The sequence below is a fragment of the Nicotiana tabacum genome, chromosome 24, assembly GCF_000715075.1.
Source record: "Nicotiana tabacum cultivar K326 chromosome 24, ASM71507v2, whole genome shotgun sequence".
NCBI lineage: Eukaryota > Viridiplantae > Streptophyta > Magnoliopsida > Solanales > Solanaceae > Nicotiana > Nicotiana tabacum.
In genome coordinates, this window is record NC_134103.1 from 17,936,494 (window position 1) to 18,008,582 (window position 72,089).

The window sequence follows — 72,089 nt, forward strand, 5'->3', positions numbered from 1 at the left end:
AGGGCCTTCAGTGAAAGGAAATCATTTGTACATCCAGTCATGTGCTTCGAGCAGCCGCTATCCATGTATCACTGTTGACTGCTCCCTTTCACTGTTTCCTGCACAAGGAAATCAAGGGTTAGACTTAGGAACCCAAACAAGTTTGGTTCCCTTGTAATGAGGAAAAGGGTGAATGAGGGTTATTTTGGTCCAAACAGGCATTATACGTTTTTATGTGAAGGACCAGGTTCCCTAGCAGAAGTTACTTTTTCAGCAAAAACCTTGTTTTTCTGTTGAGACCGAATTATGGCCTTACAGTTTTCTTTAAAGTGCCCAGTGTTGCCACAGTGAGTGCAAAGCCAATTGTCAGGTACAGTAACGTACTTGCTATGAGGGTTGTAGGGAGTCTTTTCCCTTTGGAACCCGATTCCCTGCATGTTTCCCTCATTATTTATGTACAATGCAGTGATAGCATCAGAGGACCAGATCCACTTAAGTAATTTTTCAAGATCACTCTTCCTAGTTCTACCTGAAGTTGTTTGTTTTTCTCAAGCTCGGCACAAAAACTAGATTTCATTGATCTTAACTCATTTTCAAGCTTAAGGTGTGCCTCACTTGCAACTTCCTTTCCCTTTTTTGTGTTCACATGCCTATTTTCCCTTCTTAGTTCCTCAATTGTTTCCTTTAGCTCTACAACTACTACCAATAGGTCATCTCTCTCGTGCTCTATGTTTGCAATTCTCTCAGTCAAGGTATATTTTTACCTTTTTAAACTCCCAATGGTCTCTCTTAGATCACCTGCAACCACCACTAGATCATCTCTCTCGTGTTCTATTTCTCCTAGTTCCGTGGTTAGCGCATTTCTATCATTAATTAGACTGTGATAAGCATCGATTAAAATATTTGCCAAAGATATAAGCTTCTTTTGAGAATAGGATTTCAAATTTCTTTGAACATCGAGAAGGTTTACCTCATCATCATCGTGGTCATCTCCATCATCATCAGACTGCACCATCAGGGAAAAAATAGAGTCATACTCAGCTGCTTCACTTTCCACTGCCATCATAGAGTTGTCACCTTGCCCATCATCTTCTCCGAATTCGCTGGAAGAGCCCCCCATGCAGCAAGAGCCTGTTTCACAATATTGTCAGCATCGTCTTTTCTTTTGAATCTTTTGTCAGGAACCTGGTTCCCCTTGGCTGCTTTGTTAGTGTTGTGTTTGTATTGATATTGCTTGAGAAGAGGGAAATCCTTGATGAAGTGTCCTGTCTTGCCGCACTTATGACATAGGTCATAACCTTTTGGCTTGCTGGAGCTGCCCCCTTTTGGAATGCCTCCATTTCTGCGAACCATTTTTTGAAACCTTTTTGTCAGGTAGGCCATATCAGCATCCTCACCACCTGAGTCATTGTTATCCGTCTTGGGAACCAGGTTCTTCTCCCTTTTCGGCTCTCTTCTCTCATTGTCCTTCTTCTTCTTCATTTCATAAGTCTTCAGATTTCCAACAAGTTCGTCCATGGTCAGCTTCTGCAGATCTTTTGCTTTTATGATAGCATTTACCTTACTTTCCCAAGAGTTGGGCAGCACGCTGAGGATATTTCTCACAAGCTTGTTTCTGGGAATGATTTCACCAAGAGAGTGCATCTCATTGATAATGGAAGTGAATCGAGTATGCATATCTTGAATGGATTCATCGTCCTTCATTATGAAAAGCCTATATTCAGTGGTGAGCATGTCAATCTTGGATTGCTTCACTTGAGTGGTTCCCTCATGAGCAGTCTGTAGAGCTTCCTATATTTCTTTTGCAGATTGACAGGCAGATATCCTATTGTATTCATTAGGACCTATTCCACAAACCAGAAGTTTCTTAGCACGAAATTTTTTCTCAATGGCTTTTCGATCAGCATCATTGACCTCCTTTCTTGTCTTTGGAACTTCCACAGCTCGATCTCCAACCTTCTTTGTAGGTACAAAGGGACCGTCACAGATAACGTCCCACAGCTCGGAGTCTTCAGCCATGATGAAGTCGTGCATCCTTGTCTTCCACCACCCATAATATTGACCATTGAACCTAGGTGGCCTGTAAGTAAACTGACCGTCTTCGAAGTTTTGTGGAGCAGCCATGAGGATCCTTTCTAGGTGTTAGCCTGATAGAAAGAACCTACTCTGATACCAATTGATAGAATATAAGGGTCCACAAAACTCTATAGAGAACCAGGTTCTCTATCAGTTCCACTAGAACACACGCACACAACAGTAAGTAGATGACAAGAGGAATTTTATGTGAAAAATTCCTGGCTCAATGGGATTAAAAACCACGACCTACCCTTGTAGGATTTCAACTTCACTACTAAGCAATTTTAGATTACAACTTATTGTAACCTAGGAATTAACCTCTTAATCCCTCACTAACTTGTAACACTCTATTACAAGCCACTTTGTAATAACTCTATTACAAAGACTTTACAACTAGACTAACTCTAGCCAAGACACAAACACATGGGTTTATGATTTACAAAGATTTCCTACACAATACTTCTAACTAAGCTAAGTAGGAATTACAAGTAAAGTGGTACAACACAACTAAGGACATGTAATAACTTCAATACATGGAATTGGTCCTTGGTTATGTTGTTTTCCTTCTTGATGCCCTTAAGGATCACTTGCAGGATTGACACAGACTTGAGAGAATGCTTGATGAGTTCTTGAATGTGCAAGTGATTTGTTTTTCCTTTGTTTGATGTTAATATTTCATTTGTGATATCACTTGGATGATTCAAGCAAGTTAGGTAAAGGGCATTCCCTATAAAGTTGATTGTTGCACTGTTTTCGTACTGTAGCGTGTGCAGGCAGCAACTTTACATCTGTGAAGTTGACTTTGTACAGTCACCTCGGGAGCTGGTAGCGACCTGTTCCCTCTATTGTTCCTTTGACTCTCAAGAGTTGAATAGTGTTCCCAACTGGAGACTTGTTGATCTTGAGTTTTTGAGGATGTGTAATAGGTTCCTTATCTGGTTCTTAACAGTAAGTTTGTTAGATCATCAAAACATAACAGGGATACACATATAACCTATCACTTAGTTTCTATTTCGGATGTTGCCAACAATCTTGTAAATATATACAAATATCTTTTCTTTTCCTATCTTGCCTCTATTTTATTCTCTGTCTTGTGAAGATTTCGTTTTATTTATGCCTTAAGAATGTTTTCATAAGGTTTTTAGGAAATTTGAGCGAATTCGGCCTTTGTAGCCTTTATGTTTGAGTGAGCATTTTTGAACTTGAAGTAATGTAGCCCGTAGGCTTAACAATCGAGTGAGTGATTTCGAACTCGAAGTGATGTAGCCCATAGGCTTAATAGTCGAGTAAGTGATTTTGAACTCAAAGTAATGTAGCCTGTAGGCTTAATAGTCGAGTGGGTGATTTCGAACTCGAAGTAATGTAGCCCGTAGACTTAATAGTCGAGTGAGTGATTTCGAACTCGAATAAATGTATCCCGTAGGCTTAATAGTTGAGTGAGTGCTTTCGAACTCGAATTAATGTAGCCCGTAGGCTTAATAGTCGAGTGAGTGATTTCGAACTCGAATTAATGTAGCCCGTAGGCTTAATAGTCGAGTGAGTGATTTCAAACTCGAATTAATGTGGTTCGTAGGCTTAATAGTTGAGTGAGTGATTTCAAACTCGAATTAATGTGGCTCGTAGGCTTAATATTCGAGTGAGTGATTGCTCAGACTCGTTGATTTACCTTAATCCTGTTTGCATAATAAATCTCGCGATAGAGGAATGTTTCTTAGATATAAGATATTTAGTAAAGAAGAAAACTTTCTTTGCAGGTCATTATACATGTGTTCATGTTTTGTGCCAGGGCTCGGGCTGACTATATGAGCATGGATCATTTTGACTATTTGTCTCTTACAATTCTTCCTATCGAAATTGTGTTGCTATGAAGTAACTTTCTTGCAATCAGAACGGCCCGGGCCGACTATATGAGCATGGATCGTTTTGACCATTTAGCTTTTACAATTCTTCCTATCGAAACTGTGTTGTTATGAAGTAACTTTCTTGCAATCAGAACTTGATATTTGAGAGCTAATGTCCCCCCAGTATTCGAGGTCAATTGTAAAGGAGCCTCGGATACTGCCGAACTGTTTCCATGTTGTCACGACCCAAAATCCATTAAAGGTCGTGATGGCGCCGAACACCGCTGTCAGGCAAGCCAACAATACATACTTAGCTTAATTACCCATTTTAATGGATTCAAAATCAAAATTTCTTCAATGAAATAATAAAAATAAAACTCATAGAGTAAATGATAAATATTTTTAGCAACTAAATTTCTAAACAACTCACAACCATTCTCAAAACCCGGTGTCACAAGTGCATGAGCATTTACTAGGGAATTAAAATTTAAAATACAGCATCTGTCCAGAATATAAATTAGACAGAAAAATATAATATCTCTGAAGGAAACTCTATTGGCTGCGGATTGTAATATAGAATGCACCTCACCTAAGTCCCCACATTTGTAACCACACCTCTGCGCCCACAAGGTCGTTAGACATATATGTACTTGCACAATAAATATGCAGCAAGTGCAGCATGAGTGCGAAAAATAACGTGTACCTAGTAAGTATCAAGCCTAATCTCGAATAGGTAGAGACGAGATGGCCGACTCTGACACTCACTAAGAGTCAATAATAATAAATGAAATAAAAATAGCAATATCTAGATCAACATGATTTATAGAATTTACAATGATTTTCTTTAACCAGCAAAAATAATTAAATTCCTTCAATTCCAATAAATTTCTAATTTATCAATTATCCTCATTTACAGAAATAACAATAATTTCCTTAACAAATAGAGATAAATAAATTCTTTAAATTTCAATTATTTCCAAATTTCAATTAGCTTCACAAGCTAAAATAAACTATCAAAGTATTGTGTAATTATTATTATTATGCACGATTTCTGCCGAGGTCGTTCGACCCGATCCAGAGTGTTGTGTACACTGCCGAGGGACGTGCGTCATGATCCATAGATGCATCTATCCTGCCGAGGCGTTCGGCCCGCTCCATAAGAAAGGAGGACATTTTCTTATGTACCTCCGGAATGAGAGTATATTTATTATAAGATAAATTCAGAAGGAAGAATAATTTCTCTTAACAATTAATTAATTTAAATATAAATTCAAGCATATGAGATTTTCATCCTTTAATATCTTTATCTAATAATTCACAACATATATATAAATATATCAAATAATTTTATTAAGTAAATACTACCATTTACACAAGTAATTCATGCTTTTGAGTCCTAAACTACCCGAACTTTAGCATTAATAGTAGCTACGCACGGACTCTCATCACCTCGTGCGTACGTAGCCCCCACAATTAGTAATAATTATTTAATTTAATTACCTATGGGGTAATTTCCCTCTCACAAGATTAGACAAGCGACCTACCTCGTCTTGCTCCAATTTAATCCATTAGTAAGACTTTTCCTCGATTATCCAACTTCAATTGGCTCGAATATAACCAAAATAATTCGATGCAATCACTAAATTATAGGAATCAATTCTATAAGGAAATACTACATTTTCAATAAAAATCCCGAAATTAATTAAAATTTTGTTAGTGGGGCCCACGTCTCGGAATCCGGCAAAAGTTATGAAATCCGACAACCCATTCAATTACGAGTCCAACCATACCAGTTTCACTCAAATCCGACTCTGAATCGATACTGAAATCTCAAAAATTCGTTTCTATGAGATTTCTAAAATTTTCCCAAATTTAAACCTCAAAACACTAATTTATGGTGAAAACAATAATATACTTGTATATGCAGACCAAATACGAGTTAGAATCACTTACCCCAATATTTTTCCCTTGAAAATCTGTCAAAAGTCGCCTCTGCTCAAGCTCAAGTTCGTCAAAAATGGCAAATGAAACGAATGTCCTCTTTTATAAACTGCCCAGGTAGCCTTCGGAATTGGGCCTCGATCGTGGCCCTCGAGCATGGGACTCGGTCATGGTCTCGAGCTTGGGACTCGGTCATGGCCTTGATCATGGCATCGAGCTTGGGACTTCGATCGTGACCCTCGATCTTGGGTCTTGATCTTGGCCCTCGAGCCTTGCCTTCGATCATGGCCCTAGAGCTGGACCTTCAATCGTGGCTTCGATACTGAGCCTTGTCCCTGGCTTCGACTCAGGCCGTCAACCCTGGGCTCGATATCTGGGCTCGATCACAGCCTAGAATATCCAGCAGAAGAAACATTGCAGCAGCTTTTTAAGTCCAACTTTTGATCCGTTAACCATCCAAAACTCACCTGAGGCCCTCGGGACCTCAACCAAATATGCCAACAAGTCCTAAAACATCATACGAACTTATTTGAAACCTCAAATCACCTAAAACGATGCTAAAACCACGAATTATGCTCCAATTCAAGCTTAATGAAACTTAGAATTTTCAACTTCTACCTTCGATGTCGAAACCTATCAAATCAACTCTGATTGACCTTAAATTTCGCAAACAAGTCATAAATGACATAACGGAGCAATGAAAATTTTCATAACTGGATTCCGACTCCGATATCAAAAAGTCAACTCCCCGGTCAAACTTCCAAATTTAAATTCCTATTTTAGCCATTTCAAGCCTAATTTAACTACGGACTTCCAAATAAAATTTCGAACACGCTTCTAAGTCAAAATTCACCATACGAAGTTGTTGGAATCGTCGGATTTCTATTTCGGGATTGTTTTCTCAAAATATTGACCGAAGTCAAACTTGGCCTTTTAAAGCCAACTTAAGGAACCAAGTGTTCCTATTTGAGCCCAAACACTTCCAAATCCCGAACCAACCATCCTCGTAAGTCATAATTTCTTATAAGCACATTTAGGGAGTTTTATTTAGGGGAACAGGGTTATAAAAGTTAAAATGACTGGTTGGGTCGTTACACATGTTAGCACGATCAATGGTTGCCTCATTAAAAACCTTGCCGAAAAACCCATTTGGGATAAGATCGGTCTAAGGGAAAAATAGTGCAACACGTGCTTTCAGATATGGGGCTTCGTGTTCGAAGGATCCATCATTGCTCCTGATCGGGCTCCTTCCAGGGTTAGTTTCAAAATATAAATAAATATGGGAGGGTCGTACCTTGGCAGTAGTATCGGTTTAGGTGTAACACATTCCAATTGTTCGATAGTTGTTTTCTATTTATAATACTGAGCTTGTAGGATTCTTTTCCGACATTTTCGAGAACCTGATACGGTCCTTCCCAGTTTGGACCCAGTTTTCCTTCGTTTAAATTTCGGGTACTTAGGGTGACTTTCCTTAGCACTAAGTCCCCGGATTTAAAATGACGAAGCTTGGTTCTTCGATTATAGTATCTATCGATTCGTTACTTTTGAGCGGCCATTTGGACGAGAGCAGCTTCTCGTTTTTCATCCGATAATTCGAGGCTAGTATTCATAGCCTCGTTATTTGACTCTTCGGTTGTATATCTAAACCTGGCGCTGGATTCCCCGACTTCGACTGGAATCAAGGCTTCAGATCCATATACTAAGGAGAACGGGGTTTCCCCCGTACTGGACTTCGATGTTGTTCGATATGCCCGAAGGACTTCGGGCATAATTTCTCTCCATTTCCCTTTATCCTCGTTCAACCTTTTCTTCAGGTTTTGAATGATAGTTTTGTTCGTTGATTCGGCCTGTCCGTTCCCACTAGGGTGATACGGTGTTGATAATATCCTTTTTATTTTGTGGTATTTGAGGAATTTCGTCACTCTGCCACCGATAAACTGTTTCCCATTGTCACACACTATTTCGGCGAGTACTCCGAATCGATATATGATATGATCCCAGATAAAATATATAACCTCTTTCTCTCTTACTTTCACGAGCGCATGTGCTTCCACCCATTTAGAGAAATAGTCAGTCATAAATAAAATGAACTTAGCTTTACCTGGGGCCGATGGCAGAGGGGCTACGATATCCATTCCCCATTTCAGGAATGGCCATGGGGATAGGATCGAGTGAAGTTGCTCACCGGGCTAATGGATCATTGGTGCGAACCTTTGACATTTATCACATTTTCGAGCAAACTCCTTTGCATCTTTGTCCATATCGATCCAATAATACCCTGCCCTGATTATTTTTCGGACTAATGAAATGGCACTGGAGTGGTTTCCACAAGTACCCTCGTGAATCTCACGTAGGATGTAGTCGGTGTCTCCCGGACCCAAGCATACTGCCAATGGTCCATCGAATGTTCTACGGTATAATGTTCTATCTATAGCCAATGTGAATCGAGCAGCTTTGGTTCGTAGGGCCCTCGAATTTTTAGGATCCGACGACAACTTTCCATTCTCCAAGTATTCAATGTACTTATTCCTCCAGTCCCAAGTTAAGCTTGTAGAATTTATCTCGGCATGACCTTCTTCGATCACAGATCTTGAGAGTTGAACGACAATCCCCGAGCTTATCTCGTCGTCCTTGACCGATGATCCCAAATTCGCAAGTGCATCGGCCTCACTGTTTTGTTCTCGTGGTACATGCTGTAAAGTCCATTCTTTAAAATGGTGCAAAGTGACCTGTAGTTTGTCCAAATACCTTTGCATTCTTTCCTCTCGTACTTCGAAGGTTTTGTTTACCTGATTACCACCAGTAAAGAGTCGCATTTGGCTTCAATGACTTCTGCTCCCAAGCTCATAGCTAGCTCGAGAACTGCAATCATGGCCTTATACTCGGCCTCATTGTTAGTCAATCTAGTAGATTTTATAGATTGCCTGATGGTATCACCCATAGGCAGCCTTAAAACAATGCCTAGCCCGAACCCCTTTCACGTTCGAAGCCCCGTCCGTGAAAAGGATCCATACCCCCGAGGATTTACCCGATTTCGACAAGAGTTCTTTTTCGACTTCGGGTATAAGGGTTGGCGTGAAATCGGCCACAAAATTCGCTAAAATTTGAGATTTGATGGTCGTACGGGGTTGATATTCGATATCGTACCCACTGAGTTCGACGGCCCATTTGGCTAATCAGCCCGATAGTTCGGGTTTGTGCAAAATATTACGAAGTGGGTAAGTGGTTAATACACACATGGGGTGACATTGAAAGTATGGTTTTAACTTTCTAGAGGCGCTTATCTATGCAAGCGCTAATTTCTCTTAGTGTGGATATCTAGTTTCTGCTTCCCCTAAGGTTCGACTTACATAATAAATGGAAAATTGAGTACCTTGCTCTTCTCGAACTAGGATACCACTTACCGCGATTTCTGATACCGCCAAGTACAAGTAAAGTTGTTCGTTTATATTTGGAGTATGAAGTAACGGTGGGCTCGATAAGTATCGCTTCAATTCTTCCAGTGCCTGCTGGCATTCCGGTGTCCAAGCAAAATCACTCTTCTTTCTGAGTAGAGAGAAAAATATATGACTTCGATCTGACGACCTCGAAATATATCGGCCCAAGGCAGCAATCCGTCTCGTTAGCCTCTGCACGGCGTTTACACTGTCCACGATGGCGATGTCTTCGATGGCCTTGATTTTATCAGGGTTTGATCTCGATCCCCCGATTTGATACCATGAAGCCGAGTAACTTGCCAGAACGGACCCCGAAAACACACTTCTCGGGGTTGAGCTTCATGTTGTATTTCCTCAAAATCTCGAATGTTTCCTGCAAATGAGCCAAATGGTCCTCTGCGGGCAGGGACTTGACTAGCATGTCATCAATAAAAACTTCCATTGATTTACCTATTTGTTCCTCGAACATTTTATTTACTAGGCGTTGGTAAGTAGCTCCTGCATTTTTTAGCCCGAAGGGCATCACATTATAACAATATGTTCCATACTTGGTGACAAATGAAGTCTTTTCCTGGTCTTCCGGGTTCATTTAGATATGATTATACCCGGAATAGGCATCGAGAAAAGTGAGGATCTTGTAGCCGTCCGTGGCATCGATCATGCACTCGATATTTGGCAATCTCGGGCATACAGAATTTTTTCGGAATTGGTTTTGGGGCTGCACTTGAGGGAAAAGGCTTCTGCATAATTTTTTTTGGAATCCAACCCTTTTATCATTGGTGGTGCCCCCGGGATCTTATCGACTCTGGAGTTATATGTTTATACTTTTTTGTCGTTTTCTTCAATCCGCTTTGTGAGCTCATCGAGTATCTTAGCAATTTTGGGAGTAGTCCCCGATTCTTGCTCGTTTGATCTTACTACGGCTGGCTCCTTTCAGTTGGCAATTTCCCTAGGTGGATTAGGCTTTGGCCTGCTTGGAGTCTGGGTTTGGATATGCAACTGATCTATCGCTACCTGTTGGGCTTGCAGCATTTCAAAAATCACACGCAAGCTAACTCCATTTTCCTCAACGTTATGGGTGTCTCGAGCCGCAGATCGAGTACCGCGATGAACGCTGTTTTCAGGTTCAGAATATTGGTTCGCCTCAAGGGCCATATGTGAATTAACGTCTAGAGGTACTCCGATTCGATCTTCAGGTGCTCCGACTCGAGCTTCCATGGTATCTATAAGCGGCCTTCCGGCCCTGGGCGTCAAGTTGTTAGTTTCGTCTTGAAGGTCGGCTTCGTTTTCGATAGGTAAAGCCATTAATTGAGGGTTTGCCATTGCTAATCTGAAGCCAAAGACACTTGCAAAAGACAGGTGCAAAATGGCGTGTGTTTTGCAAATTCGTATCAAATAACCACTATTATCCTCGGCTCCACTGTGGGCGCCAAACTGTTTACCCGAAAAAATGGATAGAGTTAAATCTGTACGTAGTTCTAAGGATATATGGTATAGCTTAATATAAATCTTAGTGATAAATAGAAATATCAAATACAGATTGCAATGAATGCAAAGTAAACAAAGTTGGAAAAAGATGATTTTTAGGACTAAGCAAGATGAATCAATGTATGAAACTTAGAGGAACAATTCTTCAATATAGGAGTGTATGATGTCTTTGTTACAGTGTGAGCATGAAAAACTTGACTCTACAGAAATGTAACCATGCCCTTTATAGTGGGAAGATCCTACTCTAAATATAATTAAAAATACATAGTGGGGAACCCATGATAAATAAGTTTTTCCTTAATTCCCGCCAAGATTCTCTCTCTTAGTGCATTTGTAACGGCTCTTGTCTGTAAGCTCGAGCCTGATCGGACTTGGTGCTGGTCGGTGTTGCTTTTAAGAGATCGATGTGGACTTGAGCTCGATACCAACTCGGGATCTGGTAATGACTCGAGCTCGGTATCGGTTGGCCTCTGCCCTTTAAGCTCGATTCCATAACATCTTATCATAGTTCAATTCTGACCCGAGCTCGATAATGACTTCGAACTCGATATTTGACCTATACCTGCAATCTGAAGCTCCTTCTACCATCTTCGGAGCCCGTCTCAATATCGTATGAAGACCGAAATCAATTTCGACCGCATACAGAGAAGCTTGGCCAAACAGGCTATAAATAAAACTTCAATTGATAACATCACAAATTCATTCAAAGCTTACAAACACAAATTTTCTATTTTAATAAACTTAAAAAGGGGAAATTCAAATATAATCTTTAGATGATCTTATGTTCTTTCTTTGTCTTCTCATTCTTATCCAATTCCATCTCTGACCTTCTACTTCTAGCTTCATTCAGCTTCATTTCTCACATGTGAGTGACAATGAAACAAATGTCTAACTAGAGTATCCATCCTCCCTCAATTACTCAAGCTCATGCTTAAATGATTGAGTACAAATTTTACATTAAATTCTTGCTTAATTTTGGGCATAGACAAACGAATAGGACTATAATTATGCAAACAGGTTTTTAATAGCATTTTAAGAGAAAATATGTTTGATTGATACACTTTAAATATGCTATAAGTGTTTAATCGGTTCAAGGCCTAGTTCAAATGTCTAAATAAAAAGTCATGACAACTTTAAGTGTTTGTGTGAACAATGTCCTTTGATTCCTTTCAATGCCCTTTAACCTTGCTTTGTTCTTTAATGATGACTAGCAAACCACATCCAAAGATGGGCACTGATCATCAGGGCAGATTTAGGGGGGCGGGTGGGGGTTCACCCAAACCCCTTTTGCCAAAAGTTTACGTTGTACGTATAAGGCAAAACCTGTTTTGTGATCTGTATATTATATTTCGAATTCTCTTGCCACAACCCAAAAGTATAGTTTAGAGATGTAATGACTCGGCCGGTCGTTTTGAGTATTACAACCCCGTTTCTCCATTTAATGCTCAATTTATGCTTTACAATTGTTATGTGACTTGCCGGGGTGATTGGTTCGGGTCCGGTGAGGTTTTGGAATGAATTGGAACACTTAGATCCAAGGTTTAAAACTTAAGTTAAAATAGTGACTGGATATCAATTTATGTGTAAACGACCCCGAAATAGAGTTTTGATGATTCCAATAGCTCTGCATGGTAATTTTGGACTTAGAAATGTGTCCAGAAAAATTATTTGGAAGCCCGTAACTAAATTAGGCTTGAAATGGCTAAAATAAAAATTTAAGTTGAAATTTTGATCGGGGAGTTGACTTTTTGATATCGGGATCGGAATCCAATTCTGGAAATTGGAATAACTTCGTTATCTCATTTATGACTTGTGTGCAAAATTTGAGGTCAATCGGACTTGATTTGATAGGTTTCGGTATTGAATGTAGAAGTTGGAAATTGTTAATTTTCATTAGGCTTGAATCAGAGTGCAATTTGTATTTTTGATGTTGTTTGATGTAATTTGAGGGCTCGACTAAGTTCGTATCATGTTTTAGGACTTGTTGGTACATTCAGACGGGGTCCCGAGTGGCTCGAATGAGTTCCGTGGTGAGTTTTGAACGAGTCCGGGCATTTCGGCGCTCTGACGATGTTATGGAACAGTTGAAGTGCGGAGGGAACATTTTAGAGTGCAAAAGTGCGGCCGCAAACCCCCGAAGTGCTGTAGCATTAGGAATTGTGCGGTCCACAGAATTCTTCTCGCGGCCGCAGAAAGGTGATTTCGCTGGTCCGACTTTGGAGATTTATATATTTTAATCTACAAGTCATTTGGAGATGATTCAAACACAAAAGTTGTAGTACTTTGAATCTAGTTTCCAGAAAAGTATAACATTAATCATTTGGACATTTGTACAGAAATTTATGGACATTTTACTGAATCCTAGTAGAGAAGTCACTGTGAAGTGCGGCCGCACAATTTGGATTGCGGCCGCAGAGCTTGGAAATGTGCGGACAACACTTGAAAATGTGCGGACCGCACATTGAGAGATCATACGTGGTACTATATAACCGAGGGTTAAGGTATTATTTTACATTTGGACGTTGGGAGCTCGGTTTGTGACGATTTTTCGTGAATTTTTCAAGAAATCCATCGGGGTAAGTGATTCTAACTCAGATTTGGTTAATATGCATGAATATATCATTGTTTTCATCATTCAATTAGTAGTTTGAGATGGAAATTTGGGGGAAATTGTATAAATTTCATAAAATAAATTTTTGGGATTTGAATGTCGATTCGAAGACGGATTTGAGTAAAACTAGTATGGTTGGGCTCGTAATTGAATGGGTTGTCGGATTTTGTGAGTTTCGTCGGATTCCAAGACATGGCCCCCACGAGTGACTTTTGGGTGCAATTTCAAATTTTTATTGGAAAATTAGTATTTTCATATGGAATTAATACATGTAATTTGTATTGACTGAAATAAATTATTTATGATTAGATTCGAGGCATTCAAATGCCGATTTGCGAGGCAAACGCATAGCAGAGTAAAGAATTTCATGGTTTGAGGTAAGTAACATCTCTAATCTTGGAGCTGGGGGTATGAACCCTGATTATACATGTTATGTGAATTGTTTGGAGGTGACGCACATGTTAGGTGACGGGCGTGTGAGCGTTCACCGTATGAATTGTAACTCTATTACTTATGTGGTACTGTGTAATTACCTGATCTTATTTGTAACCATGAAATCTCTATGTACTAGAGCTATTGAGCTACGATCCATATTAGAAACCATGTTTAGACGACATGCCTATTCAGTTGAGACCCACTGAGGTCATTTCTGCTATTGAGTTATATGCTTACATTGCATTTACATACTCAGTCATACGCATTCATATGCATATCATATCTCAGTCTTTGTTACCATTTATTGATACATCACATCATTATTTTTGGGCTGATTCTTTTCATGACACTGAGAACCCGAGAGACTGGAGAGATTGATGACTGAGTGAGGCTGAGTATTTATGGGATCGGGCTGCACGCCGCAGCATGGTTGGCTGATTTATGCCATGATTGGCTTGTTATAGCGCTTGGGCTGAAGGAGCCCCTCCGAAGTCTGTACACACCCCCAGTGAGCGCATGTACCTACTGAGTGTGAGTGCCGAGCGATTGGGAGGTTTGAGTAACTGTGAGAACTGAGTGACTGGGAGGACTGAGTGAAATTATACTCTAAGAGTATGCATATGGTTTTATTTCTGAGTGCATCGCATTGGCATGCACACTTGACATACAGGCATAGAGATACATTTTTCCTTATGATGTATGATGTTGCGTCATTCATGACTTCTCACACATATTGGCATATGGGCATAGTGATGCATTTTCCACTGGCTATCTGGAAGGAAATGAAAATTCTTATTTATTGTTGAAAGGATTTTTGGGGAAATTACTGTTTTCAAACTTACTCATATTTTTGGAAACTTCGGTAAACGACTTCAGTTTTCACTGATACACTTTAAAGACAGAACTATTTTCAGAAACCATGATTAAGTTGAGCATTTTATCTCTGAGTTACTTTTTTTTTACTTGCTTTACTTTGTTATGGACTGTTGTTGGCTATTGGTGTTGGACCCGACCTTTGTTCTAGCTCGTCACTACTTTCAACCTATAGTTAGGTTTGTTACTTATTGAGTATATGGGGTCGGTTGTACTCATACTACACTTCTGCACCTTGCGTGCAGATATTGAATGTTGATGTTGCTGTGATCGACGGGAGCTGGATTCGAAGACGTACCTGCATTCTGGTTGTAACTGCCTCTTGTTCATGGTAGCCTTAGATTTATAAAAATCTGTTTATGTACATTTCGAACAGATGGTGTATTTATTTTCATACCAGCTTTGTAATTTCTAATTTTAGAAACTCATGATTTGTACTACCAGTCCTTGAGGAGTGAATTAGAATTAGTTAAATATTAATTGAATCAGATTATTGTTATTCGGCTTACCTAGTGGGTGATGTTAGGTGTCATCACGACTAGTTGGATTTTGGGTCGTGACAAGAGATCAAGAGGGTTCAAAAACCTTTATGAAGTTGTTGCTTCAATTTGCACTGACTACAGTCCCTTCTAATTTTTTTAACTTTTTCTTTTTTAAGCCCCTTAGCGGATCCTGCATCTGCCACTGCCGAGCATAGTGAGATTTATAAAATTTATTGTAATTAGAATTCAGGCCAATTAATAATAAACTTCTAACTACATATACAAAAAAAAAAAGAAGTGCTAAACTAGTAGTTATTATAAAGTCCTACATTGAAATAAAGAAAAATTTAATAACTAAAATTTTACTACAATAAATATTCTAAAGCAAGTAAGTGGGACCCATGAATGATACATAAAATAAATGCCTTACTTAAATTAGAAGAATGGTTTGGTACATGAATCGCCTTAATTCGTCCTTTTTTGATCACATGGGATTTCCGCATTAATTTATTTGATTCCTTGGGTACGTCAATTAATACTACAGCTTTTCTAGTACCTATTTAACTCTATTTCCCAGAATCACAGACTATTCTCGTCTTCCTTATATTATATTGTGTACAACTCTTCTTACTTACAACATTATATTCACTCTTTTTCTTATTTGTCCATTAGTTTTGCAATGGAAAATCCACGTTTTTATTCTCTTATTGAGGGTAAGAGATGCCCAATGTGCACTAAACCTTTCCGCATATCACCATACACATCAAACATTGATGATAATTGCGAACAAATTGCCTTTCCAATTGACTGTTTTGCACACCCAGTTCATAGCGACTGCCTCTTTCACTATCGTCATACTATAATGAAGGTTAAAAATATTACTGACCTGAATTGCTTGACGTGCAAGCGCCGATTAGTTGATGATATTGGTTTTATTTATTTCAACAGCATGTATCCGCCTCCATCTGGTTGTGAACCGCCTAATCCGCAGTTGCCATTGGCACCTGTTATTCCTTTAGGGCAAAACTATGAGTTGCTTTTGAATTTCCGTTCTGGTTGTTGTGATTATCCACATTTTCGCGGTGAGTTGTTTATTGTTGCTGCGCCTTGTGGACATTCAATGCATACGAGGTGCTATTTGGATCTGTTGTTGGGAGATTTGTCTTGGATTAACACGCCTGAACGTAATCCCACTGGTCCAGTTCATTGCCCTACTTGTCAAGTTCAGATCGAATATGTTTCTTCAAGTTTTGCCAAAACTTTTCCTGGTGTTTAGGTTCATTTTTGTCTAATTATTGGTCTGTTTAATTTGCTCAGTAGTAAGTTTATGTGAGAGGAAGTTACGGAATATGCTTAATTGGTTCAATTCTTAGGGCTGCGTATGGTTTGAAGACAAGTTATGCTAGTATAAGTTATATTGGTTGTTTATGTTGGGATTAGTTATTCTGGTATTATTTTTTACTGATTGTTTGGTATGTTGTATTAATACTGAGATTGTCAATTTTGATGTTTTACCTTGGGATTACTGTTCCACCATCTGGAAGGTATAAGTTATCTCGTACTATTTTTAATCCTGAGATAACTTATCCCATGATTAGTAAACAAACAAAGAATAAGTCAGTACTATATTTTTATCCTAATATTATTTTTGCTTATTCATCATGCCAAACTTGGGAACAAGTTATCCCAAGATTGTTATTTCACCTTACCACATGGATATAAATAACACTATATACTACCCAAAAAAAAAATGAATTAGCCTCGGAACAATTTTGTCGCTAAACTACCTAATTTTAAACTACCTAATTTTGTCGCTAAACTACCTAATTTTGTTGCTAAACAGGTTTTCCCTCACTAATTGCTAAATTCTATCATTATTCCATCGGTAAAATCGTTGTCGCTAACACTATCCGTCGCAAAATCCGATGCTAAAACTAGATTTTTTAGTAGTTACAATCTCGGGATAACTAATCCGGAGATTCGTTATACCGCAATTTTATCTCAATCAAACGTGGAATAAACTCATCTCAAATTTAATCTCGAAATTAATTATCCATTATCCATCGTACCAAACGAGCCCTTAAGAGTCCAAAAATTAATTGGTGCTTTACTTGATTTATTCCTACTGATTATTGTGAGAATTGTTAAGTGACTCAAAAGTGCTAATCATTAATGTTCTCAAATTAATGACTAAAAAGTGTTAATCAATCAATGTTCTTGATTTATCATACTATGAAACGTTCATAAAGTGAATATGTATATATATAGTTGTGTGCAATAAACAAAATGCCAACTTCGACGGCACAAAATCCCTGTTGATCTTTTCAATTATGTGTGACCAGTAAGTACTAGGTCAAGACTCGTTAACATATTTAGGAAAAGAGTTTAACTAACATCCACCATAGTCGAGTAGGTAACTTTAAAGCATACTAAGGTTAGTTTTAATTTATTTTTACTTTTTTTAATATTCCCCGTATTTCAATTTATGTGACACATTTCGCTCATCGAGAGTTAATTTGACTAAACTTTAAAATTAAATTGGATTAGTTTAACTTAGTATTTTTTTAAAAAAAATTAGATATTTAAAACTACATAAATAATACTGTAAGTTACAATTTTTCTTATGTCCATATAATAAAAAAAAATATTTTAAAATATTAGTCAAACTTCACGTCGTTTGACTCTTGTTCTTTGACCGTAATTTCTTTATATGTCTTTTAAATATTTTAAATTATTGGTTATTGTGAGTATAGTATAACTTACAAATATGTAATTTTATTTTGAAAAATTTAAAGATTTTATGCTCAAATACTCAATCAAATTTAATAAGTTTGAATCTCGAAAAAAAAGTGTGGCGTAAATCAGGACAGAAGGAGTATAATAAATAAGGAACATTGTTGAAGAAGACAACTTGATACCCCCATTCTTTTAGAATTATGACATAAAATAAATTTTCTGTCTGCAGCCTTCTATAATCACCTGAGATTCTTTTCCTTTTTTATCATCATATGAAACTCTCAAAATTAATTTGTATGATTCCTCGAGTCGGTTTAATACTGCAGCGTTTTTCTTGCGGCTATTTAAGTAATCTTCCCGGGCTATTCTCTTCTTTCTTTTGTAATAGTAGTCTAAGGTTGTCCAACGTCTCGTCCCATTTAATTTTAAACGGTTTAATTTTAAACGGGATGGGTTCATGTTAAACGGTATACGGGATGGGACGGAATGGCCATTTCATCCCGTTTCGTCCCGTCCCATCCCGTCTGTCCCGTCCCGTCCCGCCTGTTCTGCGTCCTTTTTTTTTTGAATTCTAGCCGTTGGGCAACGACTCCAATTGCTTACTAAATTTTAGAAAATTTTTATTATGCTACAGAATAATTTTCTGGTATATATTATCCTACTGTTACACAAATATTATGGTATATTTGTGGAATTTCTATTGTATTTAGTAAGTATAAAACTAATCCAACTAATGCACCGGTCATTAATGAAATGATTACAAAGTTTAAAAAGTTTTTTTTCCCTATTCCCCAAGTTTATTTAATTTCTACTATACTTAGCCCATCTTTAAAATTAAGAGGTACAAAAGGACTTGTTCGTAAAATTTATGAGAATTTAGCAATTCAAGGAAATGAATAACCATCTCTCGAAAACTGTCAAGCTAACATATACTGTTATGTTAGATCAATGTTTGATAAATATAAATCTATGAAAACAACAGGTGGTGAAACTACTCCTTCTACTTCTAAGTCTAGAGTAGAAGTTCTATGGGAAGATATGGATGATATAACAGGTTTTGATTCATCTATTGATTATTAACTTGATTCTTATCTTAATCAAGGGTTGGAAAGTATTAAAGACGAAGAAGGCAACGAACAACTTTTGACATGGTGGAGGGAGTGTGGCAAGACTTTTCCAACACTTTCAATAATGGCCTAAGATATCCTTTTTATTCAAGCATCATCAGTAGCATCGGATAGTGCTTTTAGCGCGGCAAGATTTCAAATCGGAGATCATAAACATTCATTAGCGGAGGACAATCTAAAGATTTTCGTATTATTCAGAGATTGGATTAATTCAGAAAGAAGAAATCTTGGTTTTGAAAAATTAACCACTAGGGAAGAAGAACAATACAATGAGATACTTAGCACTAGCAGCGATTACGGCCTGGAACTCATGGAACATCAATTAACATTGCCAATTTCAGAAAAATGTTCGAGAGAAATTATAGATAAGTTACAACGAAGTTCTATACGAGCGTACAAATATTAGTATGATAATTTGTAATTGGCTACTAAGAGGTCTAGTTCAAACAGAACCCTTCCTAGAAGGTGGCTGCGTAGATTAGGTGCTGTTCAAAAGAATTATATTTGTATGTGAGATTTGAAAGTTCTATTAATAAAATAAAAGGCTCTACGCGTTGAATTTTTTTTATGAATTGTCTTACACTCTTACTTAGTTACTTAATGGCTTGAAATTATATTAAATAAATTATAACTCTATTATAAATTTATAATTACTAGAATATTTCATTACAAGTCTTTTGTTTTAATATTTTATAATTCTTTACTTAGTTTTCTAATTTCCGTTTAATTTTTAAGTTTATTAAATAAGTCAAAAAAATTAGCTGTTGCAAACTTTAAAAACTTAGTCATTGTCAAAAGAATAGTCGTTGCCACATTCAATACTTAAATAATTCTTTTTTTAAAACGACACTTAAGGCCCGCGAACCCGTCCCATCCCGTTTGATTGCGTGACGGGATAGGCCTACCGTCCGTCCCGTCTCGTCCTGTCCCATCCCGTTTATTAGCAGGACGGGATAAGCCTATCATTTCATCCCGTTTGTCCCGTCCCGCCACCGTATCGGTTAAATGTCGTTCCGTCCCGTTAATTTTGTCCTATCCCGTCCCGTTGGATAGCCATAACTAGTACTAGTACTAGTATTCTCTTACTGCTCGATGCTCGATAGTCTCTTCCTTCCTAGAAATAGGATCCACATTTCTACTCTCTTGTTGAGGGTAAACTCTGCCCTATTTGCTATCAAACCTTCCACATTCCTTCCTCTTATATATTTCTATTTCTACTTATTTAGAAGCGGGAGTTGGACTCTTTGTCGTCCTGCTTCCGATTTACAATTAGGTCCCTTTTTTGGATCAAAAGTCGGGTTATTTTTGTGACTCTGCTCATTTTGTACTTTCTGCAGCGTCTTCTCCCTTCGCACGCTCTTCGATACGCCCCTTTTCCATCGACGTGGAAGACAAACCGGCTCTTTCTTCTGCTGCTGTCAGCTGTTTCTCCAGATGTGTAACACCTGCATTTGGATGGATATCCGATTAGGGGTGACCGCCAAAAATATCTGCAACAGCTTCTATTCCGCTTGGGTTTTCCGGTTTACTACTCTGTTCTTTTTGGTCTCTCTACTTGCTGGCTGGAACAAGTGAGTACTTCTTGCTTCCTTCTCTATCTCCTCCTTTAGATTTCTGTGTGGTCCAACACAGTGTAGTGGCATCGACAATACGACTCTACTTGAAGTTGTACCAATTTTTTGAACTAATTTTTTTTTCAGTTCTTGTCAGTTTTACTCTGTTCTTGCTTTTTTAACTGAACCATGTTATTTCTCTGAAATCTTGGTGGGTGTCCGGCAGCTTCTCTATTTGTTCGGATATTTCAGTTGTGAATTTTCACACGCGTGTCAACCTTTGCACACTGATACATTGTAGGTGTTTGTTAAAGTAAATTAGTGAATCATGAGTTCTCCAACTGTAAGAAGAAAGCTCTGTTTTTGAGAGAATGAATATAACATCAACTGAAGATAATGAATTTAGGAAAAATTCTTTATTTTGTCAGTTAATGTGCCAGAATGATATTTTTAGCGATTAGTATCTATTAGAACACAAACAAAGAAGGGGAAGAAAGGGGAAACAATTTGCTTTCACCCTACGGAGATGAATTGAACCATAATTGTTTTTTAATGTTTGCTATGATAAAAGACTGTTACCAAACTCTGTAAGAAATTCTCTTTTTTTTAAATCATGAAAGGCTCTCCCATGAAAATTGGTGAATTGCGTGTTATTTTGATCAGTTATTTAGTCCACGGCATAAACTAATGGAATAACCCAGTAGCACACACCAACAGCCTTTTTTCTTCCTTGTACCATTATATTTGAGACAGTGACGGTACAATTTCCGTAGAGAATTATTTCTAAGAGTATTTTCGATGCCCAACATGTTTCACATGTTGACCATGGCTGAAATTGTTTTTTGGCTTTGTAGAATTGTTGACGTTTCTCCTACGTTAAGTACAACCAACATACTTGCAGAAGAAGTTCAGCACTGTAAAGGTAACCAACTATCTTACTTTCGTATATTTGTACACGTTGGGTCATATTAATGCGTTCATTCTTGGACATCCCTGTCGTTCTGCTAATGGCTGCTGTTGTCCACCTTTTTCTTTTGTACAATTATTTTGTTTATTTTTTGTTTGTAAACCGATTTATGTGTGTAACAAAAATTTTGGCTTGACATATTCGCTCTTTAGTTTTTGGTGTCGTGTCACGGTGTCCATTTTCTTTTATTTCACTTCGGGTCATGTTTTAGTTAGATTTTTCCGCTTAGTAAGCGAAGCTTTACCTTTGGAAAAGTACCTTTGCGCGGATGTTATACTACGGAGAAAAAAACCTTAAAAATTATCCTAATTGTTCCCCCTATAGGTACAAAAATTGATCAAAAAGTCCAGAGGTATTTCACTTCATTCCAATGTTACTTGTGCGAAAACTAATAGTCAAAACGTACTTTTTTTTGGAAAACATATCATGACATTATGAATCGCCTCCCATAATGTCTTCCTTGGGATAACTATATCTGTTCAAAGATAGCCTCAATTTTGTCACTTCCTGCCGTGTGATATGCATCTCGGTGATAAAAATTAATACAATCCTAAAAGGCTATGACAGTTTGCGCAGTATCATTTAAGAGTAGATACTACGGTTCTGATGGATCATACAAAAAAAAAACAAGCGGCCTCTATCAGAAATGGATAGGAATGTCAACCGACGTGAAAAATACAAAGCGATGTCCGCAGAGAAAAAGCAAAAGTTGTTACTACAACGTCGACTTAAATACCAAGAGTCAAAGACACGTACACCTCCTGAGAATATAATTGTGGATCGCTTGACTGGAATAATGGATCCACCTGAATGCTCTACGAACACTTCTTACATTCTGCATCCAGGTTAGAAGATACGATTCTCCGTACAATATCGCTTTCACCTTGTCTCGCAGAGTTATCTCTCATTTTAAATAGTCAACTTCCTCTACACTTTCTCTTCGATGTAGCTTTTAATACGTCTAAGGATCATCCTCTGCCTTGTGCTTTGGGTAATGAAAGAGATGTACTGCATCCACTTTCTATGTACGAAAAAGGTGAGTATGCCGCCTTCTACGCTTACTTTTATACTACTTGCCATCATTTTGTGCCATCTAAGGACCACCTAACTTGGTCTTAGGTTCAACGTCAGCAGTACCCGGTGAACTACGTAACAAAGACTCAGAAATAGTTACGCGTAGAGGTTCGTTTGGTTTTCTGTCTGCCGAAACAATAATTGTTTCCTCTCGTTCACCTTAATTTTAACGGTCTTTTTCCAATATATAGGTCGTACACCAACTACAAAGTTTGCTCCAATTATCGGTCAAATGCGTTCAAACTATGCTCTGCTGAAGAAAGTTCCAATCTGCAAATTTTCCTCAGTAAAGATATTTGAATATGAACCGCCTGCATTTTGCTGTGGTAGTGGGATAATAAAGTTAACTTCTCACCAAATGCCTACCAAACTACGTAATTTATTTCTTGGAAATAATGTGGAGTCTAAACACTTCCGAACATACATTAGAACGTATAATAATCTTTTTGCGTTCACATCACTTGGTGTAAAGTATGACAAAGATTTAACAAAAAGAAACTTTGGTATCTACACCTTTAGAGTTCAAGGAAGATGTACCACTGGATAAATAATTTGCACCCTACAGATGACAAACCAAGAAATATTCAGCTATACTTTTATGATAATTGCAATGAGCTGGCACACAAGATGGCATGTTCCGATAGAATCCACGAATCAGTAGTGAAAGAATTGATGGATATATTATCAATAAACCATACTCTGTGTTTTTACGATCTTTGATACATATATCGAACCTTCAAGATTTCCACATAGCCCTCAAATGCGATTTAAATTTGGACCAGAGAGTATATAATTTGCCGACTTCATCTGAAATTGCAGCAATATGGACAGAGGAAAATGATGGCGCAGCCTTTAATGCACCACATATTCAAATTTACCCTCGCACTGATCGAACACAAATAGTGAATTACTATTATGGCTGTTATGATGCATTGCAATATCCGCTATTGTTTCCGCTAGGGCAAAGTGGATGGCATTGTGGAATTAAGAAGCTCCCAGCAAATTGTCCTGCGTACTTGAGAACAACGCATCACGAAGAGGTACCAAGTATAAGAAATGTTACGTCACTTGACGGATATCTTGAAATGGGAGCTGAAATTCTTAAAAAAGGACAGCGACGAAAAGATACAGTTTCTGTTCGTGAGTATTATTGTTACAAATTACAAATGAGAAATGATGATGAAGATGAAATATTGCATACTGGAAGAATATTTCAGCAGTATTCAGTTGATGAATACATTAAACTCAAAACATAAAGGTTAGATTTCGCAGTGTTCAATCAAGATTTATTTAGGATGGCTATGCTACAAGGACTTCTTGACATCTTGCGAGTAGGTGAACGCGATGCTTCTAATACCGGGAAACAAAATTTCCTTCCAAGCTCTTTTATTGGAGGGCCCCGGGATATGCGACAACGGTACATGGATGCTATTGCGCTCGTCCAACATTTCGGTAAACCTGATTTATTTATAACTATGACATGTAATCACTCTTGGACGGAAATAATGGAACATTTAATCTCAACTGATGAGTCACATAATATGCCTGATTTGATCAGCCGAGTATTAGAGCGAAAATAGAAGAATTCAAAAAGGATATACTTAAGCGAAATATCTTTGGAAAGGTAGCAGCTTTTATATATACTGTAGTGTTCTAAAAGCGAGGTTTACCACACGCTCATTTTCTTATAATATTAACTAATGAATACAAGTTACTTACCCCAGAGGCTTACGATAGTATTATTAGTGCTGAAATACCTGATGAAAATGCAGAATCAGATTTATATTCGCTTGTTCTTAAACACATGATGCATGGTCCATGCGGTAATCTAAACCCAACAAATTCTTGTATGAAGAAAAAAGGTTACTGTAAATTCAAGTATCTAAAAAGCTTTGCGGACCAGACATCAAAAGGAATAGAATCTTACCCAATTTATAGAAGACGCAATACAGGGGTGGTGGTAAAAATAAGAGAACAGTACTTGGATAACTCATGGGTTGTTCCATATAATCCTTTTTTGCTCGGCAAATTTGACTGCCATCTGAATGTTGAGATATGCTCTGATATTAAAGTCGTTAAGTATCTTTATAAGTATATATGTAAAGGACATGGCAAGATTGCATTTTCGGTACATAATAATGACACAAACGCAGAAGTAGATGAAATAAAGGAATATCAGTCTACTAGATGGGTATCGCCTCCCGAAGCTATGTGGTGCTTGTACGGTTTCTCCATTAGTGAAATGTCTCCGACTGTATGCCCTTTTCAACTTCATCTTAAAGGACAACAATTTGTTTCATTCAGAAGTAGCGCAAATGTAGATACACTTGTAAATAATCCGCTGATTAAGCATACGATGTTAACACAATTTTTCGAAATGAATAGAACAAATGCAGAGGCTATGGAGCTCAATCTATTATACCGGGAATTCCCTGAACATTTTGTTTGGTCTTTGTTAGTTTATAGATATGTATAGTGTAGTCTTGTCCCACATTGGAAGAGGAGTAATATTTTCTTGTAGTGTATAGCTATAAATAGGGACCTCTTGTATTGTATTTATCATCAAATATCAATATTATATTTTCTCCTGTGCTTTCTCACATGGTATCAGAGCATTAGTGAGAAAAGATCGTTGTGCGTCATTCCAGCGTTAACCGGGAAGAAAGAACTTAGTCATCGTATAGTTTTTCCGGTGACCTAAGGCTTGTCTAAGTGAAAGTCACTTTCTGTCGGTGTTGTGCTAAAACCAACACCACCACACGGTAGATCACCCTCCGACTACCAACCCTTAAAATTTTATCCGGCAGAAAAGCCGCCACGCTCCTCCACGCGCCGGTAACAACTTTTCCAGCGAGGGTTCCGGCCACTTTCCGGCCATTTTTTCGCGAAGCTTCTTCAGGACAGTGTGCTCTCCTCAAAATTCCGAGTCTACCCATCTAATTCAAATCAAATTCCGGCCACTTTTATATTTTCCCGGCGTGAACAGTGACCTTTCTGGCCATTTTTTGAAAATATTTCTTCAGGACAGCTTGCTCGCAAAGGAATTCCGAGTCTATCCATCCTGGTTACAACAAATTCCGAAAACTTTGGAATTTTCCGGCGAGCTACAGTGTTTCCGGCCAGAACAGTGTTCTGTTTTCCTGCTGTAAACAGTGTTTTTCAAGCTATTTCTTCAGTTTTCTCAGAGGAGTTACTTATTTCCACTATTTCAAGTTAACCATACTACTACAAATTGTAGCGACATGGGAACCGATGCTTTGAATAGTCAGATGGTTTCTTTAGCAGAGTATATTGAGTTCCTTCAGTATAAAGCATGTAAGCAGACATCTTCTGAGATAGCTTCTGTTGTTCAAACAGGTAATAGCGTGACTTGTTTCTCCCAATCTTCATCCTCTGAGTCTTGGGTCATTGATTCAGGTGCATCGGATCATATTTCTGGTAACAAATCTCTTTTCACTACTATTTCGTATTCTCAATCTCTTCCAAAAGTCACAATGGCCAATGGGTCTCAAACCATGGCAACTGCAATAGGTCAAGCAAACCCACTTCCTTCCTTACCTTTAGATTCAGTCCTTTATGTTCCCAATAGTCCTTTTAATCTCATAGCTGTTAGTCGCTTAGCCAAATCACTTAAATGCGCTGTTTTATTTCTTGATGACCATGTTTTTATACAGGAACGCAGTACAGGGCGGATCATTGGTACCGGGCATGAATCAAACGAACTTTATTACCTTATCCTTGCTAAATCACATGGACTCACATCTTGTCTTCCTTCTACAACTTGTCCTGTTACTGATTCACCAGATTTATTACATAAACGGTTGGGACATCCCAGTTTGTCAAAACTTCAGAAAATGGTATCTGGTTTATCTCACTTGTCATCTCTAGAGTGTGAGTCATGTCAGCTCGGTAAGCATACCCGCTCCCATTTCCCTCGGCGTCTTGATAATCGAGCAGAGTCACCTTTTTCTTTAGTCCATTCAGATGTTTGGGGTCCTAGTCGGGTCAGTTCCACCTTAGGATTCCGCTACTTTGTCAGTTTCATTGATGATTATTCCAAGTGCACTTGGATATTTTTGATAAAAAATCGATCTGAGCTGTTTTCTATTTTTCAGACCTTCCACGCTGAAATTCAAAATCAATTTGGGGTTTCTATTCGCACATTTCGTAGTGATAATGCCCGAGAGTATTTGTCTTCCCCATTTCAGCAGTTTATGAAATCTCATGGGATTATTCATCGAACATCTTGTCCGTACACATCTCAACAAAATGGGGTAGCTGAAAGAAAGAATAGACATCTAATTGAAACTGCTCGTACCCTACTCATACAATCTCATGCTCCGTTGCGTTTTTTGGGGAGATGCCGTTCTTACATCTTGCTATCTTGTTAATCGTATGCCATCTTCAGCTATCCAGAACCAAGTTCCATTCTCTGTCATGTTTCCCCATTTACCTTTGTTCTCTCTTCCACCCCGTATCTTTGGAAGCACTTGTTTTGTCCATAACCTTACTCCAGGAACAGATAAGTTAACTCCTCGTGCTCTTAAGTGCGTATTTCTAGGTTTTTCGAGAACACAAAAGGGGTATCGATGCTACTCTCCTGACCTCCAGCGGTACCTTATGTCCGCTGATGTTACCTTCTTTGAAACTCAATCATACTTCACAGGTTCGGGTCATCACTTAGATATTTCTGAGGTACTACCAGTTTCATCTTTTGGAGATTCAGTCACTCCAGCTCCACCACCTACAGCTCCAGTACTAGCTCCACCTCCTATAGCTCCGGTTGTAGCTCTACCACCTATAGCTCCAGTTCCACCACCTACAGCTCCGGTTGTAGCTCCACCACCTATAGCTCAAGTTCCTCCACATAATCCAGTTCAACCTTCTGCAGCTCCACCACTCTTGACCTATCATCGTCGTCCACATCCAGCATCAGGCCCAGGTGATTCACGCCCCGTATCAGATTCTGCACTTACTGCGGACTTGTCTCCTCTTAGTCAACCAATTGCACTCCGCAAAGGTGTACGATCCACACTTAATCCTAATTTCCACTATGTCGGTTTAAGTTATCATCGTCTGTCGTCACCACATTATGCTTTTATATCTTCTTTGTCCACCGTTTCTATCCCTAAGTTTGCAGGTGAGGCACTATCTCATCTAGGATGGCGACATGCTATGATTGACGAGATGTCTGCTTTACATGCGAGTGACACTTGAGAGCTTGTTCCTCTTCCTGCAAGTAAGTCTACTGTTGGTTGTCGTTGGGTTTATGCAGTCAAAGCCGGCCCGGATGGCCAGGTTGATCGGCTTAAGGCTCGTCTTGTTGCAAAAGGATATACTCAGATTTTTGGGCTTGATTATAGTGATACTTTCTCTCCCGTGGCTAAAGTAGCATCTGTTCGTCTCTTTTTGTCCATGGCTGTTGTACGTCATTGGCCTCTTTATCAGTTAGACATTAAGAATGCTTTTCTCCACGGTGATCTTGAGGAAGAAGTTTATATGGAGCAACCACCTGGTTTTGTTGCTCAGGGGGAGTTTAATGGTTGTGTGTGCAGATTGCGCATGTCACTATATGGTTTGAAACAGTCCCCTCGAGCTTGGTTTGGTAAGTTCAGCACAATTATTCAGGAGTTCGGCATGACTCGCAGTGAGGCTGATCACTCTGTGTTTTATCGGTATTCTGCTCCTAATCTGTGTATTTATCTAGTGGTTTATGTTGATGATATTGTTATGTCACGACCCAAAATCCCACTAGTCGTGATGGCACCTAACCCAACCTGTTAGGTAAGCCAATTTCCAACTATCCAATTCCAATGAAATTAATTAAAAGAAAATATCTAAAATCGATACATCTCCCCAAGAACTGGTAGTACAAATCATGAGCTTCTAAGAATAGAGTATACAAAGCGGAAATGAAATAAATACATAGTCTGTTTGAATATTACATAAACAGAGCTTTTATAAATCTAAGGCTACCCTGAACAAGAGGCAGCTACAACAGGAACGCAGGTACATCTTCAAGTCCCGCAACCATCGAGCACAGCAACAACAGCCAACATCTGCACGCAATGTGCAGAAGTGTAGTATCAGTACAACCGACCCCATGTACTGAGTAAGTAACAAACCTAGCCGTAGGTTGAAAGTAGTGACGAGCTTCTACCAAGGTCGGGTCCACAACCGATAGTACACAACAATCCATAACAACATAAAGCAAATAATACCAGAAATAACTCAGGGATAAAATACTCAGCCAAATAATGATTTCAAAAATTATAGTTCTTCCTTCCAAATATCTCAGTGAAAACCCAAATCTTTTGCCGAAGTTTCCAATAATATAAATAGTTTGAAAATAATAAATTTCTCCCAAAATTTTGTCAATAATAAATAAGATATTTCATTTTCCTTTCCGGATAACCCGTGTAAAACAAATGCATCACTATACCCATCTGTCAACAATGTGTGAAAACTCATGAATGATGTGATGTTGTACAGCATGAGGAAAAAAAATACATCTCTATGCCTGTATGTCATGTGTACATGCCAATGCAATGCAACTCAATGATAAAAATCATAAACAGCCCCTCGGGCAGAACATTACTCATATACAGCCCCTCGGGCAAACCTCACAGTCACTCATGCCACTCGGGAAAACCTCACAGTCACTCTTGCCACTCGGGCATACCTCACAATCACTCTTGCCACTCGGGCATACCTCACAATGACTCTTGCCTCCCAGTCACTCGGCACTCGCACTTAGTAGGTACCTGCGCTCACTGGGGGTGTGTACAGACTCCGGAGGGGATCCTTCATCCCAAGCGCTATATCAAGCCAAATCATGGCATAAATCACTCAGTTATGCTGCAGGCGGGCAGCCCCGATCCACACTCATTCTCACAAATCATGCCCTCGGCCGATATCAAACATGCGGCGGCCCTCGGCCGATATCAAACATGCTGCGGCGTGCAGCCCGATCCCATAAATATGCAACATGCTGCGGCGTGCAGCCCGATCCCATAAATATGCAATATAAAATCAGGCCCTCGGCCTCACTCAGTCATAAACCTCTCAAGCCACTCGGGCATCTCAGTAAAACAGGGCATTCGGCCCAAAACATTTATATGCATCAAAATAGAGTCATAAAACTGAGTTATGGTATGCAATGAAATGAATATGACTGAGTATAAATTTTCGATTTAACACAATAATTCACAGCAATATGACCTCTGTGGGTCCCAATAATACTGGCACATAGCCTCAACATGATTTGTAATATGCTTTTCAGCTCAATGTCTTTAACACATAAAACCGCATGGAAAATACCAAGGTTATTTAACTATAACATTCCACATAAATAATTATGTCACAATTTCTATACTGCACGCCCACACGCCCGTCACCTAGCATGTGCGTCATCTCCCAACAATTCACAAAATACATATGTTCAGGGTTCATACCCTCAACTCCAAGATTAGAAGAGTTACTTACCTCAATCCAAGCAAATTCTTTATTCCAATAAACCTTCTCCTCGTGATTCGGCCTCCGAACGCCTCGAATCTTAGTCAAAATAATTCGATACAATCAACACGAGGTATAGGAATCAATTCCATATGAAAATGCTAATTTTTCATAAAAATTTGAAATTTGGTTCAAAAATTACCCGTGGGGCCCACGTCTCGGAACCCGACAAAAGTTACAAAATCTGAACACCCGTTCCGATACGAGTCCAACCATACAAAAATTATCAAATTCCGACATCGGATTGACCTTCAAATCTTCATTTTACATTTTTGGAAGATTTTACAAAAATCTGATTTTTCTTTCATAAATTCATGGATTCATGATGTAAATGAGCATGGAATCATGAAATATAATCAATATAGGATAAGGAACATTTACCCCAATGTTTTTCCATGAAAATCGCCCAAAAATCGCCTAAACCGAGCTCCATAAACTCAAAAATGAGTAAAAATGGCAAGAACCCCGTTTTATAGACCCTCAGTTGTTTCGGGCGTCACAGGTAGCGTGAGGCGCTGCCTGTGGCGCAGTTTCCAGTACCCAAAAATTCCCACCGCCAGGGCTAGCGCCCCACGCTACCCTGGGCGCTCGCGGCGACGGAAAAATCATTCCAGACACAAAAATAGGCATAACTCTCTCATACGATGTCTGAATTCAATGATTCTTTTTGCTATGGCTCCGTAATTTCAATACGGATCTAATACTTCAATAAAAACTGAATTTGGAGCTCATTTGCTTAATGTGATACCACATATTCTTGAATAATCGACATCGAAACATAGAAAATCAATCCGGAATGAACTCAAATTTTGTGTACAAGTCATAATACCTCGTAGGAAGTTATTCAAGACTTCAAATAGTTGAAAGGAGAGTAATTACTCAAAATGACAAGTCGGGTCGTTACATGTTATTACTGGTAATGATCAGGATGGTATTACTAATCTGAAGCAACATCTCTTTCAGCACTTCCAGACTAAGGATCTGGGCAGATTGAAGTATTTTTTAGGTATTGAGGTCGCTCAGTCTAGCTCAGGTATTGTTATTTCACAGCGGAAGTATGCCTTAGACATTCTTGAGGAGACTGGAATGATGGGTTGCAGACCTATTGACTCTTCTATGGATCCGAATGCTAAGCTTCTGCTTGGACAAGGGGAGCCTCTTAGAGACCCTACGAGGATATAAGAGGTTGGTTGGCAAATTGAATTACCTCACAGTGACTAGACCTGATATTTCTTTTCCGGTCAGTGTTGTAAGTCAGTTTAGGGATTCTCCCTGTGATAGTCACTGGGATGCAGTTGTTCGCATTCTTCGGTATATAAAGTCAGCTCCAAGCAAAGGATTACTATTCGAGGATTGAGGCCACGAACAGATTGTTGGGTACACAGATGCTGATTGGGCAGGATCACCTTTTGATAGACGTTCTACGTCTGGATATTGTGTTCTAGTAGGAGGTAATTTGGTCTCGTGGAAGAGCAAGAAACAGAATGTAGTTGCTCGATCTAGCGCCGAAGCCGAATATCGGGCCATGGCTATGGCGACGTGTGAATTAGTTTGGGTCAAGCAGTTGCTCAAGGAGTTAAAGTTCGGAGAAATCAGCAAGATGGAACGAACTAGTGTGTGATAACCAAGCTTCTCTTCATATTGCGTCAAATTCGGTGTTCCATGAGAGGACTAAACACATTGAGATCGACTGTCACTTTGTCAGAGAAAAAATACTTTCAGGAGATATTGTTACAAAGTTTGTAAAGTCGAATGATCAACTAGCAGATATTTTCACCAAGTCTCTTACTGGTTCTCGTATTAGTTACATGTGTAACAAGCTCGGTACATATGATGTGTATGCACCGGCTTGAGGGGGAGTGTTAGTTTATAGATATGTATAGTGTAGTCTTATCCCACATTGGAAGATGAGTAATATTTTCTTGTAGTGTATAGCTATAAATAGGGACCTCTTGTATTGTATTTATCATCAAATATCAATAGTATATTTTCTCCTGTGCTTTCTCACAGTCTTCAACAGAGAAGATGTGGACACCTCACAAATAACGACATGCTATTGGTCGTGTTTTAACGTGTCATCCAACGGAAGGTGAGTGATATTATCTCAGAATGCTATTAATGAATATTAGAGGATCAAAATCATATAAGGATTTACTAACTGTTAATGGACAACGTTGCAGCACCTTTAGAGAATCAATGGAAAAACGGGGATTGCTACAAAGTGACAATAGTTTGCTCGAATGCATGTCAGAAGCAACAAGTTACCAGATGCCATACAGTTTGAGACGTTTATTTGCTACATTACTGATTTACTGTAATCCTACTAATCCAAGACAACTCTGGGAACAATTTGAAGAGCATATGTCCGAGGATTATACGTTGGTATCCAATATTAACAAAAAAAGATATTCGATACCAAGTTTTAAACCATATTAACGACATATTACACTCTATGGGTGGTGACATAAATGAATATCAACTCATTCCTGAAACAATAAGGCCTTCTGTAGCGGCAAAAGATGCAAAGGAGGTACGCTTTGAAAGGACCATCACGGTTACTAATAAGAATATACTATTACACAAAAAGTTGAATAAAGATCAGCTTAGAGCATACAATATAATTATAGAGAGAATTTTTTCAAACAAAGCTGGGGCATTCTTCATTGACAGACCTGGACGAATAGGGAAAACCTTTTTATATCGTGCATTGTTGGCAACTGTACGATCTAAAGGGTATATAGCATTGGCAACTGCCACTTCTGGTGTAGCTGCATCTATACTTCCTGGTGGACGAACTGCACATTCATGTTTTCAAATTCCAATAAATACTGATGACAATGTGACCTGCAACATCAGCAAACAAAGCTCACTTGCCTGTTTGATTCAGGATACAAAATTAATTATATGGGATGAAGTATCTATGGCGAAAAAGAGAATGATCGAACTGCTTGATTTACTTTTAAAGGACTTAATGGATTCAACGATACTATTTGGTGGAAAGTTGTAATTTTCGGAGGTGACTTCAGACAGACATTGCCGGTAGTTCGGAACAGAAAAAAGGAAGATTTCATTAATGAAAGTTTACTATATTCTCATATTTGGGAAGAACTTGAAAGGCTGCGGTTATTCGAAAATATGAGAGCGAAAGATGATCCTTCATTTTGTAATTATTTGTTGCGAATAGGAAACGGAGAAGAAAAAGTAAACTCAACAAACAAGATTGAAATTCCTACTTCTTTGATCATTCCTTATGCAACCGAAAAGGAATCTTTGGATAAATTATTCGCGATAACTTATCCAGACATGCATATATTTTTTAACAATTAAGAATGATTTCGTCGATGATATCAACGACATGCTTGTTGCTCGCTTCCCAGAAGAATCAAAAACTTTTATTGGTACTGATGAAACTATTGAATCTCATGATCAATTACAATTTGAGGATCTGTTGCACAATTTAAATCCACCTGGTCTGCCTCCTTACAAATTGACATTGAAACAAAACTGCCCAATTCTATTATTACGAAATATAAATCCGTGTGATGGTTTATGCAATGGAACACGTTTGAAGTTTGACCATGTTTGACCTATTAATTTAACTCGTTTACTTAATACTAATAACTTCTTTCGTTTATTTAATTTGTGATCCATATATATATATATATATGTCAAAGATGTTTAGTATTAATTCTTCTATTTTTCATTCATTCATCACTAATAATGCATGACATAGATTAATTTTTCTATTTTTCATTCATTCATCACTAATAATGCATGACATACATTAATCGATATAGGTCGAGACGTTTTATTTTTACTATTAGTCGATATAGGTCAACCATTTTGTTTTTAATATTCATCGATGCATCTAAGTAAGTTATAAGTCGATGAATCAATTTACAAATAGATATATTTGATGATAAATTATATATACTAATTAGGATCTTCACAAGTCTATCCCTAAAAGAACCTGACCCTGTGGTCCTAGCGCTTCGTGTTCTTATATATATACGGCTATACCTCTATATACACACACACTTCATTGTAATACTTTAACTATATATATAACTTGTTATAGTATATGTTAGTGTGTATATATATATAGCTTATATATATATATATATAACACGCTTCGTTGTACTACTTTAACTACATATATAGCATGTTATATATAGTATATGTTAGTTTATTCATTATTTGTATTACAAAAGTGTTAACGGATTACATTTATATTATTTAGATAGTAAATATAAAAGTAATTCAAAAGTTTGACCAATGTTGACGTAATAACCGACCAACTTTGGTCGGTTATTTTGCAGAAAATAACAATTACCGACCAAAGTTGGTCGGTAAATGCTTCCCCTGCATTAACCGACCAACGTTGGTCGGTAATTTTAAATATAAATTCTTAAATTTTATAAAATATTTTAAATAATAAAATAATTATTAAAATTTAAAAAATTGGGTCCAGATTACCGACCAACGTTGGTCGGTAATCCAAAATTTTCTTTGACTAAGCAAGTTTGACCAGCCGGGACAACTTGTTGACTAATTTATCGACCAACATTGGTCGGTATTTATTTTTAAAAAATATAAAATATTATTTTTCTAGTTTCCGTCCAAGCTGGACGGTTTTTGATTGCTTTTTTTGACCGACCAACGTTGGTCAAAAATTTTTGGTCGGTTTTTAGCGAATTTATAGTAGTGATTGCCTATCTTCCTTTTATTTTCTAGTACTAAAGTGAAATGGTTGTATTGCAAGGTTTTCCTATTAAATTGTATAAAGAAACACCATAGCATAGTAGAATTAGAATTTATTATGGTCATATATTTTTACACAAACAGTATAAATGATACGCTGACGTACAAGCAACGTCAACGTATTAGGTTATACTCCCTCCGGTAAACTTTAATTGATTTTTTTGATTACTTTTACACGTATTAATGAATTCACTTTTTAGCATTAATTAATAATTAAATTGATCATATTAACCTTAATTTGTTCATTAAAAATATAACAAATACTCCTAGGCTCTTTACTTCAAAGACAACTCTGGAAAAAAGAAGTTAATTACTTCTTGATATCTGGAAAAATGAAATATTGTGGACCACAAAAAAAACCTAAAAAACAATTAAAGTGGACCGGAGGGAGTACCGTTTAATCAACATTTTTTATTTTGTAAGCAAAAACCTAAATTTATATTCAACATCCCAATATTGCTTTAACTTACGCAAATATGCGATAGTGTCACGACCCAATTACACCTATAGATCATGATGGGGCCCAACACTACAGCTAGGCAAGCCAATCAGTAATTTAAAATAACCAAGAAAATAAGCAACTCTTAATTCAACCAATGTGTGTGCCAAGACCAGGTGTCACAAGTGTATGAGCATCTAGTAGATTATACAAAACTCCAAATACTGTCTGAAATGAAAATAGACAGAATTAAAAATACAAGAAGAGACATTGGTAGGTGCAGAACGTCTGAGAAAGGCAGCTCACCACTATGCCTCGGGATGACGTAGATATGTGATGATAGGTCCTCCACTAGTACATGTCTCAGATCCTGCACAAAAAGTACAGCAAGTGTAGTATAAGTACGTAAACAACGTGTACCCAGTAAGTATCAAGCCTAATCTCGAAGTGGTAGAGATGAGATGGCCGACTTTGACACTCACTATGGGTCAATAATAAAATTGAAATAAAATTAGAATATCTAAATCAGCATGATTCACAGAATTTACAATAATATATTTAACCAGCAGAAATAATTAAATTCCTTCAAATGCAACAATCCTCAATATATTAATTAAATTCCTTCAATTCCAATAAATTTTCAATTTATCAATTAGCTTCGCAAGCTGAAATAAACTATCAAAGTATCGTGTAATTATTATGATTAAGCACGATTTCTGCCGAGGTCGTACGACCCGATCCAGAGTATTGTGTACACTATCGAGGGACGTGCGGCACGATCCATAGATGCATCTATCCTGCCGAGGCGTTCGGCCCGCTCCACAAGAAAGGAGGACATTTTCTTATGTACATCCGGAATGAGAGTATATTTATTATAAGATATATTCAGGAGGAAGAACAATTTCTCTTAACAATTAATTAATTTAAACATAAAATTTAAGCATATGAAATTTCCATCCTTTAATGTCTTCCCTAACACTCTCACTATATATATATATATATATATATATATATATATATATATATATATATATCAAATAATTTAATTAAGTAAAGGCTACAATTTACACAGTAATTCATGCTTTTGAGTCCTAAACTACCCGGACTTTAGTATTTAATATTAGCTACGCACGGACTCTCATCACCCCGTGTATACGTAGCCCCCACAATTAGCAAAAATTATTTAATTTAATCACCTATGGGGTAATTTCCCCCTCACAAGATTAGACAAGAGACTTACCTCGTCTTGCTCCAATTTAATCCACTAGAAGACCCTTTCCTCGGTTATCCAACTTTGATTGGCTCAAATCTAACCAAATATAATTCGATACAATCACTAAAATTTATAGGAATGAATTCTATAAGAAAATATCAACATACTACATTTCAATAAAAATACCGAAATTAATTAAAATTTTTTCTGTGGGGCCCATATCTTGGAATCCGACGAAAGTTATGAAATTTGACAACCCATTCAATTACGAGTCCAACCATACCGGTTTCACTCAAATCCGACTCCGAGTCGATACCGAAATCTCAAAAATTCGTTTCTATGAGATTTCTAAAATTTTCTCAAATGTCAATCTCAAAACACTAATTAAATGATGAGAAGAATGATATATTTGTGTTTATAGACCAAATCCAAGTTAGAATCACTTACCCCATTGTCTTTTCCTTGAAAATCTATCAAAGATCACCTCTGCTCAAGCTCCAATTTGTTAAAAAATGGCGAATGGGACGAATGCCCTCTTTTATAATTCTACCCAGGCAGCCCTCGATCATGGCCTCGATCCTCTGCCTCGATCGTGGCTTCGATCTTGGGTCTCGATCTTGGCCCAAAATTCCCAGTAGAAAGGAAAAATTGCAGCAGCTGTTTTAAGTCCAACTTTAGATCCGTTAACCATCTGAAACTCACCCGAGGCCCTCGGGACCTCAACCAACAAGTCCTAAAACATCATACGAACTTACTAGAAGCCTCAAATCACATAAAACGGCACTAAAACCACGAATTATGCTCCAATTCAAGCTTAATGAAACTTAAAATTTCCAACTTTTACATTCAAGTCGAAACCTATCAAATCAAGTCCGATTGACCTCAAATTTTATACACAAGTCATAAATGACATAACAGAGCTGTGAAAATTTTTAGATCTGGATTCCGACCCCGATATCAAAAAGTCAACTCCCCGGTCAAACTTCAAAACTTTAAATTCCTATTTTAGCCATTTCAAGCCTAATTTCACTACGGACTTCCAAATAAAATTTCGATCACGCTCCAAAGTCCAAAATCACCATACGGAGCTGTTGGAATCATCAAAATTTTATTTCGGTGTCGTTTGCACATAATTCGATATCCGATCACTATTTGAACTTAAATTTTTAATGTTTCATCAAAATTCCATATCTCGGGGTAGGGACGAATTTGATTCCGGGCATACGCCCAAGTCCCAAATCACGATATGGACCTACAGAAACTGTCAAAACACTAATCCGAGTCTATTTGCTCAAAATGTTGACCAAAGTCAACTCAGTTGAGTTTTAAAGCTCTAATTCACATTTTAATCCATTTTTCACATCAAAAATTTCCAGAATATTTTACTTACTATGCACGCAAGTCGAGTAATGATAAATAATGCTTTTTGAGGTCTTAGAATACATAATTAATTATTAAATTTAAAGATGACATTTTGGGTCATCACATTCTCCACCTCTAAAACAAACGTTCGTCCTCGAACGAGTTTAGAATTATACTTGAAGTGCTGAATAAGTGTGGATATCTGCTCCGTATGTTTTCCTCGGCCTCCCAAGTCGCTTCCTCAACTGGTTGGCTCCTCCACTGGATTTTTACTATAGAAATCCTCTTGGACCTCAACTGGTGAACCTGTTTATCAATAATGGCAACTGGCTCCTCTTCATAACCCAAGCTATTATCTAGCTGAACTGTGCCGAAGTCTAACACATGTGATAGGTCAGCATGATACTTCCGGAGCATATATATATGGAAAACGGGATGAACTCCCGATAGGCTGGGAGGCAATGCAAGCTCATAAGCAACCTCCCCAACTCGTTTCAACACCTCAAATGGGCCTATAAACCTTGGGCTCAATTTCCCCTTTTTCCCAAATCTCATGATTCCCTTCATCAGCGAAACTTTCAAAAGAACTTTTTCACCCATCATAAAGGATATTACACGCGCTTTCTGATCTTCGTAACTCTTCTGTCTGGACTGTGCTGTACGAAGTCGCTCCTGAATCAACTTTACCTTTTCCAAGGCATCTTTCACCAAATTAGTATCATATAACTTAGACTCACCGAGCTTAAACCATCCAATGGGCGGACAACATCACCGACCATACAAAGCCTCAAATGGAGCCATCTAGATATTGGATTGGTAACTGTTGTTATAAGCAAACTCGGCCAAAGGCAAGAAACAATCTGTAATGACCCGGCCGGTCATTTTAGGAACTTGAGCCCCGATCCCCTAATAACTATTTTCCCCACGTTTGTTTCCACTATTGGGACTTGCCGGAGTGATTGGTTATGGAATTCAGAGAGTTTTGGGACACTTAGTCCTTAGTTGTGAGTTTAAGCCTTAGAATTTGGACTATAGTCGGAACTGTATGAAGACGGATCCGGAATGGAATTTCGTCGACTCCGTTAGCCCTGTTGAGTGATTTTGGGGTTAAGAGAGCATCCAGAATGTGTTTTGGAGGTCTGTAGTAGATTTAGGCTTGAGTTGGCGAGAGTTAGTTTTTCGGCGATTTCGGCCGATAGTGAAAATTTTGATTTCGAGCTCGGAATGGAATTCCTAAAGTGGCTGTAGATTCGTAATGTCATTTGTGACATGTGTGTAAAATTTGAGGTCATTCAGACTAGATTTGATATGGTTCGACGTCGTTTGTAAAATTTGGAAAACTTTAAATTCTTAGGCTTGAATCTGTGCTTAATTCATGATCTTGGAATTGTTTGACATGGTTTAAAGGCTCGACTAAGTTCGTATGGTGTTTTAGGATTGGTTGGTATGTTTGGTTGAGGTCCCGGGGGCCTCGAGTGTGTTTCGGATGCTTAACGGGTGAAAGCTTGGATTTAGAGGAATTTCTGATTTTTGCTGGTTCTGGTGTTTTCGCACCTGCGGTGGGGAGTTCGCAGGTGCGGCCTCACAGAAGCGAGGCTTACAAGCACAGGTGCGAGAAAGTCGAGAGTTGGTCTAGGGTCGCAGGTGCGAGGATGTTCCGCATCTGCGATGCCCGTAAATGCGCAAGGTTGTTCGCAAATGCGCAAGATGTGTAGAAGCGGAAGGGATGTCCGCAGGCGCGAGCGCGCAAGTACGGCCCTTACATCGCAGGTGCGAAGGCAGAGGGGGTAAGTGAGTTGCGCAGATGAGCACGTTTTCCGCACAAGCGCACCCGCAGGTGCGAGCCCAGGTTTCGCAGGTGCGGAAATACCTGGGCAGTGATTAAAACCGAAGGGCTTCACGATTTTTATCATTTTTGGCTTTGCAAACTCGGGTTAGGGCGATTTTTGAGATCATTTTCGAGGCATTTCTTGAGGTAAGTTCCTTGTGCTTATTTTTGGTCAATAATCTTGCCTTGCCATGTATTTCCCCACCTAGTTAATGTGTATTTAAGGTGGAAATTGGAAATTGGAGGCTAGGGATTTGGAAGTTTGAATTGTGGATTGGAGGACCATTTGGTGTCGGATTTTAGTAAATTTGATATGGTTAGACTCGTGAGTGAATGAGCTTTCTAGTTTCATGAATTTTGTCGGGTTTCGAGACGTGGGCACGGAGGTCGGGTTTGAGTCTATTTCGGGGTTGGCCTAATTGTTGTAGTTTTTCTTGTGGGATTTATTCCATTATCGCGTATTGATGGTATTTACTATTTTGAATAGATTCGGGCCATTTGGAGTCGGATACTCGTGGCAAGAACGTGATATCGAGTTGATTTGAGCGGTTCGAGGTAAGTGGCTTGCTTAACTTTGTGTTGGAGACTTTTCCCTTAAGGTGTTTGATTTTAATTGATGTGTGGGCGCCGTGTACGTGAGGTGATGAGTACGTACACGGGCTATTATTGCAAAAATTCCGTTTTTCCTTTCTAAATCATAAATTATTTTCCTTATTAAATTGCACTAATACGTTTAATTGTGAAACTTAGACTAGAGAAGCATGCTTACGTGTTTTAACTGCCTAATTGACATTCTGTGTGTCATGTTTAGTTAAGTCCTTATTTGCCTTATCTGTGTCCAGTATAAACTGTATAACTTAATGCCATACCTGCCATTTCATCTTGCGTTGTATATTTAAATTGGGACTACAGACAGATTCCGGGAGATCCCCCTGTACTGCATATTTACTTTGGGACTACAGACGTATTCTGGGAGATCCCCATGTACTGCATATTTACTTTGGGACTACGGACGTATTCCTTACTTTGGGACTACAGACGTATTTCGGGAGATCCCCCAGCACTGCATATTTACTTTGGGACTACGGACGTATTCTGGGAGATCCCCCATGTACTACATATTCATTTGAAACTACGGGACGGTATCCCAAAGAGATTCCCCATTGTGTTTACCTTGTTCTGAGCCGAGGGCTCCCTTAACTGTTAAATTTTCAAGAATTTATGTTACCGTAAAGTTTACCTATATCTTTTACTGTTTAATTTATTATATTTACTCCGGTAAGGCCTTGACCTGACCTCGTTACTACTCGACCGAGGTTAGGCTTGGCACTTACTGGGTACCATTGTGGTGTACTCATCCCCTTTCCTGTACATGTTTTTCGTGTGCAGATCCAGGTACGAGCTATCAGCCTTGGGGTTAGCGCGTGCTGCTGATTCTAGGAGACTTCAAGGTACTTTTGCTTGCGTCCGCAGATCTTCGGAGTCCCCTTCTACTCTCTCATCTAGAGACTTTCTTTATTATCTTCAGACTTTTGTATAAAGCTACATAGATTATAGCAGTTGTGACTTAGTGATATTCCGGGTCTTGGGAAATTAGACGTCCGTATTTACCTTCGAGAGGCTATGTAACTATTAAGAACAATCATATTTCTTTGATTTTCTTGTCGTGCGAGTTATTGACACTACAAAAAAATTATAAGATTCTATTCTATTCTTTCTCACAGATGGTGAGGACCCGTACCGGGAGGACCGATGATCAGGCACCCGAGCCCCCTGTCAGAGCTGCCAGAGGCCGGGGTAAAGGACGACCACACGGTGCAGCCCGAGCACCTGCGAGATCTGCGTCAGAGGAGCCCCCAGCAGCTCCAGCTAGAGGGCCAGCACCGGAGATCCCTAATACTACTCCAGCCCTCCAGGAGACTTTAGCTCAGTTCTTGAGCATGTTCAACACTCTAGCTCAGGCTGGACTATTTACGATAGCTCCCGCTACATCTCAGGCCGGGGAAAGGGCATAGACTCCCCCAGCCCGCACTCCTGAGTAGAGGGTCCAGGTTGATCAGGCCCCAGAGTATATTCCTATGCCCCCAGTGGCTCCGGTTCAGCATGAGACCAGGGTAGCTGCTTTTGAGGCAGAGCAACTCAGACTTGAGAGGTACAAGAAGTACCACCCACCTACTTTCGGCGGACTAGCTTCAGATGATGCTCTGGGTTTCTTGAGGAGTGTCATCGTATTCTCCGCGCTATGGGCATTGTGGAGACGAGTGGGGTTTCTTTCACCGCTTTCCAGGTGAAGGGAGCAACATATCAGTGGTGGCGTGCTTATGAGCTGAGTAGTCCAGACAAGGCAGCCTCACTTACTTGGACTCAGTTTTCAGAGATGTTCTTGCGTGAGTATGTTTCTTAGAGCCTCAGGGATGCTTGGCACGCAGATTTTGAACAGTTGCGTCAGGGTGCTGTGATCGTGTCAGAGTATGCAGTCCATTTCAGTGAGTTATCTCGCCATGCACCGGCTCTGGTTGCTACAGTCAGAGAGAGGGTTCGTCGTTTCATTAAGGGACTCTACCCCAGTATTTGGACCAGTATGGCTAGGGAGTTGGAGATGGACATTACTTATCAGCAGGCAATGAGCATTGCCAAGAGAGTGGAGGGCATGTTTTCCCGGGACAGAGAGGAGAGAGAGGCCAAGAGGTCTCGAGAAACTGGTCATTATTTAGGAGCTCGTGCACTAGCAGCACGCTATGGTAGGGGTTTTGTGAGTCGCCCTGTTCATTCAGCTCTTCCAGCTGCCAGTCGTGTTCCAGCTCCTCCTAGACCTCAGGAGCCCTATTATGCACCGCCAGTATCCAGTATGCCTCCTACTCGAGGTGCTATTACCGGCCAGTCCAGCAGGCCAGGCCCGAGTCAGTCCCAGCCACCGCGTCCTCCGAGAGGTTGTTTTGAGTATGGTGACACTCGTCACCTGGTTAGAGATTGCCCCAGAGCCAGGAGGGGTGCACCTCCACAGACTTATCAGCCTCCACGTGCTCCACCGGGTTCTCCGGCCATTCTTCCAGCACCAGCTGCTACCCCACCTCCTCAGCCAGCCCGAGGTGGAGGTCGGGGATGCCCTAGAAGGGGAGGCCAGGCTAGTTACTATGCCCTTCCAGCCCGTTCAGAGGCCGTTGCTTCAGATTCAGTTATCACAGGTATCGTCCCTATCTGTCATAGGGATGCATCCGTATTATTTGACCCAGGCTCTATGTATTCATATGTGTCTTCTTATTTTGCTCCACATTTGGGGATATCTCGAGATTCTTTGAGTTCCCCTGTTTATGTATCTACTCTCATGGGAGATTCTCTCGTTGTGAACCGCGTATATCGATCATGTTTGATTGCTCTTAGTGGTTTTGAGACCAATGCCGATTTGTTATTACTCAGTATGGTAGATTTTGATGTTATCTTGGGCATGGACTGGTTGTCGCCTCATTATGCTATTCTTGATTGTCACGCTAAGACCGTGACGCTGGCTATGCCAGGTTTTCCGAGATTAGAGTGGAGAGGTACCTTAGAGTATACTCCCCGCAAGGTCATTTCATTTCTTAAGGCTCAATGAATGGTTGAGAAGGGGTGTGATGCGTATTTGGCCTATGTGAGAGATGTCTGTATTGATACCTCTACAGTCGAGTCAGTTCTAGTAGTGAGGGACTTTCCAGATGTGTTTCCAGCTGATCTTCCGGGCATGCCGCCTGACAAAGATATTGATTTTGGCATTGATTTGTTCTCGGGCACTCAGCCCATTTCTATTCCTCCCTACCATATGGCTCCTCCTAAGTTGAAGGAGTTAAAGGAGCAGTTGCAGGAGTTTCTTGATAAGGGTTTCATTAGGCCCAGTGTATCACCTTAGGGTGCTCCGGTCTTATTTGTGAAGAATAAGGATGGTTCTATGCGTATGTGTATTGATTATCGACAGTTGAACAAGGTTACAGTGAAGAACAGGTATCCTTTGCCTCGCATCGATGATTTATTTGATCAGTTACAGGGTGCCAGGGTGTTTTCCAAGATTGACTTGCGTTCTCGCTATCATCAGTTGAAGATTCGGGAGCCGGACATCCCGAAGACTGCTTTCAGGACCAGATATGGTCACTATGAGTTTCTTTTCATGTCATTTGGGCTGACCAATGCCCCAACAACCTTTATGCATTTGATGCACATTGTGTTCCAGCCTTATCTTGATTCCTTCATCATTGTATTTATTGACGACATCCTGGTATATTCCCGGTCTCGGGAAGATCATGAGCAGCACCTGAGGATTGCACTTCAGACCTTGAGAGAAAAGAAGTTGTATGCAAAATTTTCAAAGTGTGAGTTTTGGTTGAACTTAGTGGCATTCTTGGGTCATATAGTATCGAGTGAGGGGATCCAGGTGGATCTGAAGAAGATTGAAGCAGTGCAGAGTTGGCCCAGGCCGTCCTCCGCTATGGAGATTCGGAGTTTTCTTGGTTTGGCGGGGTATTACCGTCGCTTTGTAGATGGATTTTCATCTATTGCAGCACCTATGACCAGGCTGACCCAGAATGGTGCTCCGTTTAGGTGGAACGAGGAGTGTGAGGGGAGCTTTCAGAAGCTCAAGATAGCTTTGACTACAACCCTAGTATTAGTATTGCCTACAGGTTCGGGGTCCTACACTGTCTATTGTGATGCCTCGAGGATTGGCCTTGGAGCAGTATTGATATAGGACGGTAGGGTGATTGCCTATGCATCTAGACAGTTGAAGGTGCATGAGAAGAATTATTCGGTTCATGATCTCGAGTTAGCAGCTATTGTTCATGCCCTGAAGATCTGGCGTCATTATTTGTACGGTGTTCCATGTAAGATTTACACTGACCACCAGAGTTTGCAGTACTTGTCCAGGCAGAAGGACCTTAATTTGCATCAGCGAAGATGGTTGGAGCTGCTTAAAGACTATGATATCACTATATTATACCACCCGGGGAAAGCCAATGTAGTGGCCGACGCCTTGAGTTACCGGGCAGAGAGTTTGGGGAGTTTGGCATATCTTCCGGCAGCTGAGAAGCCCTTAGCCTTGGATGTTCATGCCTTAGCCAGTCAGTTCGTGAGATTGGATATTTCAGAGCCTAGCCGGGTATTAGCTTGTGTGGTTGCTCGGTCTTCTCTTTATGACCGTATCAGAGAGCGCCAGTATGATGATCCTCATCTTCTAGTTCTTCAGGACAGGGTTCAGCAAGGTGATGCCATAGATGTGACTATTGGTGATGACGGTGTGATGAGGATGCAGGGTCGGATCTATGTGCCTAATGTAGATGGGCTTCAGGAGTTGATTCTTGAGGAGGCCCATAGCTCGCGGTACTCCATTCATCCGGGTGCCACGAAGATGTACCAGGACTTGAGGCAGCACTACTAGTGGTGGAGGATGCAGAAGGTTATAGTTGGGTTTGTGGCCAAATGTCTCAGTTGTCAGCAAGTTAAATATGAGCATCAGAGACCGGGTGGATTACATCAGAGGTTAGAGATCCCAAAGTGGAAGTGGGAGCGGATCACCATGGACTTTGTGGTTGGACTTCCTCGGACTTTGAGAAAGTTCGATGTTATTTGGGTGATCGTGGATTGGCTGACCAAGTCAGCCCATTTCATTCCAGTGTTGACTACATACTCTTCGGAGAGATTGGCCGAGATTTACATCAGAGAGATTGTCCGGCTTTATGGTATTCCGGTATCCATCATTTCTGACAGAGGTACACAGTTCACATCACGATTTTGGAGAGCCGTACAGCAGGAGTTGGGTACTAGGGTGGAGTTGAGCACAACCTTTCACCCTCAGACGGACGGGCAGTCTGAGCGCACGATTCAGATTCTTGAGGATATGCTCCGTGCCTGTGGGATAGAGTTCGAAGGGTCATGGGACCAATACTTGCCACTTGTAGAGTTTCCTTACAACAACAGTTACCAGTCCAGCATTCAGATGGCACCGTATGAGGCTTTGTATGGTAGGCGGTGCCGGTCCCTAGTGGGATGGTTTGAGCCGGGCGAGGCCCGACTGTTGGGTACAGACTTGGTCTAGGATGCCCTGGATAAGGTGAAGGTGATTCAGGAGAGACTTCACACAGCCCAGTCCAGGCAGAAGGGTTATGTGGATCGGAAGGTTCGTGACTTGGCATTTATGGTTGGTGAGCGGGTCTTGCTTCGGGTATCGCCTATGAAGGGTGTCATGAGGTTCGAGAAGAAGGTCAAGCTGAGCCCGAGGTTCATTGGTCCTTTTGAGATATTGTGGCGAGTTGGAGAGGTTTCTTATGAGCATGCCTTGCCTCCCAGACTAGTAGGAGTTCACCCGGTATTCCACGTGTTTGTGCTTCGGAAGTATCACGGTGATCCGACTCATGTATTGGATTTTAGCTTAGTCTAGTCGGACAAAGTTTGAGGAGCCAGTAGCCATTTTTGACAAGCAGGTCAGAAAGCTCAGGTCAAAGAATATTGCTTCATTAAAGGTCCAGTGGAGGGGTCAGCCGGTCGAGGAGGTGACTTGGGAGACCGATCAGGATATGCGCAGCCAGTACCCTCACCTTTTCACAGTTTCAGGTATGTCTTTATACTCGTTCGAGGACGAACGATTGTTTTAAGAGGGGGAGGATGTAACGACCCGGCCGGTCATTTTAAGAACTTGAGCCCCGATCCCCTAATAACTGTTTTCCTCACATTTGTTTCCGCTATTGGTACTTGCCAGAGTGACTGGTTATGGAATTCAGAGAGTTTTGGGACACTTAGTCCCTAGTTGTGAGTTTAAGCCTTAGAATTTGAACCGTAGTCGGAACTGTGTGAAGACAGATCCGGAATGGAATTTAGTTGACTCCGTTGAGTGATTTTGCGGTTAGGAGCGCATCTGGAATGTGTTTTGGAGGTTTGTAGTAGATTTAGGCTTGAATTGGCGAGAGTTAGTTTTTCGACGATTTCGGCCGATAGAGGAAATTTTGATATCGAGCTCGGAATGGAATTCTGAAAGTGGACGTAGATTCGTAATGTCATTTATGACCTGTGTGTAAAATTTGAGTTCATTCGGACTAGATTTGATGCGGTTCGACGTCGTTTGTAGAATATGGAAAACTTTAAATTCTTAGGCCTGAATCCGTGCTTAATTCATAATTTTGGGGTTGTTCGACGTGGTTTAAAGGCTTGACTAAGTTCGTATGGTGTTTTAGGATTGGTTGGTATGTTTGTTTGAGGTCCTGGGGGCCTCGGGTGTGTTTCAGATGCTTAACGGGTAAAAGTTTGGACTTAGAGGAATTTCTGATTTTTGCTGGTTCTGTTGTTTTCGCACCTGCGGTGGGGAGTCCGCAGGTGCGGCCTCGCAAAAGCGAGGCTTGCAGGCATAGGTGCGAGAAAGTTGCGAGTTGGCCTGGGGTCGCAGGTGCGAGGAAGTTTCGCATCTGCGATGCCCGCAAATGCGCAAGATGCGCAGAAGCGGAAGGGATGTCCGCAGGCGCGAGCGTGCAGGTGCGGCCCTTTCGTCGCAGGTGCGAAGGCAGAGAGGGCAAGTGAGTTGCACAGATGCACATGTTTTCCGCACAAGAGCACCCGCAGGTGCAAGCCCAGGTTCCGCAGGTGCGAAAATACCTGGGCAGTGATTAAAACTGAATGGCTTCGCGATTTTTATCATTTTTGGCTTTGCAAACTCGGGTTAGGGCTATTTTTGAGAGCATTTTTGAGGCATTTCTTGAGGTAAGTTCCTTGTGCTTATTTTTGATCAATAATATTGCCTTGCCATGTATTTTCCCACCTAGTTAATGTGTATTTAAGGTGAAAATTGGAAGTTGGAGGCTAGGGATTTGGAAGTTTGAATTGTGGATTGGAGGACCATTTAGTGTCAGATTTTAGTAAATTTGATATGGTTAGACTCGTGAGTGATGAGATTTCTAGTTTCGTGAATTTGGAGTCGGGTTTGGCCTAATTTTTGTAGTTTTTCTTGTGGGATTCATTCCATTAGCACGCATTGATGGTATTGTACTGTTTTGAATAGATTCGGGCCATTTGGAGTCGGATACTCGTGGCAAGAATGTGATATCGAGTTGATTTGAGCGGTTCGAGGTAAGTGGATTGCCTAACCTTGTGTTGGGGACTTTTACCTTAAGGTGTTTGATATTAATTGATGTGTGGGCACCGTGTACATGAGGTGACGAGTACGTACACAGGCTATTATTGCAAAAATTCCGTTTTTCCTTCCTAAATCATAAATTGTTTTCCTTATTAAATTGCACTAATACGTTTAATTGTGAAACTTAGACTAGAGAAGCATGCTTACGTGTTTTAACTGCCTAATTGACATTCTGTGCGCCATGTTTAGTTAAGTCCTTATTTGCCTTATCTGTGTCCAGTATAAACTGTATAACTCGATGCCATACCTGCCATTTCATCTTGCGTTGCATATTTAAATTGGGACTACGGACGTATTCCGGGAGATTCCCCTGTACTGCATATTTACTTTGGGACTACGGACGTATTCTGGGAGATCCCCATGTACTGTATATTTACTTTGGGACTACAGACGTATTCTGGGAGATCCCCCAGCACTGCATATTTACTTCGGGACTATGGACGTATTCCGGGAGATCCCCCCTGTACTGCATATTCAGTTGAAACTACGGGACGGTATCCCGAGAGATTCCCTACTGTGTTTACCTTGTTCTGAGCCGAGGGCTTCCTTAACTGTTAAATTTTCGAGAATTTCTTTAACTGTGTTACCGTAAAGTTTACTTATATCTTTTACTGTTTAATTTGTTATATTTACTCCGGTAAGGGATTGACCTGACCTCGTCACTACTCGACCGAGGTTAGGCTTGGCACTTACTGGGTACCATTGTGGTGTACTCATGCCCTTTCCTGCACATGTTTTTCGTGTGCTGATCCAGGTACGAGCTATCAGCCTTGGGGTTAGCGCGTGCTGCTGATTCTAGGAGACTTCAAGGTACTTCTGCTTGCGTCCGCAGATCTTCGGAGTCCCCTTCTACTCCCTCGCCTAGAGACTTTCTTTATTATCTTCAGACTTTTGTATAGAGCTACATAGATTATAGCAGCTTGTGACTTAGTGATATTCCGGGTCTTGGGAAATTATTTTGTATATGCCGAGTGGTACTACTCTTGGCTATTTAAAAATATGTTGTTTATCTTTAAAATGTTGTGTTTTCTTTATATTTTCTGCAATATTAGGCTTACCTAGTCGTAAAGACTAGGTGCCATCACGACACCTTACGGAGGGTTAATTTGTGTCGTGACACGATCCCACTGACCTCCAAAGTCAATCACACATACCCTGAGCATATGTAACGACCCGGCCGGTCGTTTTGACTATTGTAATCTCGTTTCCCCATTTAATGCTCAAATTGTGAATTTCAGTTATTATTTGGCTTGCCGGGGTAATTGGTTTGGGTCCGGTGAGGTTTTTGAATAATTTGGAACACCTAATTTCAAGGTTTCGAAATTTAGTTGAAAAGGTTGACCGGATGTTGACGTATGTGTAGTGACCCGAAGAAATTTTGCTAAGAAAATTAAGGTTTGGTGGTGCCGAGGTAGATCAATTAGTACAAATATTGGGTTGAACGATGCACCGATGTGTAACGGAAAATTTTGTCGGAAAAAGGTCATTTTTGCGACCACTATGCGGTCGCAGAATCACTCTGCGGACCGCATAATGGTCGCAAAGTGGATCAGGAGAGGGGCAAGATTTGAGAAAAATCTGTGGTGCACTATGCGACCGCAGACCTATTTTGCGGTGCATTATGCGACCGCAGAACAAGTATGCGGACCGCATAATGACCGCAGACCGGGTCAGTAACGCCCAGCTTTGGAGGCCAAATTATGCGGCGGATATGCGGACCGCATACCTGTTATGCGATCGCATAACTGCATCGGAACTTCCATTCTTTCTAATTTTTGACCCGACCCTACTTCGATTTATAGCCCTTGAAGTTCATTTTTGAGCCAAAATCTGATATTTTAGAGAGAGGTGAGAGCATTTTCGAGAGAGAAAGTGAAGACTTAGTCATTTATCCATTAATTCTCGTTTAAGGTTTGAAGATTTCACAAGGATCTTGCTAAGGCTTCAAAGAGGTAAGAATTTCTTTCCTCAATCCTTCAATTTCTGATTTGGAGTAAAAATGGGTGATTTATTGTATGATTCTTGGGTATAAGAGTATTATGTATTCATACCAATAAAGTTGTGGAAAGATTGTTAAGTTCAAATGGGTAAGGATTGGGTTGAAAATGGTAGAAATCTTCATAGGCTTTAATTAAAGATTTGAGGGTCGAGTTGGTGTTAGATTTTGGTAAAATTTATATGGTTGGACTCGTGGTTGGAGGAGCGTTCATATTCTGTAACTTTTGTTGGGTTCCGATACGTGGGCCCCACGAGTGATTTTTGAGTTAATTTCGGATTTTATTAGAAAAATTAGTATCTCCTTATGGAATTAATTACAATAATTGGTATTGACTGAATCGAATTAATTGTGGCTAGATACGAGGCTTTCGAAGATCAATTCTCGTGGCAAGGGCGTAACGGAATAAAGAATTATACGGTTTGAGGTAAGTAACAATTATAAATCTGGTCCTGATGGTATGAAACCCCGGATTTTGGTATCATGTGATTATTTTGGAGGTAGCGCACATGCTAGGTGACGGGCGTGTGGGCGTGCACCGAGGGGATTGTGACTTGGTCCATCCCAGGAAACTGTAAAGTTGAATAATTTATTGTTAGCTATATGATCTCTATGTGTTGAAGTAATTTGACTATAAATCATGTTAGAAATCATGCTTAGGCTATGTTATAGTACTATTGAGACCCGTAGAGGTCGCGTACTTGTTGAATTATTTGCTAATTATTGTCTTATACTCAGTCATGATTTTTCTTGCGTATTATACCTCAGTCTTTCTGGATATTTGTTGACATACTATGTTATCTTTGTTTGGGCTGATCTTTGTGATTCCTGAGAGCCCGAGAGACTTGAGAGGTTGAGGACTGAGTAAGGCCGAGGGCCTGTCGGTGAGGTAAGGATATTATGGTACGTGAGTTGTCCGTGCAGCACGTGAGTTGTCCGTGCAGATTATGGCGCTTGGGCTGTAGGAGCCCCTCCGGAGTCTGTACATACCCCCAGTGAGCGCGGGTACCCATTGAGTGTGAGTGCTGAGGATTGAGAGCCGAGTGGTTGAGTTGTTGTGATGAGCTGAGTGACTGTTGCCTGAGAGGTTGTACTTGCTTTACATTTGTTGTTGCACTTGGTTGCCATCTGTCATTGTTGTGAAATCTCTGAAATAATTTATATCCAGATTACTTGAAATTGAACTGTATAAATTGATTTGACTTAAACTGCCGGATTTGAAAGCATGTCTATTCTTTGCTGGAACTACTGAAAGTGAACTATGACTGTGTAGCTCGTCATTATCTTCAGTTCCTTAGTTATTATTGTTACTTGCTGAGTTGGTTGTACTCATACTACACCCTGCACTTCGTGTGCAGATCCAGGTGTTCCTGAACATAGCGGGTGCTGATCATTTCGCGCAGTTGATTTTTAGGACATTTTGAGGTAGCTGTCGTGTTCCGCAGACCTTGTCTCTCCTTATCTATCTCCTTGTTTACTGTATTTGGTCTCAGACTATTATAGATCGTATTTTCCATAATTGTACTCATATTAGATGCTCATGTACTCAGTGACACCAGGTTTTGGGAGTATTTTATCAGAAATTGCTAGATCTTTGGTATTGTATTAAATGTTATATTTTTTAAATTTAAAGGAAATCGTGGGTTATTGATGTTGTCGGCTTGCCTAGTACTGAGATAGGCGCCATCATGACATGTTAGGATTTTGGGTCGTGATAGCATATCCTCCAAAATCTGAATTATCTGCTCTAACTGCCCGTCGGTCTGCGAATGAAAAGCTGTGCTGAGCTCTACACGGGTCCTCAACTCACTCTGTACTGCTCTCCGGAAATGTGAAGTAAACTGAGGACCTCTATCTGATATGATGGAAATTGGCATACCGTGTAACTGAACTATCTCCTGGATATATATCTGGGCCAACCTCTCTGAAGTATATGTAGTCACAACAGGAATAAAGTGTGTCGACTTGGTCAATCTGTCGACAATGACCCAAACTGCATCAAACTTCCGCAAGGTCCGTGGCAACCCAACTACAAAGTCCATAGTGATGCGTTCCCATTTCCACTCTGGTATAGTCATCTGATGGAGTAGGCCACCTAGCCTCTGGTGCTCATATTTAACTTGTTCGCAATTTAGACTCCTAGCTACATACTCAACTATGTCCTTTTTCATTCGTTGCCACCAATAATGCTGCCTCAAATCAGGATACAGCTTCGTAGCACCTGGGTGAATAGAATACCGAGAACTGTGTGCTTTCATCTAGGATCTTTTTCCTCAGTCCATCCACATTAGGAACACAGAGACGATCCTGGAGTCGCAGAACACCATCCGCTCCAATAGTAACTTCCTTGGCACCACCCCGTAGTACCTTTTCTCGAAGAACCATTAAGTGTGGATCGTCATACTAACGAGCCTTGATCTGCTCAAATAGTGAAGACTAGGCTACAACACATGCAAAAACTCGGTTGGTCTCTGAAATGTCCAATCTCACAAGTCGGTTAGCCAAGGATTGAATATCCAAAGCTAATGGCCTCTCCTCTGCTGCAATGAAAGCCAAACTACCCATACTCTCCGCCTTTCTACTCAAGGCATCTGCAACCACATTTGCTTTGCCCGGATGATACAAGATAGTAATATCATAATTTTTTAGTAACTCAATCCATCTCTGCTTTCTCAAATTTAGGTCCCTCTGCTTGAACAAATGCTACAAACTGCGATGATCAGTGTAAACTTCACAAGACACCCCATAAAGATAATGCCTCCAAATCTTAAGAGCGTGAACAATCGCAGCTAACTCCAAGTCATGTACCGGATAATTCTTCTCGTGGGACTTCAGCTGACGTGAAGCATATACAATAACTCGCCCTTCCTGCATTAATACACAAGCCAATGCGTGAAGCGCCGCAATATACTATATACATCCCCGAACCAGAAGTCAACACTAACATTGGTGTTGTAGTCAATGCTGTCTTGAGCTTCTGAAAGCTCACTTCACAATCATCGGACCATCAGAACGGAGCACCCTTCTGGGTTAATTTGGTCAAAGGTGCTGCAATAGATGAAAAACCTTCCACGAACCGACGATAATAACCTGCTAAACCCAGAAAACTCCTGATCTCAGTCGCCGAAGTGGGATGATGCTAATTATGAACTGCCTCAATCTTTTTGGGATCAAACTTAATGACCTCGCCAGGTACAATATGCCCCAAAAATCCTACAGACTCTAGCCAAAACTCACATTTAGAGAACTTAGCATATAGCTTTTGTTCCCGCAACGTCTGAAGCACCACTCTCATATGCTGCTCGTGCTCCTCCTTACAGCGTGAGTAGATCAAGATGTCATCAATGAAGAAAATGACAAACAAATCAATATATGGCCTGAATATCCTGTTCATCAAATCCATAAACGCTGTCGGGGCATTAGTTAAACTGAAGGACATCACCAAAAACTCATAATGACCATATTTAGTCCTAAAAGCAGTCTTCGGAACATCCGAATCCCGAATCTTCAACTGATGGTACCCCGACCTCAAGTCGATCTTAGAGAACACCCTAGCACCCTGCAACTGGTCAAAAAGATCATCAATACGCGACAACGGGTACTTGTTCTTAATAGTGACTTTGTTCAATTGGCGATAATCAATACACATCCGCATTGTTCCGTCCTTCTTCTTCACAAATAATACCGATGGACCCCAAGGCGATACACTTGGTCTAATGAACCCTTTGGCTAGTAAGTCCTCAAGCTTCTCTTTCAATTCTTTCGGAGCCATGCAATACGGTGGGATAGATATAGGCTGGGTATCTGGAGCCAAGTCAATATAGAAGTCAATATCACGATAAGGTGGCATACCTGGAAGATTTGAAGGAAATACATTGGAGAACTCCCAAACTACAGGCACTGAATCAATAACCGGAGTCTCTGCAGTAGTTTCCCGAACATAGGCTAGATAAGCCAAACAACCCTTCTCAACCATGTGTTGAGCCTTTATAAAAGAAATAACTTGATTATATGAACTAATAGACGAACCCTTCCACTCCAGCTTAGGCAATGCTGGAATAGCCAAGGTAACAATCTTGGCATGACAATCTAGAATAGCATGATATGGAGATAACCAGTCCATGCCCAGAATAATTTCAAAATCGGTCATCTCAAGCAATAGGAGATCTGCTCTAGTTTCATAACCACAGAATGTAATAATACAGGACCGGTAGATCCGGTTCACAACAACAGAATCGCCCACAAGAGTGGACACATAAACAGGATTACTCAAGGACTCACGAGAAACACCCAGGAATGGAGAAAATAGAGATGACACATATGAATGCGTGGATCCTGGATCAAATAATACTGAGTCATCTTTGCCGCAAATAGAAATAATGCTTGTAATCACAGCATCTGAGGCCTCTGCATCTGGTCTGGCCGGAAAAGCATAGAATCGAGTTGGAGCGCCAACTGGATGGCCTCCGCCTGGCTGACCTCCACCTCTAGGATGGCCTTTACCCACCTGTCCTCCACCTCTAGGTGGTCGGATGACTGGTGGAGCAATTGGGGCAGTAATTATAAGCTGCTGACCCTGCTGCACTAGTCTACCCTACAGCCTAGGGCAGAATCTCCGCATGTGATTGGGATCCCCGCACTCGTAACAACTCTGCGGTGCAATAAGCCGCTGACTAGAAGTCTAGCCCTGGGGACCTGAATACCCACTGAAAGAACCTTGAATAGCTGGTGGGTGATAAGAACTCTCTGGTATAGCACTAAAATAAGGTCATACTGGAGCATCTCGAGGAGGCAGTGGTGCTGGATATGGGGGCCTACTGGACTACCCTCTCACGAACTGACCTCTTCCCCAGACGGAGCACCTCTGAACTCTCCAGAATACCTGAACCACTTATCTTTCATACCCTGCTCTCGGCTCCGTTGACGTACACCCTCAATTCTGCGGGCTATCCCCACGACTAGCTCATAAGAAGTACCCATCTCACCCTCTCGAGCCATAGTGGCCTGAATGCCAGTATGTAAACCCGCAACAAACCTCTGCACTCTCTCCGCCTCGGTAGGGAGTATCATAAGTGCATGGAGAGATAACTTAGTAAACCTCGCCTCATAATCGGTCACTGGCATCTGACCCTGCTGGAGCTGCTCAAACTGAAACCTCAACTCTTCCCTCTGGGAGGGTGGAATATACCTGTCCAGGAAGATACGGGTGAACATGTCCCAAGTTATGAGAGGAGAATCTGTTGGTTTGCCAAGAACATAAGACTGCCACCATCTACGGGCTCTGCCCTCTAGCTGAAAAGTAGCAAAGTTTACCCCATGAGACTCCAATATCCTCATGTTGTACAGTCTATCCTTGCACCGATCAATGAAATCGTGGGGATCCTCATGTCATTCACCCCCCAAAGACAGGAGGATGTAGTCTATTCCATCTGTCCAATAGTTTATGAGGATCAACTGCTACAGCTGGCCTGGGCTCAAGTGTAGCTGCTGCCACTGGCTGGGCTCCACCCACGGGTAGTGCACCCTGGGTCTGATATACAGCAGCTGCCTGTCCATGAGCCTGTGCGGTAGGGGTCTGTGCTCCCCTGCCCGCCTGAGATGTGGCTGGGTCTGCCGGAAATAAACCGGCCTGGGTCGTATTGTCCATGAACCGCAGCATACGACCCATAACATCCTGAAATCCCGGTGCAGATGCGAAATCCATTGGAGCTGGCTCTGCCACAGGCACCTCATCATGTTCCTCAACAATGGGGTTCTCTGCTAGACGCACTGGCGGTATAACTGGAACAGTCCTGGGACGTCCTCGCCCTCTACCACGGACTGGAACCCTCCCTCGGCCTCTAGCAACTGGGGGAGTAGCTCTTCCCTGGTCTTGAACCTCATTAGAGCGCGTTCTCACCATCTGTAAGAGAATAAAAGAAGGATATTTAGTACTACATTAATTGTACGATGGAATATGAAGAAAGGTAGTTTCCTTACACCCTATAGCCTCTCGAAGATAAGTACAGACGTCTCTGTACCGATCCGCAAGACTTTATTAGGTCTGCTCATAACTTGTGAGACCCACGTGAACCTAGTGCTTTCATACCATGTTGTCACGACCCAATTGCACCTATAGGTCATGATGGCCCCTAACACTACAGCTAGGCAAGCCAATCAGTAATTTAAAATAACCAAGAAAATAAGCAACTCTTAATTCAACCAATGTGTGTGCCAAGACCTGGTGTCACAAGTGTATGAGCATCTAGTAGATTATACAAAACTCCAAACACTATCTGAAATGAAAATAGACAGAATTATAAATACAAGAAGAGACACTGGTAGCTGCAGAACGGCTCAGAAAGACAGCTCACCACTATGCCTCGGGATGACGTGGATATGTGATGATATGTCCTCCACTAGTACCTGTCTCCGATCCTGCACAAAATGTGCAGCAAGTGTAGTATGAGTACGTAAACAACGTGTACCCAGTAAGTATCAAGCCTAATCTCGAAGTGGTAGAGACGAGATAGGCGACTTTGACACTCACTATGTGTCAATAATAAAAATTGAAATAAAACTAGAGTATCTAAATCAGCATGATTCACAGAATTTACAATAATTTATTTAACCAGCAGAAATAATTAAATTCCTTCAAATGCAACAATCCTCAATATATTAATTGAATTTCTTCAATTCCAATAAATTTCTAATTTATCAATTAGTTTCGCAAGCTGAAATAAACTATCAAAGTATCGTGTAATTATTATTATTAAGCACGATTTTTGCCGAGGTCGTACGACCCGATCCAGAGTATTGTGTACACTGCCGAGGGACGTGCGCTACGATCCATAGATGCATCTATCCTGCCGAGGCGTTCGGCCCGCTCCACAAGAAAGGATGACATTTTCTTATGTATATCCGGAATGAGAGTATATTTATGGACACCTCAAATCTATCCAAATTAATTGTACAACTTCATTAAAATTCATCGGAAACAATTCCGGATAATAATACGTCGACTTAAAATTTTATTCTAAAAAGTCAACAAAAGTCAACGCGGGGCTCAACTCTTGGAACCCAACATAATTTTCATGAAATCCGGACACCCATTCCGATACGATTTTAACCATACCAATTTTATCAAATTCCAATAACAAATCGATCTCCAAATCTTAAATTTAAACCAAGAGGGTTTTCACAATTTTCCAACTAAATTAACCGATTAAATGTTAAAAACAACCATGGATTCGGGTAATTTAACCAATATTGAGTTAAGAACACTTACCCCGTTGTTTTCTCTGAAAATCTCCCGAAAATCGCCTCTTCCCGAGCTCCAATTTAAACTCTCTGGCCGTTGATTTCTTCTACGCGATTGCGAACTTCCTCACGCGATCGTGAAGCACAATTTCAACACTGCCAAAATTAACTCTACGCGATCGCAAATAATGCCACGCGATCGCGATGCACAGAGTTCCCAGCTCTATGCGATCGCATAGAGAAAACGTGTGACCACCACTTCTGCTCCGCTACTCTACGCGATCGCAACCATAGCTACGCATTTGTGAGTCATAACTTCCCAGAGCTACGCGATCGCATCCCTCTTCACGCGATCGCGTAGAACAAAACTCAGCAGCCTCCCAATTAACCCTACGCGATCGAAGATATCCCCACGCGATCGCAGAGAATAAAATTCCACTGCCCAACTAAGCCTACGCAATCGCAGACACATCCACGCGATCGCGTAGAAGGAAAACAGGATCAGATATCAGAAAATTCCAGCAGCTGTTCAAGTCCAAATATTTGATCCGTCAACCATCCGAAACTCACCCGATCCCCTCAGGACCTCAACCAAATATACTAACAAGTCCTAAAATATCATATGAGCTTAGTCGAATTCTTAAATCACCCCAAACCACATCAAAACGATGAATCGCACCCCAAATCAAAATCTATGAACTTTGAACCTTCAAATTCTATATCTTGTGCCGAAACACATCAAATCAATCCGGAATGACTTAAAATTTTGCACACAAGTCATAATATATATAACGAAGCTATTCAAATCTCCAGAATCAGATTCCGGCCCTGATATCAAAAAGTCAACCCCCCGGTCAAACTTTTCAAAAATTCATCTTTCGCCATCTACAGACCTCCAAATAATTTTCCGGACAAGCTCCTAAGTCCAAAATTACCATACGGAGCTATTGACATCATCAAAATTCCATTCCAGAGTTGTTTACTCAAAATTCAACTCTCCGGTCAACTCTTTCCATTTACGCTTCTAAATAAGGATTGTTCTTTTAATTAAATTCCGAATCTTTACTAAATCAAACTCGACCACACCCGCGGGTCATAATAAATATTGTGAAGCTACTCGATACCTTAAGTCACTGAACGGGGCATTAATTCTTAAAATGACAAGTCGGGCTGTTACATTCTCCACCTCTTAAATAAACATTCGTCCTCGAACGTGCTAAAAATTATTCCGAGGTTACCAAATTGATGATTTTTACTTTTACACATATACTCGCGGTTGATCCCACGTTACCGCATTTGAGATAAGCCCGACAACACCATCTCATTTGAGATTATTTCTTTTATCCATATTTGTAAACTTTAAGACTAATTTCTTACACTCTAAACCTTTTCAAAAGTCTTGATTTTCACAACAACGCACGGTATTAGTCTCAACTGGCCATAGCAACTCGTGCCTACGCACATATCAAGTTTCTTGTTAGTGTTGAAGTACTTAAAATTTTTTCTGGGGTGTTTCATTCTTCCCCGCTTAGGATCATTCGCCCTCAAACACATAATATATTTTGTCTCTTCTTTTGCACGTCTCAATCCCCCAAATTTTCACTAACCCCCAAATTTTTCAGAAATTTTTGGCAGAGTCTCCCTGTAATTGGGCATATCCACCTGCCAGAGTAACAACAAAACGACTCCTAACAACACATCCACAACCCAACAAGGCACCACAATGTATACGTCAATAACACTAATCTCAGCATTACAAGCACTGCATTATCATAATGATATCAGAACATGAAGTACATCATATGTATGCTCATCACCACATCCATGGACTTAAAAGTTGTTCATAATTAATTCCAGCGTCATCAATTAATCTCATATTAACCAACACCTCATTTTAAATTTTCACAACACTGATGATAGAATGTGAGGCATGAAGACCTCATAACTATTTACTCGACTTAACGAGTCACATTTAACGCCACCTGGGCACTCGCCTCGTAGGCTAAAACTCAATGTTTACAGCACGAAAATGGCTGAATATGAATAGTAAATATACAAGAATTATCAAATAAGCCTAACAGGCATGACTCCCTATTAATATTGTTGTACAAATTAAATTTCACAAAAGGAGAATTTTAAACTCATAAATATTTCACCACAAGGACCCCATCCTTATATAACTTCCACCGTGGCTTGTATCCCAGTTTAAATATTTCACATCATAAAAATAAATGTGAGGATCTCGTCGTCAACTCTGTATCACAAATATTCTGCACATTGTGCCAACTGAAATTTCAATTTCCTTTCTTTCTTATTTTCAATATATTTCATAAACAGTTTTCACAACCCATAATGAACCCTCATACCGGTAGAGCATATAATTCATAAAAATTAGAATCAATTATTCCAAAACACATTAAACCCACTGTAATAAATAATAAAAATTACTTTTGGACTTATAGCCCTCAATGGTGTACAAAAATAAAATGACAGACACAGGCTCACATATTCAAATCTCCCAACAGGGATACACATATAAGGGGGTCACAAAAATTATGAAACTCACCCATAAGCGGAGCATAATAGGAGGACTCACCTCAATATTTAGAACCAAATCAAATTAAAGGAAAATATCCTTTTATAACAGAATCAGGATCGTACTTGTACGACACCATCTGGTGTATCGGCCTCAGCCAAATCATAGCGATCATATCAACGGGTCGGGCCTCCACCTCTTAGGCGCCCTCTACGTGCCTGTCCTCCATCTCTAACTGACTGTGTACGTGAAGTATTAATTGGAATAAAGCTTGTAGCTTGAGTGCTATGATGAAATCCACCCCTCCCAAGTCTGGGACAATCTTTCATGATGTGCCTAGTATCACCACATTCATAACAACCCCTCTGAGGTTGCAGTTGCTTGTAATGAGTCTGTGCCGGATAACTGGAATAACCATTATAGGAATCCCGTGCCGGTGGTACATCGTATGAACTTACTAGAGCATTCCGAGTAATCTGATGTGCGGACTGAGCTGGCCGACTGCTCGAGCCTCTACTATAATGGGTCCTAGTTAAAGAGTAAAATCCACTGAACCCACCAGATATTCGAAACCTTTTGGCCTCCTTAGACTCCCTTTCCTCGCCTAAAACACCCTCAATCTTTCTCGCAATCTCCACTACTTGTTGAAATGGAGTATCAGTTTGTAATTCTCAAGCCATGCATATTTTAATATCATATTCGAGCCCCTCAATGAATATGCGGACCCGCTCTCTGATTGTAGGAACCAAGATAGGTGCATGACGGGTTATCTCAATGAAACTGATAACATATTCTGACACTGTCATAGTGCCCTGATGCAACCGTTCAAACTCTGTGCGCCACGCATCTCGTAGAGTCTAGGGAACAAACTCTTTCAAGAACATTTCTGAAAATTGAGTCCAAGTTGGTGGTGTTGCATCGGATGGTCTACCTTCTTCATAGATTTGCCACCACCGATACGCTGCGCTTGACAATTGAAATGTAGTAAAGGCAACTCCGCTCACTTCCACAAAACCCATATTGCGGAGAATACGGTGAAAATTTTCTAGAAATCCTTGGGCATCTTATGTAGATGTACCACTGAAAGTAGGTAGACTATACCTCTTAAACCTTTCAAGTCACTTTTGTTCCTCTTCTGATGCCTCTGGACTGACCTCAGGCCGAACCGGAATAACAGGTTGTACCGGTACTACACCCGGAACCTGACCAATGTGAACCTGCTGCTCTGGAGTTATGGTAGGAGTCGAAGCTACTCCCCCAATCTGCGGAATATTTGGTGCAACAGAGATCAATCCCGCCTGGGTTAATCTACCAAACATACTCAGGAACTGTGCCAAAGTCTCTTGAAGTCCGGGGGGTAACAACATGTGCTTCTGGTACCTGTCCCCCAACTGGAGCTACTAGTGGCTCCTCCACTGTTGTTCTGACATGTGCTCTAGCCACGACACGTGCCCTTCCTCGGCCTCTACCTCGACTTCGGCCTCTTGAAGCCCTAGCAGTATGTGCGGATGCCTGCTCAGCTAACCCGGTAGCACGTGACCTCACCATCTGTGAGAGAATAGAGATACAAAGGCTCAAATTCTACAATCAACAAATCCGCACGACATGAATGAAAGAAGTGGAAATTTCCTAACAGTTCTGTAGCCTCTCGAAGATAAGTACAGACGTCTCCGTACCGATTCACAAGACTCTACTAGAGTCGTTCCTGACTCATAGAACCTATGAACCTAGAGCGTTGACACCAACTTGTCATGACCCAAAATCCCACCATATGCGTCGTGATGGCACATAGCCTCTAAGACTAGGTAAGCCGATTTCAATTACATTTTTGAAGTCATTTGTTTTTGAATTAAATAAGTAATCAAAACTAACTGCGGAACAAATATGAATATACAACCTCCCTTGACTGGTAATACTGAGTCACGAACTCTAATTGAATACATGATATGATCACGAGGACCGAATATGCAATATTGTTTGATTAAAATTAACAGTACAATGAAATGAGAAGACTCAAAGGGACTGGGACGACCAAGAAACTCTACCTTGAATCCTTACGATCCCGCTTTAATTCTTCTCAAGTCCGATGCCTCCAATACCTGGCTCTGCACAAAAATGTGCAGAAGTGTAGTATGCGTACACTACGGTCGGTACCCAGTAAGTATCAAGACTAACCTCAGTGGAGTACAGACGAGGTACAGTCAAGACACTCACTAGTCTAATAGCATGTGCAACATAATATACAAAATAATATGAAACAAATAACAATAAGGGCAACATAAAACAACTAGTGATATGCACATCAGACAATAAGAACACCATTAATATCGCTCAAAAATTAATAATTACAATTACACCCAATTAAATCAAATCCTTCAAATAAATGTCTTTCACATATAATTCTTCCACACAATGTGTACAACACCCCAAAAACAATCAACAAAGATAGAAATTACTCAGCATAAAGCAAAGTCTTCATTAATCCAAATTCTCAATAATTATATAAACACCTCTTCTTAAACTCATTTAATTAATTATTTGCAAAGGGAAAATCCATAATGAAATTAAATTCCAATAATTATCAAACAAACAAATTCATGAAGTTACATAAATAATCAAGTAACAATCACATCAAATTGTCATATAACAACAGATTCAACAACAAAGATTTAGGCAATACAAATGGATGATTAAATATATGCCAACAATTATCCAATTTACTACACAATATGCCTAAGACTTTATCTAAATGAATTTTGTACATATAAACCTGAGTACGTACTCGTCACCTCGCGTACACGGCTTTTCACATTTCACATATGGCACATAAGACTCGATGCCTAAGGGGTAATTCCCCCACTCGAGGTTAAGCAAGACACTTACCTTTTTGAAGTTAGGCCGATATTCCAAAATAACCTTCTTGCTTTAATTGACCTCCGGACAGCTCAAATCTATCCAAATTAATTGTACAACTTCTTTAAAATTCATCGGAAATAATTCCGGATAATAATATGTCGACTTAAAAATTTATTCCAAAAAGTCAACAAAAGTCAGCGCGGGGCTCGCCTCTCGGAACCCGACATTATTTTCATGAAATTCGAACACCCATTCCGATACGAGTTCAACCATACCAATTTTATCGAATTCCAATAACAAATCGACCTCCAAATCTTAAATTTAAACCAAGAAGGTTCTCACAATTTTTCCAACTAAATTCACCGATTAAATGTTACAAACAACCATGGATTCAGGTAATTTAACCAATATTGAGTTAAGAACACTTACCCCGTTGTTTTCTCTGAAAATCTCTCGAAAATCGCCTCTTCCCGAGCTCCAATCCGTCAAAAATGGAAAATGGGAAGAAGTCCCATTTTCAGAAGTTAAACGCTCTGCCCAGTGATTTCTTCTACGCGATCGCGAACTTCCTCACGCGGTTGCGAAGCATAATTTCAACTCTACGTGATCGCTAACAATGCCACGTGATCGCGATGCACAGAGTTCCCAGCTCTATGCGATCGCAGCTCTCTTCACGCGATCGCATAGAGAAAACGCATAACCACCACTTCTGCTCCATTACTCTACGCGATCGCAACCATAGCTACGCATTCGCGAGTCACAACTTCCCAGAGCTATGCGATCGCATCCCTCTTCACGCGATCGCGTAGAACAAAACTCAGCAGCCCCCCCAATTAACCCTACGCGATCGCTGATATCCACACGGGATCGCAGAGAAAAAAATTCCACTGCCCAACTAAGCCTATGCGATCGCAGACACATCCACGCGATCGCGTAGAAGGAAAACAAGATCAGATATCAGAAAATTCCAGGAGCTGTTCAAGTCCAAATTTTTTATCTTTTAACCATCCTAAACGCACCCAAGCCCCTCAGGATCTCAACCAAATATACCAACAAGCCCTAAAATATCATACGAGCTTAGTCGAATTCTCAAATCACCTCAAACAACATCAAAACGACGAATTGCACCCCAAATTAAAATCTATGAACTTTAAACTTTCAAATTCTATATCTTGTGCCGAAACACATCAAATCAATCAGTAATGACTTCAAGTATTGCACACAAGTCATAATTGACATAACAAATATATTCAAACTTCCAGAATCAGATTCCACCCCCGATATAAAAAAGTCAACCCCCCGGTCAAATTTTCCAAAAATTCGTCTTTCGCCATTTCAAGCCAAATTCCTCTACAGACCTCCAAATAATTTTCCGAACATGCTCCTAAGTCCAAAATCATCTTACGGAGCTATTGACATCATAAAAATTCCATCCCGGAGTCTTTTACTCAAAAGTCGACTCTCTAGTCAACTCTTTGCATTTAATCTTCTAAATAAAGATTGTTCTTTTAATAAAATTCTGAATCTTCTGTAAATCAAACTTGACCACACCCGCGGGTCATAGTACATATTGCGAAGCTTGTCGAGACCTTAAGTCACTGAACGAGACGTTAATTCTTAAAACGACAAGTCGGGTCGTTACATGTAGCCCGGGTTAAACATATCAAATCACATTAAACCGCGAGGATCCCATCCTTAATTCTGAATAAAAAGTACTTTGCACATTGTGCCAACTAAAATTTTCCATTTTATTTTTGATAAATTTTGTGAAACAATTTCACAACATATAATGAACCCCCATACCGGTAGGGCATATAATTCATAAAATTGTAATCAATTATCCCAAAATTACATCAAAACTCACCGTAATGAGTAACAAAAGGTCACTTTTAGCCTCATAGCTCTCAATAGTGATCAAAACAGAATGATAGACACTGTTATCGCCATAGAATCTCCCAACCGGGGTAAACACAAAAGTAGATTACAGAATTACGAAGCTCTCCCATAAGTGGATCATGATAGAAGGACTTGCCTCAATACATAGAACCATATCAAATTAAGGAAAATATTCCTTTATAACAAATCAAGATTGTACTAGTAACGATAACATCTGGTGTATCGGCCTCAACCAATTCATAGCAATTATATCAACGGGTTGGGCCTCCCTCTCTAGGGCGCCCTCTACCCGCCTGTCCTCCACCCCTAACTGACTATGCACTTGGAGTATTAACTGGAATAAAGCCTTTAGCTTGAGTGTTTTGATGGAATTCGTATCTCCCAAGTCTGGGACAATCTCTCATGATGTGCCTAGTATCACCACACTCATAACAACCCTTCTAAGGTCGCCGCTGCTCGTACTGAGTCTGTGCCGAATAACTTGAATAACCACTGTAAGAACCCCATGATGGTGATGCATTAAAAGTATTAACTGGAGCATTACGAGTACTCTGAATTGTGGATTGGGCTGACCGAATGCCCGGGCCTCCGCCATGGTGAGTTATAACTGCAGAGTTCCGAGACCTTTTGGTCTCCTTAGACTGCTTTTCCTCACTTTGAGCACCTTCTAACATTTTGGCAATCTCTACTACTTGCTGAAATGGAATGTCAGTCTGCAACTCTCGAGCCATACATATTTTAAAATCATAATCGAGCCCTTAATGAATCTGTGAACTTGCTCTCTAACTGGAAGAACCAAGATAGGTGCATGACGGGCTAACTCACTGAACCTGATAGCATATTCTGACACCATCATGGTGCCCTGATGCAATCGTTCAATGATAAAACACGGGTCTCAACCCACTTTCATATTTTCGTCAGACGGATCGCAGCCCACTTTCATATTTTCAGGGCACCCGTGCCCATATTTCTATCAAAATCGTACAGACAACTCACGTGCCAATAATAAAAATCATCATATTTTCCCCGGCACCTCGTGCCCACATTTCATATCTGTTGCGGCGTGCAACCCGATCCCATATAATATTAATCATACCTGTTGCGGTGTGCAACCCGGTCCCATATAACATAATCCACCTGGTAATAGCCACATGCTCACAATTCCAACATAGATAAGATTCTTATCAAGTTTATCGAAACAACAAGACAAGTTGCACAAGATATAAAAATAAACACAAGGAAAATCACAACATCAAATGAAAATCATCCCTGATAATATCCACCCTTATCTCTCATATAGCCACCCTTATCACTCCTATAATAGCCTCCCTTATTCCTCCGCCCTGACAATATTAAGAGCCACCCTTATCGCTCATATAGCTACCTTTATCGCTCCATTTAATAGCCTCCCTTATCGCTCCGCCTAGACAATATCCCAACACACATAACAACAGTGAAATGCCACCCTTATGCCCGCATAATGTAAATATTGGAATGCTACCCTTATACATCGCATAACAATTACCCGAATCACACAACAATTCACACATAATATTATCACAACAGCACCACATCATCAACTCGTATTTACAAATTGCCCGTAGGCCACAACATTTCCAAAGGTACAACAAAGAAAATTAATTTCACAACAGATAGTCCACGGCTCAACACAATGTATATAAAATTTCAAAAACAACAAGGATGGAAAAATAATTCAGCATAGGACAATGCCTTATTTGATCCAAATTTTAGATAAATATATAAACGCCTCAATCTAAACTTATTGAATTAATAATTTGAAGATGAAAAATCCATAATTTGATTATTTCCCAGAAATATCAAATCAACAAACACACGAAATTCACATAAAAATCCAAGTGGCAATCACACCAAATTTTCATATAAAATACAAACTCGACAAACAAGGAATGAGGTATAACAAATCAAGAATTTACTAAGTTCCAACAATTTTCCAATTTAATATATAAGGGCATCTACGAAATTCAACTAATATAATTTGCACATATAAAGCAAGTACGTACTCGTCACTTCGCGTACATGGTTTTCAATTACACAATTTTCACATAAGACTCAATGTCTAAGGGGTAATTGTAAGGACCCGACTTGTCATTTTAAAAATTTACGCCCGATCAGTAACTTAAGGTCTCGAGCAACTTCGCAATATATATTATGACCCGCGGGTGTGGTCGGGTTTGATTTACTAAAGATTTGGAACTAAATTAAAAGAACAGTTCTTATTTAGAAGTTTAAATAGAAAGAGTTGACCGGAGAGTTGACTTTTGAGCAAACGACTCTTGAATGGAATTTGATGATGTCAATAGCTCCGTATAGTAATTTTGGAATTAGGAGCGTGTCCGAAAAATTATTGGAGGTTCGTAGTGGAATTAATCTTGAAATGCCGAAAGTTGAGTTTTTGGAAGTTTGACCGGCGGGTTGACTTTTAGATATCGAGGTCAGAATTTGATACCGAAAATGGGAATAGCTCCATTACATCAATTATGACTTGTGTGCAAAATTTGAAGTCATTCCGGATTGATTTGATACGTTTCGGCGCAAAATATAGAAGTTGGAAGATTTAAAAACTTATAATTCAATTCGATACGCGATTCATAATTTCGGCATTGTTTGACGTGGTTTGAAGCCTCGACTAAGTTTGTATTGTATGTTGGGACATGTTGGTATAATTAGTTGAGATCTCGGGGGCCTCGGGCGGGTTTCAGATGGTTAAACGGATCAAAATTTGACTTGAAGGAACTGTTGGAAATCTGCCACTAGTGTCATCGCATCTGCGATGAAATTGATCGCAGATGCGCAATCGCAGATATGAGATTTAAGTCACAGAAGTGAAAGGAAAAGTCCTAGGTAGTGGTTGCAGGTACGAAAAAAATCCCCCGCCTGCGTGATCGCAGAAGCGGGCAGAGAAGGCGCATAAGCGGAGGGGCATCGCAAGTGCGTGTGAGGCATCGCAGAAGCGATTCCTGCAGAAGCGGAAAAGCTTCCGCAAATGCGATGGTCGACTGGGCAGTGCATTTCCGCAGAACCGAGAATTTTCTCGCAAAAGCGAGCTCGCAGGTGCGACTAAAATGTCCGAAGGTGCGAAACTGGGCAGAAGCATACGGATTGAACTTGGTCATTTTTGGCATTTCGTTTTGGAATTTGTGGAGCTCAGATTTGGGCGATTCTGGAGGGATTCTTCACAAGCTTGGTTGGGGTAAGTATTCTATATCCTAAAGTGTTTATATTTCTTGAATCCATGATTATATTCATCATTTAATTCAGATTTAAATGGACGAAATCAAAATTTTTGTAAAATCTTCCAAAAACAAAAATTTAAGATTTGGAGGTCGAGTTGTTATTGGAATTAGGTAAAATTGGTATGGTTGATCTCGTATCGGAATGGCTGTTTGGGTTTCATGAAAAAGTTTGTCGGGTTCCGAGGGACGAGTCCTGCGTTGACTTTTGTTGACTTTTTAGAATAAAATTTTTAGTAGACGTATTATAATCCGAAATTATTTCTGATGAATTTTAATGAAGTTATGAAATTAATTTGAATAGATTTGAGCTATCAGGAGGTCAATTCAAGCAAAAAGGCAATTTTGAAATACCGACATAACTTCAAAAAGGTAAGTGTCTTGCTTAACCTCGAGTGGGAGAATTTCCCCTTAGGCATTGAGTTTTATGTGCAAATTGTATAATTGAAAACCATGTACGCGAGGTAATGAGTACGTACTTGGTTTATATGTACAAATTTCATTGATTAAAAATCTTTAGACGCCCTTATGTATTAAATTGAAAATTATTGGCACTTATTAAATCCTCTAATTGTCATGCCTAGATCCTTGTTTGTTGAAATTGTTTTTACATGATGATTTGGTGTGATTGCCATATTGATTTTTATGTGAAATATTATTTTGTTGAGTTGTTCACTTCCGGATAATTTGTTAAGATTTTCGTGCACATTATGGTCGAGCCATGGGCTCTTTATTGTGGAAAATAAGGTATTGTTGATTTTTATGGCAAGTTGTGATATTTGAGCACTTGATGTGCAATCTGTGATAATTTGTAATATTTGAGCACTTGATGTGCAATTTGTGATAAGTTGTAATAATTGAGCAGTTAATGTGCAATATGTGATAAGTTGTAATAATTGAGCACTTGATGTGCAATCTGTGATATGTTGTAATATCTGAGCACTTGAGGTGCCGTTTATTAGATGTGATTTTGGCACATTATATTGTGGGAGTTATGTTCGGGTATTTGCACGAGGTTTCTGCCGTGCTATTATTACTATTGATTTATGCATATGCGGCGTGACAAGGCGGGATATATATATATATATATATATATATATATATATATATATATATATATATATATATATATATATATATGTGTGTGTGTGTGTGTGTGTGTGTGTGTGTGTGTGTGTGTGTGTGTGTGTGTGTGTGTGTGTGTGTGTGTGTGTGTGTGTGTGTGTGTGTGTGTGTGTGAGAGAGAGAGCGGGCATTTAATTTACTATTGCACATGTGGCGAGACAAGGTGGGCTATGTCGGGGATTGAATTGTGATGACTTGTGATGGCCTGGGGGCATTGTTGTTGTTGCATATTTACTTTTGGGACTACGAGACGGTATCTCGGGAGTGCATTTGTTGACATTCTCTGTGGTTGCACTTGTCTTCGGTTATATTTGTATTTCCGTGATAGGTAAATTGTTGTGTTCTTTTGTGATGTAATATTTGATTCTATTATGTGTTTGTATCCCTTGTTGTAATGTGTTGGATTTGGCTCTTGTACGAGACTTTGAGGATTTGTGGTTCTAGTCTTTATTAGTTTTCAAGGTTAAGTTGTTTTGAATAAAAGGAATTGTTGTGTGCTTAAGTTCTTATAAGTTTTACATCCAAATCAGCAACTATCAAGTGCTTCATTTTAATTGAAATGTTATTTTCTTCACCCAAATAATTTCTAAAATAAATTTATTTCTTTGTTGATTTTCTTACTTGATTTAAAAAATTTAAACTTACTTTGTCGGAAATAAATTGATCGAGTGGATCTTATATGCATTGATAATGATATTTGGCAAGCGAATTATCCGTGCAGTTGTGATATGAAATGAAGGCACGAGGTGCCGGGAAAATATGATGATTTAATTATAGGCACGAAGTGCCATGGAAATATGAAAATGGGTTGAGACCTGTAATTGTATGATTATGAAATGAAGTGTCACGTGGTGACTTTTTAATTGAAAGAATTATATTCAAAATATTTATTTAGAAGGATTTTTATTCAAAAAGATTTATTTAAAAGAATTACATTCGAAAGGTATTTATTTGAATAAATTATATTTGACAGCGATTTATTTATTCGGAAGAATTATATGTGAAAGATATTTATTTGAAATACTTGATTTAATTGGGTGTACTTATATTCATAAATTGTTGAGTGTTATTAATAATGTTCTTGTTGCCGTTATTGTTATTTGTTTCCTATTATTTTGTATATGTTATTGCACATGCTATTAGACTAGTGAGTGTCTTGACTGTACCTCGTCCCTACTCCACTGAGGTTAGTCTTGATACTTACTGGGCATTGCTGTGGTGTACTCATTCTACACTTCTGCACAGTTTTGTGCAGATTCATGTATTGGAGATATCAGACTCAGACATAATTAGAGTTGGTATCGTAATGAGTCAAGGTAGAGATGCTTGGTCGTCGCAGTCCCTTGGAATCTTTTCATTTCAATCTACTATTAAATTTTAATCAAATAGTATTGTATATTCGGTCCTCGTGAATATTTTATGTATTCAGTTAGAGTTCGTGACTCAGTACTACCAGTCTTGGGAGGTTGTATGTTCATATTTGTTCCGCTATTAGTTTTGATTACTTATTTAATTTTAAAACAAAATGGCTTCAAAATATAATTGAAATCAGATTACCTAGTCTTAGAGACTAGGTGCCATGACGACGCCTGTGGTGGGATTTTGGGTCGTGACAAGTTGGTATCAGAGCTCTAGGTTCATAGGTTCTACGAGTCACGAACGAGTTTAGTAGAGTCTTGCGGATCGGTACAGAGACGTCTGTACTTATCTTCGAGAGGCTACAGAACTGTTAGAAAATTTCACTTTTTTCATTCCTCATCGTGCGACATTTATTCAGCTTGAAGCATATATCTTATGTTCTTTTGCATCCACTCGTGTATGAAATTGCGCACTCGGTATCAACTATGCGCCATTGGTTCGTGATACTATAGAGGGGTTATAAGAGAGCCAGGGTTGCTCAACTATTTTTTTACAACGTGTCATCCAAATAAGTTGTGCACATTGGGGTGCAGCAGGTTCTGACATCTGGTTGGTAAGTATGATATTAAGAAGGTTTAATTAATTACCTAATCATCATAATTGTGGTAGGGTCACGAGGTGGATGTAGATCTGAAATAGTTGGTGGTATTAAAGACTATGTAGTTCGTATGGGATTTCTATTTAGTGAAGGGTACGTACGCAACCAAGGCACTAGAGGAAGCGAGTTTAACTATCACGAGGATGATATGCGCCAAATAAATGGTTTGAGATGTCTTATGACCGGATTCGTACGAGCGATGATGGTTAGTATTATGGATCATCAGAATGTGCCTTTTGGATTCACGCCAAGTAAGGGGAGTCCACTATCAACGATCAGATTATGGGGTCATTTGTTATATCGGTTTTGGCCTGAGATGTATTTATGTGGTATTGAAAGGTTCTCTGAAATTTGTATATGATTAAGTGCTGAGATTGGTATGGGATGATGCTGGGACTTGCGATATTCCCACTTCCTTAATAATTCTACATTTCAGTACCAGCGAGGTCACAAATATAATTTCAGAATACTCGGGGTGCTACAGTAAGTTCTTTTAATGCACCACCGGCACGGGGTTCCTATAATGGTTATTCCAGTTATCCGGCAAAGACTCAGTATGAGCAGCCGAACCCGCAGAGGGGTTGTTATGAGTGTGGTGATGCTAGGCACATCATGAGAGATTGTCCAGACTTGGGAGGGGTGGATTTCACCAGAGCACTCAAGCTACAAGTTTTATTCCAGTTAATACTCCATATGCACAGTCAGCTAGAGGTGTAGGACATGCGGGTAGTGGGCGCCTAAGAGGTGGAGACCCGACCCGTTGATATAATCGTTATTATTTGGCCGAGGCCAATACACCAGATGGTGTCGTTACAGGTACGATCCCGATTTTATTATAAAAGGATTTTTTTTTAAATTTTATTCGGTTATGAATATTGAGGTGAGTTCTCCTATTATTCTCCACTTATGGGTAAGCTTCGTAATTTTGTGATCCACTTATATGTTTATCCTAGTTGGGAGATTTGAAGATGTGAGCCCGTGTCTGTCATTTTTATTTTTGGGCACCATTGAGGACTATAAGTCCAAAAGTAACTTTTATTATTCTTTACAGTGGGTTTGATGTGTTTTGGAATAATTGATTCCAATGTTATGAATTATATGCCCTACCGGTATGAGGGTTCATTATGTGTTGTGAAAATTGTTTATGAAATATATTGAAAAGAAGAAAGAAAGGAAATTGAAATTTCAGTTGGCACAATGTGCAAAATACTTGTGATTCGGAGTTGAGGATGAGATCCTCGCATTTTATATATGATATGAAATATTTAAAC

At 39.9% G+C, this 72,089-nt stretch overlaps 2 protein-coding genes across 6 annotated transcripts; both read left to right on the plus strand.

Annotated features, from left to right (window-relative positions):
* The first annotated feature begins 20,120 nt into the window (after positions 1-20,120).
* LOC142161644 (uncharacterized) lies at positions 20,121-43,348 on the plus strand. Of its 5 annotated transcripts, XM_075248437.1 has the most exons (6): positions 20,121-20,178; positions 20,364-20,597; positions 21,434-21,501; positions 40,226-40,293; positions 41,128-41,189; positions 41,463-43,348. In XM_075248437.1, the coding sequence occupies exon 6, from the start codon at positions 42,320-42,322 to the stop codon at positions 43,328-43,330; it is 1,011 nt and encodes a 336-aa protein (XP_075104538.1). In that variant the 5' UTR covers positions 20,121-20,178; positions 20,364-20,597; positions 21,434-21,501; positions 40,226-40,293; positions 41,128-41,189; positions 41,463-42,319; the 3' UTR covers positions 43,331-43,348. The 5 variants fall into 5 exon arrangements, with proteins under 5 accessions (XP_075104538.1, XP_075104540.1, XP_075104536.1 ...); XM_075248439.1 differs by lacking the exons at positions 40,226-40,293; positions 41,128-41,189; positions 41,463-43,348 and adding exons at positions 32,146-32,224; positions 32,316-33,422; XM_075248435.1 differs by lacking the exon at positions 20,121-20,178 and having other exon boundaries at positions 20,185-20,597.
* LOC142178040 (uncharacterized) lies at positions 32,588-33,142 on the plus strand. The gene has a single exon (XM_075247359.1). The coding sequence runs from the start codon at positions 32,588-32,590 to the stop codon at positions 33,140-33,142; it is 555 nt and encodes a 184-aa protein (XP_075103460.1).
* Positions 43,349-72,089: the final 28,741 nt, after the last annotated feature.

Bases quoted from the DNA above. Each gene is read 5' to 3' on its own strand.
- LOC142161644 (XM_075248437.1), top strand. From the start codon at position 42,320: ATGGCTAGGGAGTTGGAGATGGACATTACTTATCAGCAGGCAATGAGC.
- LOC142178040 (XM_075247359.1), top strand. From the start codon at position 32,588: ATGGGTGGTGACATAAATGAATATCAACTCATTCCTGAAACAATAAGG.